This window comes from Oncorhynchus masou, chromosome 30 (genome assembly GCF_036934945.1).
Source record: "Oncorhynchus masou masou isolate Uvic2021 chromosome 30, UVic_Omas_1.1, whole genome shotgun sequence".
Taxonomy (NCBI): domain Eukaryota; kingdom Metazoa; phylum Chordata; class Actinopteri; order Salmoniformes; family Salmonidae; genus Oncorhynchus; species Oncorhynchus masou.
In genome coordinates, this window is record NC_088241.1 from 15,627,341 (window position 1) to 15,688,288 (window position 60,948).

The window sequence follows — 60,948 nt, forward strand, 5'->3', positions numbered from 1 at the left end:
AAGCAAGGGGCCGAAACAGCTACTCTGGAGAATTCCGGATTCTACCTGGATTATGTTTAAGAGGATTTCATTAAAAAACACCCTCTGTGTTCTGTTGAACAAGTAACTCTTTTTCCACATTATAGCAGGGGGTGTAAAGCCATAAGCTGCACTGTAGTCTAACAAGACAGCCCCCACAATAATTTTATCATCAATTTCTCTCAGCCAATCATCAGTAAGTTGTGTAAGTGCTGTGGTTGTTGAGTGTCCTTCCCTATAAGCGTGCTGCAAGTCTGTTGTCCATGTTAATCCACTTTGGCAAGCATTGTGGACCATTGCAGTGCTATATATACAGTGCATTCGGAAAGTATTCAGACCACTAGACTTTTTCCACATTTGTTACATTACAGCCTTATTCTAAAATGGATGAAATTGTTTTCCCCACTTATCAATCTACACACAATACCCCATAATGACAAAGCAAGAACAGGTATTTAGACATTTTTGCATATGTATTAAGAATTTTAAAAAAAATGAAATCACATTTACATAAGTATTCAGACCCTTTGCTCAGTACTTTGTTGAAGCACCTTTGGCAGTGATTACAGCCTCAAGGCTTCTTAGGTATGACGCTACAAGCTTGGCACACATCTATTTGGGGAGTTTTTCCCATTTTTCTCTGCAGATCCTCTTAAGCTCTGTCAGGTTGGATGGGGAGCATAGCTGCACAGCTATTTTCAGGTGTCTCCAGAGATGTTCGATCGGGTTCAAGACCGGGCTCTGGCTGGGCTGCTCAAGGACATTGAGACTTGTCCCGAAGCCATACCTGCGTTGTCTTGGCTGTGTGCTTAGGGTCGTTGTCCCGTTGAAAGGTAAATGTTTTGCCCTAGTCTAAGGTCCTGAGCGCTCTGGAGCAGGTTTTCATCAAGGATCTCTTTGGGCTTTTCTCCATTCACCTTTCCCTAATTTTTCCCACCGTAGGGATGGTGCCATGTGTCCCACAGACGTGACACTTGGCATTCAGGCCAAAGAGTTCGATCTTGGTTTCATTATACCAGCCGACAGTCATGTGCCATTCACTGAATTAATGGCTTGCGCCTGGCCACTCTCCCATAAAAGCCTGATTGGTGGAGTGCTGCAGAGATGATTGTCCTTCTGGAAGGTTCTCCCATCTCCACAGAGAAACTCTGGAGCTCTGTCAGAGTGATCATCGGGTTCTTGGTCACCTCCCTGACCAAGGCCATCTCCCCTGATTGCTCAGTTTGGCCAGGCGGCCAGCTTTAGGAAGAGACTTGGTGGTTCCAAACCTCTTTAATTTAAAAATGATGGAGGCCACTGTGTTCTTGGGCACCTTTAAAGCTGCAGACATTTTTGGTACCCTTCCCCAGTTCTGTGCCTCGACACAATCCTGTCTCGGAGCTCCATGGAAAATTTCTTCGAACTCATGGCTTGGTTTTTGCTCTGATATGCACTGTCAACTATGAGAACTTATACAGACAGGTGTGTGCCTGTTCAAATCATTTCCAATAAACTGAATTTACCACAAGTGGACTCCAAGTAGTAAAAACATCACAAGGATGATCAATGGGAACAGGATGCACCTGAGCTCAATTTCGAGTCTCATAGAAAAGTGTCTGAATACTTATGTGAATAAGGTTGTTTTGTTTGACACATTTGAAAACATTTCTAAAAACCTGTTTTCACTTTGTCTTTATGGGGTATTTTGTGTAGATTGATGAGTTTAAAAAAAAGAAGTACTTTAAAAAAAATAAGGCTGTAATGTAACAACATTTGGAAAAAGTCAAGGAGTCTGAATACTTTCCGAATGTAGTTTCTACCTGCCAACCACCGATAAACCCCCCTGAAGAAGAAGATTCCAAAGCATACGGAGGAGGGGCTCAGTGAATGTTTTGGAAAGTGGGTCAAGGTGTCAGAGGAGACGCTGTAGAAGGACAAAGTGCCGGCCAGTCCAGACACACTCCTTCTCTGTGGGAGCCGAAGGAGGAAGCAGAAAGGTCAGCTGGACCTACCTACCCGGCCAGACCTACCTACCAAATTAGGTAGGTAGGTCCGGCAGGCCAGGTAGGTTCAGCCGACTGGCCAGGTAGGTCCGGCCAGCTGGCTGAATCCTACCTGGCCGGCCGGCCCAACCTTCCTGGCCGGCCGGCCGGACCTAATGAAACAGGATTTTATTGAGCTGATCAACACTGTAAAGGCTCTGAAAAGCATCCAATGATCTCTGGTCCCGTGCCGTCACTGGGTCACGGCTACGAAAGTTTCAGCAGGCTCTTAGCACTTCATATCTGGCTTAAAGACCATTCTGTTGGCATAACTTATACTGACAATTTCAACACAAAGATGCTCTACAGGGACGATGGACTCAACTCAAAACCATCTGGGCGCCTGGGCCCTTTTCATATTTCAAGGCTGCGTTAAGATATTTACTCAGAGACAGACCAAGCCCTGCTCACCTCCCGTCCTCTCTAAGCGTTATGGTCGTACTGTTGTCTATACTGCCAGGTTGTGTTGTCAGTTGTAGTCTTGTACTCATTCACTCCACTCTTAGATCTGCTATTGTTAGCTCAAAAGAGGAACCCAGTGCTTTTAGTTCAAGTGTAAATTCCATAAACCTGAATACCCCTGGTTTTCAAATAATGTAGAGGGCTTGGGCTATGCACCATCATAGCCCTAGCCTTCTACTCTGAGAGTTCCTCACATTGACATTGGCTGCAGCCTCAGGCCCTATGGTGCTAACCTTGACAAAGTCATTCCAATTTCTTATTGTTCCTCTATTACTGATAGGGTGAGACCAAATGGTGCAGTTTTATGAAATCTTATAGCCATACCAACAATATCAACATCAACCATCAGATAGGCCCTGCAACCGCCTATTTACATTTACATTTAAGTCATTTGAACGCTCTTATAGCGCTTGTCCCTCCTCTCTCTCCTTTGAATTGGAGTTTCCATGTGACTTTAAACACCGTAAAGGACTTGGGTTGATGCATCTGAACATTAGGAGTTTACTTCCTAAACTGGATTAAGATCAAGATCTATGCAGATGAAGTTGGATATTCTGGTATGGACTGAATCTTGAGGACATTCTGGACTCTGATATTAAAGCCATAGGCCACAGCTACACTCATAGGCTGTATAAAAAATAACTGACATGGCTCATACTGCATTAACCAAAATGTTTTATAACAATAATATTGGTAGCTCAGTACTTAGTGTAAAATAAAGGTTGACACATGTTTTTTACGTCTTCCCCACTAGATGGCAGTGCTGGCACAGACATGAAGAGTGGAACATGGAACCTAAACTGAAGTTGGAGGTACATGGGGATTGTGGACTGATGCTGGGTTTCAATCAAAAGAGTTAGACCACATGTCAAAACAACACTTAGATGGGCTGCATCTCCTCTTCTCCAGCCTTCTTCTGCACTAATGTGAAACTGCACTGGTGACCTATTCTGTGTGTATTCATGAAGGAAATGAGTCGGGTTAAAACAATACATCAAAAAATCTTTCTTGTGCAATTTATATTATATAGGCTGCGTTAAGATTTGTCTTTCAATTTTTTTTAGGCTATCTGGCATTAGTGCACAAGCCTTAGCTTTAAGGCCTAACTTTACACGTGCCAAATAGCCTTCACGCCAAACGCTTTTGTGAACTGGCAGAACAATTCCACTGAGGCAAAAAAGAAAAATGTCTAAATTTAATTCAATAAGAGTAAATCTGCAAAATGGAGAGTTTAAAATAAAGAGAAGGGAGGACCAGAAAAGTTATGTATGGGAAAAATGTGGGTAGTTGGTAAAAGAGGATAATAGCAGTGCCTATGTGTGATGACGGGGCGGCAGGGTAGCCTAGTGGTAGCCTAATAACCGCAAGGTTGAAAGTTCAAAACCCTGAACTGACAAGGTACAAATCTGCCATTCTGCCCCTAAACAGGCAGTTAACCCACTGTTCCTAGGCTGTCATTGAAAATAAGAATTTGTTCTTAACAGACTTGCCTTGTTAAATAAAGGTAAAATAAATAAACAATGACTGTGAGGCGCTACACTAATTCAATGGCAACAAGATAGGCCTATGTCACACCAAGGAAACGGTAGCCTACTCTTCAGATGGCTTAGATGAAAAGTGAAATCTGGCACTGACTGTAGGTCTATAACTGTTCCTCTGTCCAGTGTCTGTGTTCTATTGCCCATGTTAATCTTTTCTTTTTATTGGCCAGTCTGAGATATGGCTTTTTCATTGCAACTCTGCCTAGAAGGCCAGCATCCCCGAGTCGCCCCTTCACTGTTGACATTGAGACTGGTGTTTTGTGGGTACTGTTTAGTGAAGCTGCCAGTTGAGGACTTGTGAGGTGTCTGCTTCTCAAACTAGACACTCTAATGTACTTGTCATCTTGCTCAGTTGTTCACCGGGGACTCCCACTCCTCTTTCTATTCTGGTTAGGGCCAGTTTGCGCTGTTACACAGCGTTGTACGAGATCTTTAGTTTCTTGGCAATTTCTCGCATGGAATACCCTTCATTTCTCAGATCAAGAATAAATTGACGAGTTTCAGAAGAAAGTGCTTTGTTTCTGGCCATTTTGAGCCAGTAATCGAACCCACAAATGCTTCTTTAATCAGAACAACAGTTTTCAGCTGTGCTAACGTAATTGCAAAAGGGTTTTCTAATGATCAATTAGCCTTTCAAAAATGATAAACTTGAATTAGCTAACACAACGTGCCATTGGAACATAGGAGTGATGATTGCTGATAATGGGCCTCTGTTCTCCTATGATCAATTTGATGTTATTTTAATGACAAAACATGTGCTTTTCTTTCAAAACAAGGACATTTCTAAGTGACCCCAAACTTTTCAACGGTAGTGTGTGTGTAATATATATATATATACTATATATATATATATATATACACACTGCTCAAAAAAATAAAGGGAACACTTAAACAACACAATGTAACTCCAAGTCAATCACACTTCTGTGAAATCAAACTGTCCACTTAGGAAGCAACACTGATTGACAATAAATTGCACATGCTGTTGTGCAAATGGAATAGACAACAGGTGGAAATTATAGGCAATTAGCAAGACACCCCCAATAAAGGAGCGGTTCTGCAGGTGGGGACCACAGACCACTTCTCAGTTCCTGTGCTTCCTGGCTGATGTTTTGGTCACTTTTGAATGCTGGCGGTGCTTTCACTCTAGTGTAGTGGTAGCATGAGATGGAGTCTACAACCCACACAAGTGGCTCAGGTAGTGCAGCTCATCCAGGATGGCACATCAATGCGAGCTGTGGCAAGAAGGTTTGCTGTGTCTGTCAGCGTAGTGTCCAGAGCATGGAGGCGCGACCAGGAGACAGGCCAGTACATCAGGAGACGTGGAGGAGGCCGTAGGAGGGCAACAACCCAGCAGCAGGACCGCTACCTCCACCTTTGTGCAAGGAGGAGCACTGCCAGAGCCCTGCAAAATGACCTCCAGCAGGCCACAAATGTGCATGTGTCTGCTCAAACGGTCAGAAACAGACTCCATGAGGGTGGTATGAGGGCCTGATGTCCACAGGTGGGGGTTGTGCTTACAGCCCAACACCGTGCAGGACGTTTGGCATTTGCCAAAGAACACCAAGATTGGCAAATTCACCACTGGCGCCCTGTACTCTTCACAGATGAAAGCAGGTTCACACTGAGCACATGTGACAGACGTGACAGTCTGGAGACGCCGTGGAGAACGTTCTGCTGCCTGCAACATCCTCCAGCATGACCGGTTTGGCGGTGGGTCAGTCATGGTGTGGGGTGGCATTTCTTTGGGGGGCCGCACAGCCCTCCATGTGCTCACCAGAGGTAGCCTGACTGCCATTAGGTACCGAGATGAGATCCCCAGACCCCTTGTGAGACCATATGCTAGTGCGGTTGGCCCTGGGTTCCTCCTAATGCAAGACAATGCTAGACCTCATGTGGCTGGAGTGTGTCAGCAGTTCCTGCAAGAGGAAGGCATTGATGCTATGGACTGGCCCGCCCGTTCCCCAGACCTGAATCCAATTGAGCACATCTGGGACATCATGTCTCGCTCCATCCACCAACGCCACGTTGCACCACAGGCTGTCCAGGATTTGGCGGATGTTTTAGTCCAGGTCTGGGAGGAGATCCCTCAGGAGACCATCCGCCACCTCATCAGGAGCATGCCCAGGCATTGTAGGGAGGTCATACAGGCATGTGGAGGCCACACACACTACTGAGCCTCATTTTGACTTGTTTTAAGGACATTACATTTTATTTTTATTTTAACTTTATTTTAACTTTATTTAACTAGGCAAGTCAGTTAAGAAAAATTCTTATTTTCAATGAAGGCCTAGGAACAGAAAAACATCAAAGTTGGATCAGCCTGTAGTGTGGTTTCCACTTTAATTTTGAGTGTGACTCCAAATCCAGACCTCCATGGGTTGATAAATTTGATTTCCATTGATCATTTTTGTGTGATTTTGTTGTCAGCACATTCAACTATGTAAAGAAAAAAGTATTTAATAAGAATATTTCATTCATTCAGATCTAGGATGTGTTATTTTAGTGTTCCCTTTATTTTTTTGAGCAGTTTATATATATACACAGTACATTACTATTCTACAATACTGCTAGACACTTAGCAATTTTATGAAGTTGGCTTTATAAAACCCTAACCCTAGCCCATTTCAGGCTATCAATCAAGTTAGAGTAGCTAGCATATTTAGTTTCTTTAAAATAATAACCACAAGTCAGGAGAATACAGACAGCTCAAAAGGTATGCTTAGATATGCAGAAAAATACATATAATTCGAATACTAATTATGGCTCAAGATTGCAGGGAAAAGCTGTTTCAGGTGTTTGAAGAATGAAAAACCATCCTCCAGACCCCCAGGACCATCCTCGCATACTTTGTGCTCCCTGCTGATTTTTGTGTCTGTGTGTGTTTGTGTGTGTGTCTGTGTGTGTGTGTGTGTGTCTGTCTGTGTGTGTGTGTGTGTGTTTGTGTGTGTGTCTGTGTGTGTGTGTGTGTGTCTGTGTGTGTGTGTGTGTGTGTGTGTGTGTGTGTGTGTGTGTGTTTGTGTCTGTATGTGTGTATGTGTGTATGTGTGTATGTGTGTGTGTGTGTGTGTGTGTGTGTGTGTGTGTGTGTGTGTGTGTGTGTGTGTGTGTGTGTGTGTGTGTGTGTGTGTGTGTGTGTGTGTGTGTGTGTGTGTGTGTGTGTGTGTGTGTGTGTGTGTGTGTAGGAGGAGGAGGAGAATGCGTGTGTAATAAGTGATCTGATTTATAGAGAGAATCTCTTTCGGAGGGCAGTGGAGACATTGATCCATGCAGATATAATATCTCTGCTGTCAAAAAGGTTGGCACTGCTACCTGTGAATTGCGGCAGTCTCTCTCTCTCTCGGTCTCTCTGTGTCTGTTCCAACCATTTATATCCTTCATCTCTATATATATCTTTCTCCCCCCTCTCTATCGATCTATCTTTCCTCTCTTTTCTCTCTCACAGTCTCTGTCTTCCCCTTCTCTATCGTTCACTCTCTAGCTCCCTCTATCATTCTCTCCCCACTCTATCTCTCAGCAGTTTCTCTCTATCTCTCCCTTAGGAGATAATTTGGTATCTGTGCGTTTCCTTGCTTTAACGATTCGATAACGACCCCCTCCCATCAATCCTTCACTATGTTGTCCTCTCCGCTCTGTTTTCCTGTGTTTTTCAGGCCGTTATCATTGATGGCACATTATGGAGTTAACTATGGAGATATCAAAAGTGTTCAAAATAGGAAATATCTTGGAAAGTGCCTGCAAGTGTGTTTAAGTGCATATAAGTACCTATAAGTTGCTAGAATTATTTTCCAGCAGTCGGAAGAGGAGGTTGAGGACTTTTTAATAACTGTTGCAGTTCAATCTCATCCTCATTTGAAAGTATTGTGTGTGTGGGGAGACTGAGACGGTATTAAAGGGACCTTATATTATCAGCAGGAGGAGGTGGAGGAGGAGGAGGAGGAGGGAGTTTATTTTCGGCCAATAAATTCCCAGTGTTCCGTATCAGAACTTTACTGCTCAGTATGAATTAGCTGGCCATTGTGATGTCATCAGATAGAATATAGAATATTCATAGTATATTCCACAGAGGATGGAAGTATTCAGTCAGTGCATATAGCATGTTTAATAGGGGTCTAGCACCTGTCAATCAAATTAAATAGAATTCTCATAATAAGAGACGTCGTTTTCCCAAAGGACATAAATCTGATCACCCTGTTGGAGGAGAACATTCATGCATTGCAGGAAATGTAAAACTTGGAGTGTATTTGAGGTTTGAAAGGCTTCTAAACTTTCCACTTAGACATTTCAGACCTGATTTCCCTCATGAAAAATGTATAAACCTCATACAATAATGTCAATGAATTATAATCCACATAACAATTCACATTTCCTGTTGCTGTAGGATTATTTTCCTGCTGTAGCAAACTGGCACAAATTAAGATCCTACATCTGTATCTAAAGATGTGATAGGGAGGGAGGGAAGTGAAAGCGAGAGTGAGATTGTGAGGCAGAGTGTGAGAGAGGAAGAAACAAGGAGAGGGAGAGAGCAAGACGATGATGATGGTTTGTCTGGTGGGAACTGGCTGACTCGAATCAGCAGAAATGTAATGTCTTAATAGGCCAGTGCAGTTACACACACACACACACACACACGCACACGCACACGCACACGCACACGCACACGCACACGCACACACACACACACACACACACACACACACACACACACACACACACACACACACACACACACACACACCCACCCACGCATAGTTTTAAAAGGCCGCAGCAGTCAATAAAGTTCCTAATGTGCTTTAAGAAATTAAGCCTTTGGAGAGGAGCAGAGTGCATGTAGGATATTAACCCCAGGCAGTAACCTGCTCTATCAACGCTCTAATTAAATTACCCTCACACACACATCTATAGCACACACACACATCTATAGGACACACACTAGGACATACACACAGACTGGGACAAACTCTTCAAAAGGAGGATGAAATTAGTAAGATAAGAGAGATAAGTCAGATGATGACAGTAGGCCCCTGTGCTAGTCGTTTATAGATTTCTATATTTATTGAACTTGACTGTTTCTTATGGATTTATGGATTATGTTTTGATAGCCTGTTTCAGAGCACAATCTCTCACTGGTCGCTGCACGCCTCAATATGAATCCGGAGTTTATATATTTTTTTAATGGAATATGTCACCCACCTGTGGGGCTTTCTTGCCTTCTTTGTTTCTTTCTTTTTAATCTCAATTCAATATTCAAAAGGCACTCACACATCTGAGCTATCTTTGTTGCTGGTGCATGGTAACAATTGAATAGGATGAATTCAATCAATTGCAGAAGAAGGAAACAGCTCAGAATGTTTACACTATATTTTATGGACAGGTGTTGTTTGTGTCCAACACTGTATCAGAGGTGTGAAGCTGTTCCTCTTGCAGACATTGTAATTGGATATTGACATGAAACCACTCCTGTCCCTAAAATATGGTGGACACATTTGAACCCACAGTGCAGTTTCCATTACATGATTAAATTGGGACATCTGTCTAGACTCTCTTTCTCTGAATCTCCCGAGGTCAATTCAGGCTACCGTATTCAACAGAGGGTGTGTGTGTGTTTGCCATGCTGAGGAGCACTCTTATGCCGAGACAAGTGACTGTCTGGGAGAATGCTGGACTGGGGAGAGAGGTTAGCAGCACATCAGCAGCTGTCACACACACATGCACACACACAAACACACAAACGCACAACCAAACACACAAACAAACACACAATGTTGCCGTCAAGCGCTGACAAATGGAGAGATAGGGCCAGATAACTCCCATTCAACACACACACACACACACACACACACACACACACACACACACACACACACACACACACACACACACACACACACACACACACACACACACACACACACACACACACACACACACACACACACACACACACACATATTACTTATGAGTCCAGCCCATATCCTATTCGAGCTAGCCCTCTTTCTTTGTCCTTCTGTATTAAGCTGTCAGTGTCCGTGTCAGATCCGCCTCACAGAGATAATGAGTTAATGTGTGGGTGGGTGCGTGCTTGTGTTTGTTTTGGTTCATACCACCCACTCCTCTGTGTAGGAAGCTCCACCACAGACAGACAGCTATACATCTTATTGTCTTTGTGAGAAACGTTGACTGATCTGTTTTATAAAAGTGAGAGTATGATAAGGCCATGGTGTATCATGAATGTAGTCACAACTAAAGGGTCAGCTCCTGCATAACACCTTGCCGAATAATCAGATGCGTCATGCCCTGCGCCCCCTCCGATTTTTCCTGTAAATCTTTTGTTGGGTTGATAAATTGTTGTTGTAAATATTGTTCCTCTGTAATACTACTAGCCACCTAACAATTTTATGAAGTTGGGTTTAGTTAGTCCAAATAGGTTCCCAACTTTGTATCTAGCTACCAAGAAGCCATTTCAGGCTTTCAATCAGGTTAGAGTAGCTAGCTTGTCTAACTATCTTAGCTGGCATGGCTGCTAGCTAGGTTGGTAGACTTTAGAAAAGCAAACAATTACTAAACATACTGCATAAGACTCACATTCCTTTCAATCTTTTACCCAGATTTTAGCAGAGATGCAAAGAAGCATATTATGTTTCTTAAAAACACCAGTCAGGAGGATACAGACAGCTCAAGAGGTTTGCTTTGATAAGCAGAAAAATATACTTTTTAAAATATTTATTTTACATGGATTGAAGCATAATGATTATGACTCTAGATGCAGGAAAAAGCTGTGTTAAGTGTTTGAAAAATACTAAATTCTCCAACTACCAGTCGGGGGATCATAGCACCCCTCCAGACCATCCTCCAGCCATCCTCACATACTTGTACCCCCTCAGATTTTGTGGGTGCATGACACCTCTGTTTATAATGATGTATTATCCATGATATACAGTGTTGTTATTTGCCCCCTTTCTAATTTTCTCTACTTTTGCATATTTTTTATACTGAATGTTATCAGATCTTCAACCAAAACCTAATATTTGATGAGATGGGTCCCATTATGTCTGGCGAAAACAAAACACTGCATTCCACAGTAAGAACCTCATACCAACGGTCAAGCGTGGTGGTGGTAGTGTTATGGTTTGAGGATGCTTTTCTGCCTCAGGACCTGGACAACTTGCCTTAATAGAAGGAACCATGAATTCTGCTCTGTATCAGAAAATTCTACAGGAGAATGTTAGGCCATCCATATCTGAGCTGAAACTGAAGCACAGCTGGGTAATGCAGCAAGACAATGATCCAAAATACACAATCAAGTCTCCATGAAAGTTGTTAAAAAGCAACAAATTTGAAGTTTTGGAAAGGCCTATTCAAAGTCCAGACCAAATTGAGATGTGGCAGGACTTGAAATGAGCAGTTCATGCTTGAAAACCCACTAATGTCGCTGAGCTAAAGTAGTTCTGCATGCAAGAGTAGGCCAGAATTCCTCCACACTGATGTGAGAGACTGATCATCAACTACAGGAAGCATTTGGTTGCAGTCATTGCAGCTAACGGTGGCACAAACCATTATTGAGTGTAAGGGGGCAATTACTTTTTCACACAGGGGAATTGGGTGTTGCATACATTTGTTAAATAAATAAAACAAGTATAATTTCTGTTGTTATTTGTAAACTCAGGTTCCCTTTATCTAATATTAGGTTTTGGTTGAAGATCTGATAACGTTCAGTATCAAAAATATGCAAAAATAGAGAAAATCAGAAAGGGGGCAGATACTTTTTCACTGCACTATACCACGGTCTCAAACACATTATGGCTTAAACTCAGAACAGAGACAACGTTTATAGTTTACAGTAATAATAAAAAGGTCTGGAGAGCAGATGGACAAAGAGGAGAAATGGGAGTCTGTGTTTTCTCCTTGAGAAAATGACACTCATTGTTTCCTAGAGTCCATTGGGCAGCTCAATGCTGAAACTTAATCATCACACACAAACAAACACACACACACACTTGCACATGCTCACAAGTGTGCATACTCACACACACGCAAATAGACACACACACAGAAAATGCACACATACACAGAATGACTTTTTTCTGTATTCTCCCTCTCTTCTCCTGCAGTCATGGATCATGGGAGACCAGGGAGACAAAACATAGTCTAATATAGAAGGAGAATGCAGGACCACAGCCTTTAGGGAGTGAGAAACAGCAGGTGTGTGTGTGTGTGTGTATGGGTGTGTGATGGGGAGAGAGGGACTGAGAGAAAATGAGATTGGTAAATTGGATAGTGCGCTTTCTTTCCCAAAATGAAAGTGGCTCTTATATTTGGGGGAAAAGTGATGGGGTGTGAAGAAAACCCATCTGAAGGAGGGAGGATGCCGGTAACCCTGAAGAAATGACAAGGGCCCACAAACAGAAAACGAATCAGGGAGAAAAGCAGACAAACAGATTGTATAGAAAGCCAAGGGCTCCCCATGAGACTGTTAGAAACTTCACTGAAACTTTACTTTACTCATTGTTACATGTAATGTACATAATTCAAGTGGAACGGACAGCGTCTTATTTTGCAGATATGAAACAATCATAACATCCGTCAAAAATAACAAACTCCCAGTTTATGTTTTAAAAATGTGTTCTATTTGACAAAACATTCCATGATGTACTGTATGGCAGGGTAACACCTTACTCGACACCCAGCGTCATCACACATTATGAAATGGTCATAACCATGCCATAATATGTCATAACAGCTGAAATAACTTGTCATAACCTGTCATAATATGGTCATAACACTGCCATGACACATATTTAGACCTGTTGTGACATATATTGCATTAATTTATGGCTGGTTATGACACCTACATAAGTGTCTAAACCCACAAAACATACCACACAAGGCAAAACATTCCATTACACCAGGTATTCCCAAACAGTGGTATTCCCAAACAGGGTTACGCCAAATAAAAACAGGATTCACATGTAAAAAAAACAACATTTTCAAACAGTCCATGTACACATTTTCAAACAGTCCATTTATATTTTCCAACTGGGCTATAAATTTGGGTGAGGTTTTATCTCGCCTAAGTAGCGTTGTTTCACTGCCAAAATTTCAATTAAACCAACTGAACAAAATACTGCTGAACAATTAATCAAATGGCCACTGGGCTATTACATTGACCCCCAATTTTTTTCATTTTTTAACTTTAGTATATTTGGTAAATATTTTCTTAACTCTTCTTGAACTGCACTGTTGGTTAAGCCTTGTAAGCAAGCATTTCACGGTAAGGTTTACACTTGTTGTATTACGCGCGTGTGACAAATAAAGTTTGATTTGATTTTAGTGTTCAGCGAAATAACAACACAATGTCAAATACAGGTAGCATAGTAAAATAATTAACATCCAATCACATAAACTGTTACTCTCTCGCGGGAATTCCACTAACAGTCTGTACGTAGCCAAACGTAGCTGCTGCTCATTCCTTTTGTTAGAAAATGGATAAATGGTTATAAAAAGTAAGACCTGCATCCCTAGAGACATATACCAGCTCTACTGTCAACGACACAAGTTGTTCTGCTTCCACGATCACATCCAATGCTAGCATCAGTAATTCTACATTCGTTGTTAGCCCAGCTAGCATGGACACTGACAGTTGTGAATCTGATGCAGCCTAAAAGCTACTGCCCACTTACCCAGAAAAGCACTGAACAACAAACAGGGACTTTGGACCATCGAAGAGGCGCAAATATTATGAGAAATACATTGATTTTGGGTTCACTTATATTGGGAATAGTGCCTTTCCTCATCCACAGTGTGTTATATGTGCAAAAGTACTATCTCACAACTCAATGAAACCTTCACTCTTGCGCAGACATTTAGAAACAAAACATGGCAATTTGAAAAATAAGCCAAGGGAGTTTTTGGAGCGAGAATTAAGATGACTTTAGAGTAGTAAGACATGTATAAAAGCAACAGATAACTTTAATAAGATGGGCTAGAATATACTGTATGGTGAACTACCGAGTGGCTAAGACAGGCAAGCCCCATACTATTGTGGAGGACTTAATTCTTCCTGCTTCCGCGGACATGACTGGGACAATGCTGGCGGAAAAGGCCAAAAAACTATACAGACAATGTCTTCATCAAACACTGGTTCACGACACATCAGTGACATGGCATGAGATGTTTTGAAACAATTACTGCTTCACATATATAGTGGGGCAAAAAAGTATTTAGTCAGCCACCAATTGTGCAAGTTCTCCCACTTAAAAAGATAAGAGAGGCCTGTAATTTTCATCATAGATACACTTCAACTATGACAGACAAAATGAGAAAAGAAAATCCAGAAAATCACATTGTAGGATTTTTTATGAATTTATTTGCAAATTATGGTGGAAAATAAGTATTTGGTCATCTACAAACAAGCAAGATTTCTGGCTCCCACAGACCTGACTGAATCTGCAATAGGTAAGCAGCTTGGTTTGAAGAAATCAACTGTGGGAGCAATTATTAGGAAATGGAAGACATATAAGACCACTGATAATCTCCCTCGATCTGGGGCTCCACGCAAGATCTCACTCCGTGGGGTCAAAATGATCACAAGAACGGTGAGAAGAAATCCCAGAACCACACGGGGAGACCTAGTGAATGACCTGCAGTGAGCTGGGACCAAAGTAACAAAGCCTAGCATCAGTAACACACTACGCCGCCAGGGAATCAAATCATGCAGTGCCAGACGTGTCCCCCTGCTTAAGCCAGTACATGTCCAGGCCCGTCTGAAGTTTGCTAGAGAACATTTGGATGATCCAGAAGAAGATTGGGAGAATGTCATATGGTCAGATGAAACCAAAATATAACTTTTTGGTGAAAACTCAACTCGTCGTGTTTGGAGGACAAAGATTGCTGAGTTGCATCCAAAGAACACCACACCTACTGTGAAGCATTGGAGTGGAAACATCATGCTTTGGGGCTGTTTTTCTGCAAAGGGACCAAGATGACTGATCCGTGTAAAGGAAAGAATGAATGGGGCCATGTATCGTGAGATTTTGAGTGAAAACCTCCTTCCATCAGCAAGGGCATTGAAGATGAAACATGGCTGGGTCTTTCAGCATGACAATGATCATTAAATAAATTAATTAAAAATCCTATGCCGGAGGAACCGGACCTTAGACCGTCACAGGAGGCTCTGGACTGAGAACCCCTGCTGAATGCTCTGGACCGCCGACCATCGCTGGAGGTTCTGGACCGACGACTGTCACTGGAGGCTCCGGAAAGCCGACCGTTGCTGGTGGTTCTGGACCGCAGACGTCTCAGAACTGGAGGCCTGATGCGTGGTGCCGGCACTGGTGGAACCAGGCTGATGACATGCACCTCAGGGCAAGTGCGGGGAGCAGGCACAGGACATACTGGACTGTGGAGGCGCACTGGAGGTCTGATGCGTGGTGCCGGCACTAGTGGTACCGGGCTGGTGACACGCACCTCAGGGCGTGTGTGAGGAGCAGGAACAGGACACACCTGACTGGGAAAGCGCACTTGAGAGAGAGTGCGAGGAGCAGGAAGAGGACCTACCGGACTGGGAAGGCGCACTTGAGGGAGAGTGTGAGGAGCAGGCACCGGACGTACCGGTCTGGGAAGGTGCACTGGAGACCTGGTGTGTATAGCCGGCATCAATTGTTCCTGAACTTTAACACACTTCTCAGGTCGACAACGGGGAACTGACTCAGGTGGCATCGGACGACTAACACGCTCCTCAGTGCGAAAGCCATGCATACTACGCCAAACCAATAGCTCTCTCTCTTCACTCTCCTCCAATTTGTCCAACAGCTCCTCGAAGGTTTCTAACTCTCCCCTCCGTTCACTCTCCTCCAATTTGTCCAATAACTCCTCGACAGTCTCACCCCTCAACTTCGCCGACCACTCCGTGTGCTGACCACTCCGTGTGCCCCACCCCCCAAAAAATTGGGGGCTGACTCTCGTGCTTGCTTCGATGAGCTATCTTCTCGTATCGTCACCGTTCTGCTTTCGCTGCCTCTCTTCCTTCGGACGGAGATACTCCCTGGCCTGCATCCAGGGTCCTTTACCATCCAGGTTCTCCTCTCAAATCCACTCCTCCTGTACACGCTGCTTGGTCCATTTTTTTGGTGGGATCTTCTGTCACGATAGTCGAGTGATTCTCGCGTAAAATACAGAGGTAGCCATTATTCCAATCGGTCCTACTGAAAAAGGAATTGTCCCGGTGGATATATTATCGAATAGATATTTGAAAAACACCTTGAGGATTGATTATAAACAACGTTTGCCATGTTTCTGTCGATATTATGGAGCTAATTTGGAATATTTTTCGGTGTTTTCGTGACTGCAATTTCTGGCCGATTTCTCAGCCAAACGTGAAGAACAAACGAAGCTATTTCGCCTACAAAACTAATATATTTGGAAAAAAGGAACATTGGCTATCTAACTGGGAGTCTCGTGAGTGAAAACATCCGAAGCTCATCAAAGGTAAGCGATTTAATTTGATTGCTTTTCTGATTTCTGTGACCAAGTTACCTGCTGCTAGCTGGACAAAATGCTATTCTAGGCTATCGATAAACTTACACAAATGCTTGTCTAGCTTCGGCTGTAAAGCATATTTTGAAAATCTGAGATGACAGGGTGATTAACAAAAGGCTAAGCTGTGTCTCAATATATTTCACTTGTGATTTTCATGAATAGGAATATTTTCTAGGAATATTTATGTCCGTTGCGTTATGCTAATTAGTGTCAGTCGATGATTACGCTCCCTCATGCGGGATGGGGAGTCACTAGAGGTTCATTAACAAAGACAACCCACAGGTATTTCCATCATTGTATGATTTTTTGTGTTTAAATGAACTCAAGCTTACGGACAATGTCAAATGTGATATAGCGAAGCACCTGAGTGAGTTGGGTGCACAATTACGCAGGTACTTTCCCAAAACGGATGACACAAACAACTGGATTAGTTATCCCTTACATGCCCTGCCTCCAGTCCACTTACCGATATCTGAACAAGAGAGCCTCAGCGAAATTGCAATAAGCGGTTCTGTGAAAATTGAATTTAATCAGAAGCCACTCAAAGATTTCTGGATTGGGCTGCTATCAGAGTATCCTGCCTTGGCAAATTGCGCTATTAAGACACTGATGCCCTTTGCAATCACATACCTATGTGAGATTCTCAGCCCTCACTAGCATGAAAACGAAATACAGGCACAGACGGTGTGTAGAAAAAGACTGAGACGCTCTCCAATACAACCCAACATTGCAGAGTTATGTCCTTTCAAGCACACCCTTCTCATTAACCTGTGGTGAGTTATTCACAGTTTTTGATGAACAAATAAGGTTTTATATGAAAGATGGCTATATAAAGAGCAAAATGATTGATTATTACTATATTATTATTTGTGCCCTGGTTCTATAAGAGCTCTTTGTAACTTCCCAAAAGCTGGGTTGTGACAAAACACTCATCTTACGTTTAATAAATGTATCCTAAAGTGTATGTGTGGCAGGCTGACAATAATGGCAAAAAAATAACATTTGAGAGTGCCCTGACCCTGGCACTAGAGGGTGTACGCAGCTAGAAGTTGAATGTTTGAAGCGGGTATGGGACTTTAAAAAGTTTGGGAACCACTGGATCACAGCATAGCCTACAATGTAATTGCGCACACATTGATGTCAGACATGCACCTACCCCCTACGCTCTGTTGCTGATGACTCATATGAATGTAGGAGCAGGACAAGACACACTCTTTATGACTGATGAAAATGATGAAAAACTCTGAAAATAAAGAAATGTCCTCTCACTGTCAACTGCGTTTATTTTCAGCAAACTTAACATGTGTAAATATTTGTATGAACATAACAAGATTCAACAGCTGAGACATAAACTGAGCAAGTTCCACAGACATGTGACTAACAGAAATGGAATAATGTGTCCCTGAACAAAGTGGGGGTCAAAATCAAAAGTATCAGTCACTAGCTGCTTTAAGTACTCCAGTGCATCTCCTCCTCATGGACTGCACCAGATTTGCCAGTTTGGGCTGTGAGATGTTACCCCACTCTTTCACCAAGGCACCTGCAAGTTCATGGACATTTCTGGGGGGAATAGCCCTAGCCCTCACCCTCCAATCCAACACTTCCCAGACGTGCTCAATTGGATTGAGATCCGGGCTCTTCACTGGCCATGGTAGAACACTGACACTCCTCACGCACAGAACGAGCAGTATGGCTGGTGGCATTGTCATGCTGGAGGGTCATGTCAGGATAAGTCTGCAGGAAGGGTACAACATGAGGGAGGATGATGTCTTCCCTGTAACGCACAGTGTTGAGATTGCCTGCAATGACAAGCTCAGTCCAATGCTGCTCTGACACGCCTCCAGACCATGACGGACCCTCCACCTCCAAATCGATCCCGCTCCAGAGTACAGGCCTCGGTGTAACGCTCATTCCTTCTACGATAAACGCAAATCAGACCATCACCCCTGGTGAGCCAAAACCGCAGCTCGTCATTGAAGAGCACTTTTTGCCAGTCCTGTCTGGTCCAGCGACAGTGGGTTTGTGTCCATAGGCGACGTTGTTGCCGGTGATGTCTGGTGAGGACCTGCCTTACAACAGGCCTACAAGCCCTCAGTCCAGCCTCTCTCAGCTTATTGCGGACAGTCTGAGCACTGATGGAGGGATTGTGCGTTCCTGGTGTAACTCGGGCAGTTGTTGTTGCCATCCTGTAACTGTCCCGCAGGTGTGATGTTTGGATGTACCGATCCTGTGCAGGTGTTGTTACACGTGGTCTGCCACTGAGAGGACGATCAGCTGTCTATCATCTCTCGCTGTAGCGTTGTCTTAGGCGTCACACAGTATGGACATTGCAATTTATTGCCCTGGCCACATCTGCAGTCCTCATGCCTCCTTGCAGCATGCCTAAGACACATTGACACAGATGTGCAGAGGCCCTGGGCATCTTTCTTTTTGTTTTTCAGAATCAGTAGAAAGGCTTCTTTAGTGTCCTAAGTTTTCATAACTGTGACCTTAATTGCCTACCATCTGTAAGCTGTTAGTGTCTTAACGACCATTCCACAGGTGCATGTTCATTAATTGTTTATGGTTCATGGGAAACAGTGTTCAAACCCTTCACCATGAAGATCTGTCAAGTTATTTGGATTTTTACAAATTTTCTTTGAAAGACAGGGTCCTGAAAAAGCCAAGTAAATTTTTTTGCTGAGTTTAGTTGACATATCTAGGAAGACCAAAGTTCCTAAGGCTTATATAATGTATAAGCGGTCATACAATTTATTTTTTTGTCATTCCTATGTTATTGATATAAATAATATTTGTTGGTCAGTGGTGTATAATGAGGAGCAACCAGCTACTAATAAGCATGCACCCATTAAGTGATCCTTGCAATGCAGGTGTGTATTTCTATCTGAGGAGTATTTTGATCTGTAATAAAGCCCTTGTCACGGCCATCGAAAGAACTAGACCAAAGTGCAGCGTACATTTTCCTTTTATTTAAAATGTCGCCAACAAAACAACAAACAAAGAAACAACCGTGAAGCTAACAGGGCTATAGGGCCACTAACAATAGTCAACTTCCCACAAATACAACAGGGAAAAAAGGCTGCCGAAGTATGATTCCCAAACAGAGACAACGATAGACAACTGTCCCTGATTGAGAACCATACGCGGCCAAACACAAAGAAATACAAAAACCTAGAAAACAAAACCTAGAATGCCCACCCAAATCACACCCTGACCAAACCAAAATAGAGACATGTAAAGGCTCTCTCAGGTCAGGGCGTGACAGCCCTTCTGTGGGGAAAACTCATTCTGATTGGCTGGGCTTGGCTCCCAGTGGGTGGGCCTCGCTCCAAAGTAGGTAGGCCTATGCCCTCCCGGGCCCACCCATGGCTACGCCTTTGCCCATGGGCCTAATGCATTTATTTCAATTGACTGATTTCCTTATATGAACTGTATCTCAGCAAAATCTTTGAAATTGTTGCATGTTTTGTTTATAATTTTGTTCAGTGTAATATGTTACAATGCTATATACAGCATCCTATGTACATAAGTGAACATTATAAAGGGCTATATAAAGACCACAAAAAAAGACAATGGTCAGTTTGGGTCACAGTTGCACTTTTTGTTTGTAAAAACAAATGTCTGCCTGCGAAATCGTAGTTTTTCAATATGGCCCGTGCACTGATTGAGTTTGACAGCCCTGGGCTACAGTATCTATTTATGTTGCTTTATATTTATTTAGCGAGCTAAAAACATGGAGCCTAACATTAACTAGATACAGCGTAGCTGCTGCGAGGATGTCATGTCATTGGAATAGTGGGTGAGTGTCTGGCTTTTTCCCCTCACATCGTCTTTTGGTGGCTCAAGCTGGAGCTGAAGGTATTATTTGGTTAGCTTGCAAGAAATGTGAATAGTTTTGCGAGTTAGATATGCTGAACTTGAACGACTGTTTTGTTATCCACAATTCGCCTATCTCTTAGTCGTCAATCAAATGTATTTGGCATCGATCATATGGGCGACAGTTGTCAAAACGTGGATTGGGACAAGCATGTATTGGCAGGCAAGCTGTAGAAGGACGTTGGTCAGTTTCATCGTTTTTCTCAGTGCAATTTTGACGGCCAACTTGCTGAGAGGGTTTATCTAATGTTCCCTCGTTGGATTTTAGCTCATCTCGTCTGGCTGTCATTAGTTGTTAATCTTGTTGTTGTTGATATGCAAAGGCAACTGAGGGAGAGAGAGACTACCTTTTCAAGGTTGTTTGATCAATAGGATTGTAAAGTTCCCAAATGTAAGACGACTCCTGTGGTATTCATGTATTTGCAGAAATCATTTCAGGTGTATTTTGAGGCTTTTGGCGGATGAGTTCTAATAATCTAACGTCGCTCGATTGTCACCCTTCCTGGGTGTGTACAGGAACAGATTTGAATAAGATTTCATGTTACTAAAACGCTGTCAGTTCCACTTTAAATGTTGAGCTTCAGTAGAGTGCTCCTTTGAAAAAGGAATTAAGCAGGGTTGTTGTGGTGACCATATTAGCGGAAGTCATGAGTCATGACCGCATTAAAATTCCACATGACAGGTGAGTCATGGAAATTCCCTTTCATGCGCTCTGGACATGCGTTGGTTCTACCCAACTCACTAACAACCATTAGGTAGCTAATGGCCTGGTACTCAGGGCTCTATTGTCCCTCTAACCACTTTGACATCAATGAAAATGCTATTTTAAAAATCACATCATAAAAACAGCATCATGCTTGTAAAACTCACCTCACTTTGAATGATCAAATTGAAGAAAGAAGTTCAACAAAAGGGTAAAACTATGGTTGTTGTGGATGTTGTTTCAAAGCCTAACAACGAAATGGACAGCTCTTTCAGAGGTGATGATAATTTCAAAACTCCCATACGCATCTAAGAGCTTACATATATGCGTAGGCCTATATACAGTGCATTCAAAAAGTATTCCGACCCCTTAAGTTTTTCCACATTTTGTTACGTTACAGCCTTATTCTAAAACTGATTAAATTGTATTTCTTCTTCTATTACATATAAAAAACAGAAATACCTAATTTACATAAGTATTCAGACCCTTTGCTTTGAGACTCGCAATTGAGTTCAGGTGCATCCTGTTTCCATTAATCATCCTTGAGATGTTTCTACAACTTGATTGGAGTCCACCTGTGGTACATTCAGTGGATTGGACATGATTTGGAAAGGCACATACCTGTCTATATACGGTCCCATAGTTTGCAGTGCATGTCAGAGCAAAAGCCAAGCCATGAGGTTGAAGGATTGTCCGTAGAGCTCCGAGACAGGATTGTGTCGATGCACAGATCTGGGGAAGGGTACCAAAAAAATGCCTGCAGCATTGAAGGTCCCCAAGAACAAAGTGGCCTCCATCATTCTTAAATGGAAGAAGTTTGGAAGCACCAAGACTCTTCCTAGAGCTGGCTGCCTAGCCAAACTGAGCAATTGGGGGAGAAGGGCCTTGATCAGGGAGGTGACAAAGAACCCGATGGTCACTCTGACAGAGCTCCAGAGTTCCTCTGTGGAAATGGGAGAACTTTCTAGATATCTAGAGCACTCCACCAATCAGGCCTTTATGGTAGAGTGGCCATATGGAAGCCACTCCTCAGTAAAAGGCACATGACAGCCCGCTTGGAGTTTACCAAAAGGCACCTAAAGGACTCTCAGACCATGAGAACAAGATTCTCTGGCCTGACAAAACCAAGATAGAACTCTTTGGCCTAAATTCCAAATGTCACATCTGGAGGAAACCAGGCACAATCCCTACGGTGAAGTATGGTGGTGACAGCATCATGCTGTGTGGAGGTGTTTTTCAGTGGCAGTGACTGGGAGATCAGTCAGGATTGAGGCAAAGATGAACGGAGTAAAGTACAAAGAGAATCTTGATTAAAACCTGTTCCAGAGCGCTCAGGACCTCAGACAGGGGCAAAGGTTCATCTTCTAACAGGACAACAACCCTAAGCACACAGCCAAGACAACGCAGGAGTGGCTTCGGGACAAGTCTCTGAATGTCCTTGAGGGGGCTAGCTAGAGCCCGGACATGAACCCGATCGAACATATCTGGAGTGATCTGAAAACAGCTGTGTAGTGATACTCCCCATCCAACCTGTCAGAGCTTGAGAGGATCAGCAGAGGAGAATGGTAGAAATTCCCCAAGTACAGGTGTACCAAGCTTGTAGCATCATACCCAAGAAGACTCGGCTGTAATCACTGCCAAAGGTGTTTCAACAAAGTACTGAGTAAACGATCTGAATACTTATGTAAATGTAATATTTCCTGTTTTTGCTTTGTCATTATCGGGTATTGTGTGTAGATTGATGAGGGGGAAAATGATGTAATCAATTTTATAATAAGGCTGTAACGTAACAAAATGTTTAATAATTCAACAGGTCTGAATACTTTCCAAATGCATTGTATGAGCCCCCCAAAAATCTAACTTGAATAAAAATAATGATTGTGCCTTCATACAATACATAGCCTATTGCATATTACACATGGCAGAATTGTGTTTTTCCTTTTTAAAGGATTAAGATGTCTCTGGTAAAGAATTGGTCTAGTCTATACTCTAAAATTAAAAGAATTCTAGTAATTGCCTTTGAGTGTTGACTTTATTATTATGCATACTGTGTGGACTGGTTACCTTATGTTATGCTCCAAACTTTCTATACATGATTCTTGGAGAGAACATATAGGCCTGGGCGACACTGTTTCATTGATTGTGAAGGGTGTCTTACAGTTAGCCCACAACAATGGTTGATGCATTAAGTAATGATGCATTGAGTAGCCTACTGTCATGACTGTCCATGAGAATCCAAATGGGTCAGATAAGGTTTGCAATAAATAACTTAAATCAGACCCTCTCTCAACTGTAGAGGGTGGAAGGAGGGAACTAGTGGGGATCAACAACTCACATCCTGTTGTAAATCAAGGGAGAAGATCTCCCTCTCCAAGATTCTCCAAATGAATGCTGTTTGTTTCAACATAATTTTTCCCACGGAAACTCTAACATGCTGACCAGACCGGACGTGCCCTATCTGCGAGTGTTGCAAAATACATTTACACGTACATGTTATTCAATCATTGCACCCACACTGCTCGCGCGCGTCAGCGATCATCTGAGTGGCCAGGTGCTAAAATAGAACTTAGTTCTATTTGTGATGTTCAACGTGCTTCAAGTCCTGCCTTTCCCATCTCCTCAATGGTTTTTAGGAGCATTTACTCACTTGGGTGATTGTAAGATGAAATAAGGTCCACACTCCGGTGGGTTGTGGCATTTAAGGTAAAATAACAACCCAATATTTATATCCTAGGACAAATTAGCTAGCAACAGCAAGCTAGCTAGCTAAATTGCCATAAATGTTGAATGCTTTTCAAACTGTCCCCAAATTAATATAATTGGTTCAGAGTTAGTTTTGATATTTCAACCTGCGTGTCCTGATCGCGTCTGGTGTGGGGGGACAAAATCAACATGCGCGCAATGGTGCACACAGAATCACGCGCGCGTGTGGTCAGGTCATCATGTAACGCGTTCAAAAGCTAATACTGGAACAATATTTCTAACATAGAACACAGTGAATGGTCAGAGGCGGTCTATAGAGCACTAATATCACTTGTTGGTTATTTTGTGATGTCATTAAACATGTTATAAAGGAAATACTGTAACTTGGAAAGTATACCCTCTACATGTATGACGTTTCAATACTATGTGTTATGCATGTAATATGAACAATGAGGAAAGTGTTTTTGTTAAGATAGGGATGTGTTTTGAGAAGCTATAAGAGAATTGTTTTTTATAACTTTGTACAGTGAGTAGAAACCACCCCTGAATGAGGTCAGAGAGCGTGTCAGCCTGCCAGAACCACCCTTTCCTGACAACTGTATAAATGATGGGTTAAGATAGTAACATATTAGACAAGAAAAATGTGAAGCTGCGGCTGTACATTTAAAGTGGTTTGAACTTTGAATCTCAACACGAGGTGTAGACAATAAACTCAACTCCCGGACAATCAATGGTACGGCTGATTAGCTGTCCTAAGTTAAGTATCTTCGAAAGTGAATTTAAGGAGGACCATCGGTTACTCTGCTCAAACCATCATATTATGCATCCCCCTCTGGGGAACCATCGATACGGCTGGCTAGCCTATCTTCAAAGAAGCCTCGTCAAGAGTGGATGGATGTAAAATGACTACAAAGAAGGACAACAGTAGAGGACTTGGTGGATTCATTTTGGACTACAGAGCCTTACAAGCGTGCCGCGAAAAGGCCCAACCCCCTTTCCTTGGCTGCCCTGTCCACTAAGAGATCCCTGGCGACCCAGGCATTTCATGTAAATACATTCATGATTTCTTACTCAAAGCGGGTGGCGGTTCGTGTGCAAAGTATATGGTTAATGCAAGTCAGAGTAGTTTCTGAATGTACCAATGTTAAGTGTCTCTGTCCCTCTCTGTCTCCCTCTCCATCTCTTCCTTAACAAGCAGCCATGTTGTTGTCATTCCGCTATGGACCTGTTTTCAGGGTATTAATTCTCCAGTCAGTAACCGGTGCAAAGTGTGTATGTTTATCCTGTGTTCCCATTTAATTAGCTAGTAAATAAATACATATCCAGTTTGTGTTGTACTGAATCATAAGTAAGGTTCAGGTTTTTGCAGATGCAAGGAAGTTACGACTGTTCAGAATGATGATATGATATGAGGTTATGATTAATATGTTGACTGTTCATAGACATGATAGGTAAAGACGGTTCGAGTTTAATGCGGGGAGATGGTAACTCTAAAGAACCGCTCTTGTGGTGACCCAGATCCTAATGAGTTTATTGTTACATGTTACAAATGAATCAGGTAACAGTTAAACATAGTTAATTAGATAAATAACAGTCTTCAGATTAATGTTAAAGTTAAGTAACGACACGACCCAGCATGATTTAAAAAGTAAGGCGGCCTCAATTCTCTATTCGATTACATACCGACGACATGTATTTTTTCCTCTGCACCTGCTCCTGCCCATTTGATAATGGGCCATTATAAATATAAACTAGTTTGACATGTAGGTTGAGACGAGATTAAATTGAGAATAGTCTGACGGTTAAAAATATGATAACTTGATGAGAGAACAGTGTGTGCAGCCTGAGGCAAGTTTCTTTTGCAATTTTCTTAAATCATCAATAACCTATAGTCACATTATGCGGACCATATATGTTTGATTTCTAAGACATTCTAAGGTTGGTATCATTCACAACTAAAGTTTCCAATTAACACCAAATCTAGTGTATAGGACCTGTTTCAAATGATCACTTTTCCACTTGACATTGGATAAATATAGTTTCTATTTTATTTAGCTAAGTTCAATTACATTATTCTTACTATAAAATCATATGATATAAAATAATGGCACAGGACTTATAAGTATATTTTGTCTGCTAAATAAACAAGAATACGGCTTGAGGAATGGTGCATAGCCAGATAGGATAACATACAGTAGGTCAACTCATACTCTGTTCTTTTGAAGTAAATTTTTTTAATATCATGTTTCTTTAGACCTGCTTAAAATAAATTATGGATTTATTCAGATGTTGTAAATTAAATTGATTTTTTAAATGTAGATGTTCCAAAAAGGCTCGCATCAGTGGCTTGTATGAGTGGAGGCGTGGAGATGCTAAACGGGTTTATGTTTATTAGCGGCCAATTACCATGAGGCTGGCAGTGTTTTGCATGACAATAACAGGCTGCCAACATTTAACGACCGCCTCAGCCCTATATACTGTAGGGTTTGGACAAGGCCTACACACACACAAACACACAAACACTCACAGGACAGCGAGATACACATATTGGGAGATGGATGGGAGAGGTAAATAGGGGTGTCGTGGCAGTATGATGAAATGAGAGAGAGGAGAATCCATCCTGTGTTCCCTCACACCGCAGTCTGACAGCAGTCTGAAATGTGACTGTGTTTGTGTGTGTGTGTGTGTGTATGTGTGTGTGTGTGTGTGTGTGTGTGTGTGTGTGTGTGTGTGTGTGTGTGTGTGTGTGTGTGTGTGTGTGTGTGTGTGTGTGTGTGTGTGTGTGTGTGTGTGTGTGTGTGTGTGTGTGTGTGTGTGTGTGTGTGTGTGTGTGTGTGTGTGTGTGTGTGTGTGTGTGTGTGTGTGTGTGTGTGTGTGTGTGTGTGTGATTCCTCTCGCTTCTGTCCATCTGCTGACAGCATCATGAAATAAGGCTGTGTGTGTGTTTGTTGCTCCCACTATGTGTGTAATAGACAGATGCCAGATGAGAGATAATGGTTGAGAATGCAACAGCGAGAGAGAGATGGAGAATAAGAGAGCATTTTGTATTTTTTCAGTTAGGTGTCTCCCTGGTCACCTGCTCATGATAGGTTGATTAGAGGTCACGTGTGTCATTCCTGTAACAGGGATGTCTTCGTGTCATACCGGTAATCTCAGTTTAAATCATTATTGGATAAACTCAGACATAAAACAAGCCTCCAAACATACATCTGTGAAATAGTTTAGGATTGCAAATGAGGTTACAAAACAAAATGCATAGCTCTCTCGCTCTAGTGGTCTTTCCCTCCTTTTTCCTCTCGTATCCCACTCTCTCTCTCTCTCTCTCTCTCTCTCTCTCTAGTGGTCTTTCCCTCCTTTTTCCTCTCGTATCTCTCTCTCTCTCTCTCTCTCTCTCTCTCTCTCTCTCTCTCTCTCGCTCTAGTGGTCTTTCCCTCCTTTTTCCTCTCGTATCCCCCCCCCCTCTCTCTCTCTCTCTCTCTCTCTCTCTCGCTCTAGTGGTCTTTCCCTCCTTTTTCCTCTCATATCCCCCCCTCTCTCTCTCTCTCTCTCTCTCGCTCTAGTGGTCTTTCCCTCCCTTTTCCTCTTTCCTCTCTCTCTCTTTCTCTCGCTCTAGTGGTCTTTCCCTCCTTTTTCCTCTCATATCTCTCTCTCTCTCTCTCTCTCTCTCTCTCTCTCTCGCTCTAGTGGTCTTTCCCTCCTTTTTCCTCTCATATCTCTCTCTCTCTCTCTCTCTCTCTCTCTCTCCCCTCTCTCTCTCTCTCTCTCGCTCTAGTGGGTCTTTCTCGCTCTAGTGGTCTTTCCCTCCTTTTTCCTCTCGTATCCCCCCCCCCTCTATCTCTCTCTCTCTCTCTCCTCACAGGCTTAATTAAACTCCCAGTCATTAGCTCAGTGAAGCCTATGTGCAGTAATTAGTATTAAAGTATTAGAGTTAAAGAGATGATGAAGATAAAACTATGATCCAACACTCCCTTGCTGGTTTATAAAACACACTACAATCCAATCATTCAACTACACATTATTAGAACAAACTACACTAGAAGCTGTGTTGGTGTGTGTGTGTGTGTGTGTGTGTGTGTGTGTGTGTGTGTGTGTGTGTGTGTGTGTGTGTGTGTGTGTGTGTGTGTGTGTGTTTACAACAGGATGTGAGTTGTTAATGAGAGTGGCGTGTGAGTCTGTATATCTGGCTGTGTGTGAAACAGCTTCATCTATCTGCCCTTCTCTTTTTTTAGTAAAGCTGACTTTTCCTTTCCTGTGTTTGAACATGAATGTCCTCACTACTGCTCCCGCCTGTCACTCTTTCACTCTCTCTTTCTTTTTTTCTCTGTATCTCCTCCACTTCCTCTCTCACGCTCTTCTGCCCTTTACTCTATCACTCTCTTTTCCTCTCTCTCCTCCATCACCCCTCCTCTCTATCTCTACTCTTCTAATCTCTCTCACTTCTCCCCAACCTCTCTCTCTTTCTCCCTAAGCCTTCTTTCTTTTCTTTCTTACACTTTCTCTCTTTCTCCTTCCCTTGTCTCGATCTTTCATTTTCCCATTGCTATCTATCATTCTATATCCCCTTCCCTTCCCTATCCTATTTCTCACCCACCCCCCCTGTCTCTCTCTGTCTCGCTCGGAACATATTTAATCAAAAGCCTCCTCCTTGGTAACACTTACCCTGATCTCATTTACTGCTGCTAAGCTCAGAGACCAACACACACGCACACACACAAACGCACGCACGTACACGCACGCACACACACACACACACACACACACACACACACACACACACACACACACACACACACACACACACACACACACACACACACACACACACACACACACACACACTTTTAACCCTGACACAGGACACTGGAATCAAAGGCAGTGTGTTTCCAGGCGTCTTATATTTAATGCTGAAACAGAGGAAGGTTCTGATGATTTTAATGATCCAGTGTTCTAACATTCTAGCAGAGGGAAAGGAGGGAGACAACTATATCTCCTTCTCACTCCATCACTGTACTGCTGTTTCAGTAGCTCCTGCATGCAACTGTATATCTGGCTCGTTTCAGTACTTTAGAGGACAGTATTCCCCAGGGGTGCATTTATTTGACTTAACATTTAGCATCAGTATATACAGAATGACGCGGCCATCAACTGGACATTCAAAACTTTAGTGTTTCCGTTGTAACAGTTTTTTATGTTTCCATCATTCTGAACACAGCTCAGATGACAGTTATAGCTCTGGTTTACAGCAATATCCCGCTCCACTCCTGGAAGGGGTGAATTTCTGATGTTTTTCACCCTTCCTCTGTAATCAATGACTGATTTAGTCAAGTGTAAAACCAGGTGTGTGAAACTCATGGGGTAAATCAGAAACATCACTGTTTTTGACTAAAACAACCAATATTTGTTAAATATTAATGCTGAACTTGTCTTTGCATGGATTCCGCACCACGGTTAGCTTTTAACAGCTAGGACTGCTATTTCTTGTCCCAGAATCCTGCTAAACATACAGGTTAAAGCATGCTTGACAGAGCTGCTAACCTTAGCTAGCTAGCTGAGCTGCTAGCCATCAAGCTAACAAAGTTAGTCCAAGATAAGTTTTGCAATGGAGCCCGATTTGTCTGGAGAAGTACAGTGCCTTGCGAAAGTATTCAGCCCCCTTGAACTTTGCAACAGTCTCTCGATGTGCAAAACTGATATAGACATACCCGAAGCGACTTACAGCTGTAATCGCAGCAAAAGGTGGCACTACAAAGTATTGACTTAAGGGGGCTGAATAATTCTGCACCCCCAATTTTTCCGTTTTTGATTTGTTAAAAAAGTTTGAAACCCAATAAATGTCGTTCCACTTCATGATTGTGTCCCACTTGTTGTTGATTCTTCACAAACAAATACAGTTTTATATCTTTATGTTTGAAGCCTGAAATGTGGCAAAAGGTCGCAAAGTTCAAGGGGGCCGAATACTTTCGCAAGGCACTGTACATGAACAGTTCCAGCTCTGTAGGAGCTGTATCTACTATGCTTTGTTTCTGGACAAACTGGGTCACACAGAGTTCCAATGTGGCAATTGTTTGCTTGCCAGGGATTATAGGATTGAAGTGGCTTCCTTGATCAAGCAGGTCGCCAGCCTACGGAAGAAACTGGGGGGAAAACGTTGAGTGGAATGTTGACTTTTTCTATGCTGGTGGCTGGACGGCGTTTGCGCTTGTTGGATGAATCTCTGTTTTGTCATTTGTCGTTGTCTGACTGGCCGGTGTTGCCTGAAGTTCGCCAGGGCATTTCCTCATCCTTCTCACCAGCCTTGATTTTGGGCAGCTCCATGGTAAGAAATGTGAAATTGATGCTATTTTAGTCCATATGGGTTTTAATGACATTATGAAGGGCAGCTCTGAACAGTTGAAACTGGATTTTAAAGAGTTGAGTGATTCCCTGCTAATAAAATATCCATTAAATCTGTCCCTGTGCCCTCTCTGAATCATGGCATTGAAAGCTTTAGCAGGATTCTTTCTCTCCACAACTGGCTACGTGATTTTTGCAGCTCAATGGGTGTAACATTTGTTGACAATTTTGATACCTTTTGGAAGCAAGACAGGTTTTATAAGGAGGATGGGATCCACCTGACTAATTTGGGTTCATGGGCCTTTTCACAGCATTATAAGGCTGCGATGACACAATGACTTATCAATGACCCAAGCCCAGCTCAGTTAATTCCTACCATTGTGTTGCTGAGTTGTCATAATGCTTCAGCAAATGTACAGTGGTAGCAATACATGGTTATAATATCTACAGAAAAGACAGAAATGCCAATGGTGGAGGTGTTGCTATTTATTTTCAGAACCACATCCATGTACATCTTAGAGAGGATCTCATGTTAAAAACTGTTGAAGCAATATGGCTACAGGTTCATCTGCCTAACCTAAAGCCCATTCTTGTGGGAAGCTGCTATAGACCACCAATTGCGAACTGTGAGTATCTGGATAACTTGTGTGAAAGGCTTGATAATGTATGTGATATCAACAGAGAGGTATATTTTCTGGGTGATGTATATACTGGCTGGTTTCCATTAAGCTTCCCACTAAAGAGAAACCTTCAAACTCTAACCAGTGCCTGCAACCTGGTTCAAGTTATCAGTCAACCTACCAGGGTAGTCACAGGAATGAAATCATCAACATGTATTGATCACATCTGTACTAATGCTGCAGAAATAAGCTTGAACGCAGTATCCATATCCATCAGATGTAGTGATCACACTATAAACTCTGCAAAAAAAGAAAATGTCCTCTCACTGTCAACTGCATTTATTTTCAGCAAACTTAACATGTGTAAATATTTGTGTGACCATAACAAGATTCAACATGTCACGCCTTGGTCTTAGTATTTTATGTTTTAGTTTATTAGTTGGTCAGGCCAGGGTGTGACATGGGTTTATTGTTTGTTGTATTTAGTGGGGTTTTTTAGTTATTGGGATTGTAGCTGATTAGGGGTGTGTGTTTCATAGGTTTGGCTGCCTGAGGCGGTTCTCAATCAGAGTCAGGTGATTCTCGTTGTCTCTGATTGGGAACCGTATTTAGGTAGCCTGGGTTTCGCTTTGTATTTCGTGGGTGATTGTTCCTGTCTCTGTGTTAGTTTCACCAGTCAGGCTGTAATAGGTTTCACGTTCCGTTTTGTTGTTTTGTATTTATTCTTATTTCATGTATAGTTTCGTTATTTGTTTTCACTAATAAACATGAGTAACAAACACGCTGCATTTCGGTCCGACTCTCTTTCGACAAACGAAGAACGTCGTTACACAACAACTGAGACATAAACTGAATAAGTTCCACCAACATGTGACTAACAGAAATGGAATAATGTGTCCCTGACCAAAGGGGGAGTCAAAAGTAACAGTCAGTATCTGGTGTGGGTTTGTGCCCATAGGCGACGTTGTTGCCGGTGATGTCTGGTGAGGACCTGCCTTACAACAGCCTCTCTCAGCCTATTGCGGACAGTCTGAGCACTGATGGAGGGATTGTGCATTCCTGGTGTAACTCGGGCAGTTGTTGTTGCCGTCCTGTACCTGTCCCACAGGTGTGATGTTTGGATGTAGCGATCCTGTGCAGGTGTTGTTACACGTGGTCTGCCACTGCGAGGATGATCAGCTGTCCGTCCCATCTCGCTGTAGTGCTGTCTTAGGCGTCTCACAGTACAGACAGCTACGGATTGCAATTTATTGCCCTGGCCACATCTGCAGTCCTCATGCCTCCTTGCAGCATGCCTAAGGCACGTTGACGCAGATTAGCAGAGACCCTGGGCATCTTTCAGAGTTTAGTTTTAGTTTCAGTAGAAAGGCCTCTTTAGTGTCCTAAGTTTTCATAACTGTGACCTTAATTGCCTACCATCTATAAGCTGTTAGTGTCTTAACGGCCGATCCACAGGTTCACGTTCATTAAATGTTTATGGTTCATTGAACAAGCATGGGAAACAGTGTTTAATAAACCCTTTACAATGAAGATCTGTGAAGTTATTTGGATTTTTATGAATTTTTATGAATTCTTTGAAAGACAGGGTCCTGAAAAAGATATGTTTCTTTTTTTGCTGAGTTTAGTTGACATATCTAGGGAAACCAAAGTTCCTAAGGCTGAGCATAATATAATGTATAAGCGGTCATACAATATGTTTTTTTGTCATTTCTATGTTATTGATATAAATAATATTTGTTGGTCAGTGGTGTATAATGAGGAGCAACCAGAAAATGACTGTAAAAACTGTTAAATCCCCATGGATTGATGAGGAATTTAAAAATTGTGTGGTTGAGAGGGAATAGGCATAAGGAATGGCAAATAAGTTTGGCTGCACAACCGATTGGCAAACATACAGCAAATTGAGAAATTATGTGACTAAACTGAATAAAATGAAGAAGAAACTATACTATGAAAAAAATATAAATGATATAAAGAATGATAGTAAAATGCTCTGGAGCACTTTAAGTAAAAATTTGCCCAAAAGTGCAAACTTACCTCCATCATTCATTGAATCAGATGGCTCATTCATCACAAAACCCACTGATATTGCCAATTATTTTAAGAATGTTTTTGTTGGCAAGATTAGCAAACTTAGGCATGCCATGCCAGCACGAAACGCTGACACTACACATCCATGTATAACTAATTGTCACGCCCTGGCCTTAGTATTCTGTGTTTTCTTTATTATGTTGCCAGGGTGTGACATGGGTGATTTATGTGTCTTGTTTTGTCTAGGGGTTTTGTTCTAGGGGTTTTGTAGTCTATGGGGTTGTGTTCAGTTGAGTGTTCTAGGTAAGTCTATGGTTGCCTGGAGTGGTTCTCAATCAGAGGCAGGTGTTTATCGTTGTCTCTGATTGGGAACCATATTTAGGCAGCCATATTCTTTAGCTATCTTGTGGGTGATTGTTCCTGTCTCTGTGTTTTGCACCAGTTAGGACTGTTTCATTTTTTCCCACGTTTTCTTATTTTGTATAGTGTTCACGTTTTCATCTTTCATTAACGATGTTTATAAATATCCACACTGCATTTTGGTCCTCATCTCCTTCCCAGGAAGAAAACCGTTACACCAATCAAATTATGAAGGCCAAGCATTGCCATTTTGAATTCTATCAACAATGACAAGACACCGGGGTCTGACAAATTGGATGTAAAATTACTGAGGATAATAGCGGACGATATTGCCTATTTGTATTTGGTTCAACACAGTCCCACAACTTCTAGGCCCATGGGTCGCCTTGTAGGATTCAAATTTTGCAAGGGCACTAGCATGTAATTTGCTATTCTCGTGTTTGCAGCAGGCATTTCTTTTTAGTTTCCAGTTTTTAAATCCATCTCGTACAAATCTGAATTCGACATTTGCCCCAGGAAAGTACCTACAAAATGAACAATAAATTAGATCTTTTGCTTTACTATATTCAATCCACACGAATGGGTCATGCCACCAGGAAGAAAAGCAGCGTAAGATGCAATTTATCATACTTGAAGGGAACTTTGCTAGCTTTGGTTGACAGGCTGGTTCATCAACGGCAGACAAATCTGTCGGTGGACCTACTGCAGGTTCATCCCTGCCCGCAGCATCAAGAACGAGGGGAGACGGTGGGGTTGGCAAGCATGCCTGGCTCAACGTGGCATTAGCGGTTGTTTCTATCCTGGCACCACCTGTTAATGTCTCATTCTGGAAGCTATCGGTAGATTGATCCAAATTATTTCCTGGCGCACAGCCTTTTTCCTCCAGATGTCTTTTTTTGAAAAACCTAGCCATCAACATTTGTTTTTCCATTGCTAGAACTACTAAATTACCTTAGCTGGTGAGTCAATTCGAGTAAGCTAACAAATACAAATACAAATTACAGGAAAAATCCATGTGTTCAAGATATAGGACTTTCAAGACGGTAAGTGTCACTTGCCACATAATCACAATGATGCAAAATGCATTGCATTATCATAATGATGTGGCAAGTGAAACTTTGCTTCTTGAAAGTCCAATATCTTCTGACATGCAAAACATTTTGGGACTGTTTTAACAGTGGACTAATGAAAAAATACCAAAACATTGTTTTTAAGTGGATTTTTCCTTTAAGTGCCAGGGAGAGAAGAAATGAAGCAGAGCGTGTAGGCCTGCAGGCCTGGAGCTTACAACGGTTTGAGAGGCAGCCTGACACACAGTTAACTGTTATTATACATGACTGTCAGAGTTAAATATTCAACAGAGTGTGGTCAGAGGGATAAATTATAGATGGACTACAGTAAGGAATTTGATCAAGAGTGGGATTTGATGTCAAAGGGAATGATAGTAACGAAGAAAATGTGTAGAAAGGAGGGATGGTGAGGAGGGAGTGGAGTTGAATGGAGAGATGGGAATGAAGATAAGTGTATTGTCAGTTTCCAGGCAGATGAGCTACTGGGAGACAAGCTGGTGGTCACTCTCTCTCTCTCTCTCTCTCTCTCTCTACACTTACACTCACTCTCTCTCTCTCACACACACACACACACACACACACACACACACACACACACACACACACACACACACACACACACACACACACACACACACACACACACACACACACACACACACACACACACACAGGTCATCCAGGGTGCTGAAAGCTCATCTCTCATTGGTGAATCACTCATTGACGTTTTACGACTGCCGTGATTGAAATGCTATAAAGCTTCTGGGATCATGTGAGTGCGTGTTAGATCACCACTGGAGCAGGGGTCAAGAGCGATATTCCACCATACAGTATGTCACCCAAACACTCACACATACACCATTTCTTTCACCAGCCTGTCCATATCACAGGGAAAAGCTCAGCTTGCAACATCTCCCTGTCTCTTTCCAAAGTTTAGATGTTGCAATACGGGCAACTTTACTACCCATCTGTTGCGAGGGAGGAGGAAAGGAGGAGGAAAGGAGAAGTAGAGGAGGAGGACCATTTCGTCACCATCTCTCCATTCGACTCACTTTCTTCGTTACCATCCGCCCCTCTTGACATCAAATCCTACTCTGGAACAAAACCCTGACTGTAGTCCATCTATAATTCATTCATATGACCATGCACTCTGTTGAATAATGTCCACTCATATTTATGTATCTGATAGTTCTCTCCCTGCCAAGCACCTACTCTAATAACCCCAGTACTTATATGAAAGGTTCAGCCCATTTCCCCCATCCTCCTGCCCTCTAGTCTCACTCTGACTCAGGTCCCAACTAAAGTAGTTGCAGATAAAGGAAAACTGCACTGTGGGTTCCCCTCAGAATACTTCATCTGTATTGGAAAGATGTCATTTTGTCTGAGCCAGAACGGCCCATAGGGCAGGAGCCTATCTCCTGTTTCTGTAGTGTAAGGTAGCTTGAGGTACAATTACAAACCCTGGACAGGATGTTAGTTTATCTCAGGGCTTTACCCCCAATTCATTTGAGTGCAGAGTACGAAACAGAGAGGCATGGGCACTGTTTTCAGTCATAAGATGACTCGACCAGGGAATGGAAACCACAACCCTCCAATCTCAGGGTGAACACTGTAACCTCAAGGACACAGGCCTACAGTGCGCTTTCCCTTAATCTGTGAATTTCCTGTTTTGGGACTTCAGTCAGTGGTCTCCCATGCTGGTCCTGGGAACTCAGGGTGTGTTGACTCCTGTTTGGGCTTTTTATGGTTATGGACCCTCTGAGACCGGAGGGTCATTGAACTGGTGGTTAGTAATAAGGGACTGTGTGGGTTAAAGAGCAGTTCAGGTCACACGCACTGCTGACAGGCCATCTGTAAACAACGAGATAAAACTGTTTTCTGTTGTTTTTTCTTATCTTGTCTTGTGACCCACCCAGCAACATCAACACAGTCTCTGTCTGGTCCTTAGCTAATACCAAACAATAATAAGCCTGATCAACCTAAATCTGATTCACTACATTAATCCCAGTCTTTAGTTTAGACCTTGATTAGGTGTTTTAGTGCTGGGTAAGAACAAAAACCTGCAAATTCCAATAGCCAAAATTGAAGAACCTTGTTATTATGGGAGAAAGTGAATACATATTGTTAGTTACCAGGTAACAGAAACTTAAGGGGACAGACCAATCAGAAGGCCAGTAACTAGGCTGACGCTGTACCCCATTATCTGTGTGTGTGTGTGTGTGTGTGTGTGTGTGTGTGTGTGTGTGTGTGTGTGTGTGTGTGTGTGTGTGTGTGTGTGTGTGTGTGTGTGTGTGTGTGTGTGTGTGTGTGTGTGCGTGCGTGCGCCTGTATCTTCCCCTCCCGTCTTATGAGATAATGACTGCTTGTGAGTGGGTGTGATATGGGTTCCAGAAGCAAACCCACAAATTACAGGCGAATGTAAGACCTAGTTTCTCTCTCTCTCTCTCTCTCTCTCTCTCTCTCTCTCTCTCTCTCTCTCTCTCTCTCTCTCTCTCTCTCTCTCTCTCTCTCTCTCTCTCTCTCTCTCTCTCTCTCTCTCTCTCTCTCTCTCTCTCTCTCTCTCTCTAGCTATTTCTCTCTCTCTATTTCTCCAAATACACACACACAGACTATTATTATATATGACTTATATATGACAAGGTTTAATATCATTACTCAATTCCACCTCTGAAAGCTCCAAAATTGCTGTGTTTGGGTTAGGTGAACCACAGTACTGCTGACCTGTGATTGCTCTCTGTGGTTTACTGTGGGTGGGTGGGTAGCAGTGTGTCTATGTGTGTCTGGCTTTGTGTGCTTCATGCAGTGTATGTGAGGGTCGTTAATGTTGTTCCCACACACAGAGACTGATCAACCAACACACACGCACACGCACACGCACTCAAATCAAATTTTCTTGGTTGCGTACACATATTTTGCAGAGGTTATCGCAGGTGCGTTGAAATGCTTGTTTCTAGCTTCAACAGTACAGTATACCATACCTAGTAATACAAACCAATACACACAAATCCCCAAAATTTACAGAAAGAAATTAAGAAATATCAGAACGAATGTTGTAGTCTGGAATATAAATTAACATACTATGCAACAAGCAACAATTTCAATGATTTTTATTAAGTTACAGCTCATATAAGGATATCAGTCAATTGAAATAAATAAATTAGGCCCTAATCTATGGATTTCATGACTAGGATAGGGGAGCAGGCCCACCCACTGGGGAGCCAGGCCCAGCCAATCAGCATTAGTTTTTCCACACAAAAGAGCTTTATTACAGACAGAAATGCTCCTCAGTTTCATCAGCTGCGATCTTTTATTTCACCACTTGAAACGTGGGACCAACACTTTACATGTTGCGTTAATACTTTTGATCAGTGTGTGCGTGTGTGTGTGTGTGTCACGACTTCTACCAAAGTCGTTGCCTCCTTGTTCGGGCGGTGCTCGGCGTTCGACGTCACCGGTCTTCTAGCCAACATTGATCCATTTTTTCATTTTCCATTGGTTTTGTCTTGTCTTCCCACACACACCTGTTTTCAATCCCATTCATTACCTGTTGTGTATTTAACCCCTGTTTCCCCTCATGTCTTTGTCAGAGATTGTTTATCGTCAGTGTAGTGTTTTTGTATAGGTGCGCGACGGGTCTTCGTACCCATATTTATTTTATTATTCATTTGTCTATTTAGTGTTATGGAGCATGTTACTTGGACTTCCCTGCCACCTATACACATATGCCTGACAGAGTGTGTGTGTATATATATATATGTATGTATGTATGTATGTATGTATGTATGTATGTATGTATGTATGTATGTATGTATGTATGTATGTATGTATGTATGTATGTATGTATGTATGTATGTATGTATGTATGTATGTATGTATGTATGTATGTATGTATGTACATATATGTGTGTGTACCAGTCAATGTTGGACACCCACTCATTCAAGGGGTTTTCTATATTTTTATATAAAAATATCACATTTACATAAGTATTCAGACCTTTACTCAGTACTTTGTTGAAGCACTTTAGCAGCGATTACAGCCTCATGTCTTCTTCTGTATGACGCTACAAACTTGGCACACCTGTATTTGGGGAGTTTCTCCCATTCTTCTCTGCAGATCCTCTCAAGCCCTGTCAGGTTGGATGGGGAGCGTAGCTGCACAGCTATTTTCAGGTCTCTCCAGAGATATTCGATCAGGTTCAAGTCCGGGTTCTGGCTGTGCGACTCAATGACATTCAGAGACTTGTCCCGAAGCCACTTCTGCATTGTCTTGACTGTGGGCTTAAGGTTGTTTTCCTGTTGGAAGGTCCTGAGCTCTCTGGCGCAGGTTTTCATCAAGAATCTCTCTGTACTTTGCTCCATTCATCTTTCCTTCAATCCTGATTAGTCTCCCAGTCTCTGGCACTGAAGAACATCCCCACAGCATGATGCCGTCACCACCAGGCTTCACCGTAGGGATCGTGCTAGATTTACTCCAGACGTGACGCTTGGCATTCAAGCCAAAGAGTTTAATCTTGGTTTCGTCAGACCAGAAAATCTTGATTATCTTGGTCTAAGAGTGTTTAGGTGTTTTTTGACACACTCCAAGTGGGCTGTCATGTTCCTTTTGCTGAAGAGTGGCTTCCATCTGGCCAATCCAAATCATCATCAATCAATTGAGTTTACCGCCGGTGGACTCCAAGTTGTAGAAACATCTCAAGGATGATCAATGGAAACAGGAGCTCAAATTAGATTTTCATAGCAAAGGGTCTGAATACCTAAGTAAATAAGTTGTCTGTGTTTTTATTTTGAAAACATTTCACTTTGTCATTATGTGATATCGTGTGAAGATTGATGAGGAATACATCAAATCAAATGTATTTATATAGCCCTTCTTAAATCAGCTGATATCTGATGTACAAAGTGCTGTACAGAAACCCAGCCTAAAACCCCAAACAGCAAGCAATGCAGGTGTAGAAGCACTAGAGAGGAACCAGGCTATGAGGGGTGGCCAGTCCTCTTCTGGCTGTGCCGGGTGGAGATTATAACAGAACATGGCCAAGATGTTAAAATGTTCATAAATGACCAGCATGGTCAAATAATAATAATCACAGTAGTTGTCGAGGGTGCAACAGGTCAGCACCTCAGGAGTAAATGTCAGTTGGCTTTTCATAGCTGATCACTGAGAGTATCTCTACCGCTCCTGCTGTCTCTAGAGAGTTGAAAACAGCAGGTCTGGGACAGGTTGCACGTCCGGTGAACAGGTCAGGGTTCCAAAGCCGCAGGCAGAACAGTTGAAACTGGAGCAGCAGCACGGCCAGGTGGACTGGGGACAACAAGGTGTCATCATGCCAGGTAGTCCTGAGGCATGGTCCTAGGGCTCAGGTCCTCTGAGAGAGAGAGGGAGAAAGAAAAGAAGAAAGAAAGAATTAGAGAGAACATACTTAAATTCACACAGGACACCGGATAAGACAGGAGAAATACTCCAGATATAACATACTGACCCTAGCCCACCGACACATTTACATTTACATTTACATTTAAGTCATTTGGCAGACGCTCTTATCCAGAGCGACTTACAAATTGGTGAATTCACCTTATGACATCCAGTGGAACAGCCACTTTACAATAGTGCATCTAAATCATTTAAGGGGGGGGGTGAGAAGGATTACTTTATCCTATCCTAGGTATTCCTTAAAGAGGTGGGGTTTCAGGTGTCTCCGGAAGGTGGTGATTGACTCCGCTGTCCTGGCGTCGTGAGGGAGTTTGTTCCACCATTGGGGGGCCAGAGCAGCGAACAGTTTTGACTGGGCTGAGCGGGAACTGTACTTCCTCAGTGGTAGGGAGGCGAGCAAGCCAGAGGTGGATGAACGCATAAACTACTGCAGCATAAATACTGGAGGCTGAGACAGGAGTGGTCAGGAGACACTGTGGGCCCCATCCGATGATACCCCTGGACAGGGCCAAACAGGCAGGATATAACCCCACCCACTTTGTCAAAGCACAGACCCCACACCACTAGAGGGATATCTTCAACCACCAACTTACCATCCTGAGACAAGGCCGAGTATAGCCCACAAAGATCTCTGCCACGGCACAACCCAAGGGGGGCGCCAACCCAGACAGGAAGACCACGTCAGTGACTCAACCCACTCAAGTGGCGCATCCCTCGTAGGTACGGCATGGAAGAGCACCAGTAAGCCAGTGACTCAGCCCCTGTAATAGGGTTGCCAATCACATCAATATTATGATCAGTGATTAGTTCATTGACTATAACTGCCTTGGAAGTGATAGATCTAACATTAAGTAGCCCAATTTTGAGATGTGAGGTATCACAATCTCTTTCAATAATGGCAGGAATGTAGGTCTTAATTCCAGTGAGATTGCTAAGGCAAACACCGCCATGCTTAGTTTTGCCCAACCTCGGTCGAGGCACAGACATGCTCTCAATGGGGATAGCTGAGCTGACTACACTGACTAACAGCCTGCTGCCTGGCCTGCACCCTATTGTGGAGCTAGGGGAGTTAGAGGTCTGTCTATGTTCGTAGATAAGATGAGAGCACCCCTCCAGCTAGAATGGAGTCCGTCACTCCTCAACAGGCCAGGCTTGGTCATGTTTGTGGGTGCTCCCAGACAATTATCTACAAATTCTATCTTTTGAATTTAATCTATTTTAGAATAAGACTGTAACGTAACAAAATGTGCAAAAGGTCAAGGGGTCTGAATACTTTCCGAATGCTCTCTCTCTCTCTCTCTCTCTCTCTCTCTCTCTCTCTCTCTCTCTCTCTCTCTCTCTCTCTCTCTCTCTCTCTCTCTCTCTCTCTCTCTCTCTCTCTCTCTCTCTCTCTCTATATATATATATATATATATATATATATATACAGACAAAATACATCCACTGAGTTTACAAACAGAAAGACAAAGCCTGATCAGGTGAAAGCTATGATCACTTATTGATGTCGCCTGTTAAATCCACTTTAATCAGTGTAGAGACAAAATACATCCACTGAGTTTACAAACAGAAAGACAAAGCCTGATCAGGTGAAAGCTATGATCACTTATTGATGTCGCCTGTTAAATCCACTTTAATCAGTGTAGATGATTCAAGAAGCATTTTTAAGCCTTGAGACAATTGAGACATGAATTGTGTGTGTGTGCTATTTAGAGTGTGACTGGGCAAGATTAAAGATTTAAGCAAACTTGAAACAACTATGGGAAGCATTGGAGTTAAAATGAGCCAGCATCACAATGGATTTCTTTCAACACCTTGTCGAGTCCATGCCCTGACGAATTGAGGCTGTTCGGTGAGCAAAAGGTGTCCCTAATGTTTTGTACACTCAGTGTATATGTATATATAATGGTGTGCATAGACATTATGTGAATAGGAAAGGTGTGTAAAGCAGTAGTTGTATAAGATGAGCGGGGGGGTGGGGTGACTGTAAACTAGGCCCAGTCTAAAGCTTGGGTTAACTAATTATTCTCTGCTCTGATCCACCTCAAGCATTTAGATTGCTCTTGCTGTGATGAAACCAGTGTTTAAAGAAACATTGGAACTCAAGGTCACCAACTGCTGTATTTGGGAAACACTGTTCATGACACAGTTCTTCTGGTATTTCACATTCTGTGATTTTTGGAGTTACAAGCTTATTGTTGCACACAATGGAATGTTGTCACATCTTTGAACAAAAGCCATCTGAGGTAAGGTAGTATTACAACAAACCAAAGTGCATCAGCTGTTGTGTTATTGTCCTGAACTGTGAAAGGACCTGTGCTCGTATGCCATTTAGGAAACTCTTGTTGCAAAGTACATACTGTTTTGAATATGTATTTAATGTTAATATTTCTGCATGATAGAGCACATACATGATAGAGCACAGACTATTCCACTATTATGTAAACTTCCCAGAAACCACTGGCCTCTCCTCAGAGACACTACAGAGTGAGTGCCATGGGCTGTCATGCACACACACACACACACACACACACACACACACACACACAAGCAAAAACACACCGCTCCTCTTCCAACAAAGTTTCCAGCTTGGCAGAGAGACTAATCCCTTCCCTCCTCAGACCAGGAGAGCAGACACAAATAGAGACTCAGTCTGTAGTATCTCAGTCAGTCAGTCAGGACTTTAATCTGGATAACTCAGAGGATCTGCTCCAACTCTGAAGACTATTGTTTTGGGACATGTAATGCAGAAAACATTTCATTGCAGGATTTCAACTACAGTAAGCTGTCCTAGCATTGATTGACAGTGCTCTGTCTGGACAGTACTGTAACTCCATCTAGAGTTTGTCTGCTGAAGAACTTAGCGAAGTGAAAGTGACGTTCATCCTGCAAGCTCCATTTATGTGAATGTACTTTTTCTGTGATTGAAACTTCAGGAAGGTATTTTAAACTCTTTGGTCTTTTTGACACTTTCTGTTGATTCTATCTACGACTCAAGGAGGTCTTTGCCTGTCTCTGTTCAGGCATGACGGGTCAGGAGAGGAGTGAGGAGAAGAGTGAGTGTGTGTCCCTGTCTCCGATGATGGAGGCTGTCCCTGCCCCACCTGAGAGTGAGAGGGTGTGTGTGTTTGGGACGGGGGACCTGGGGCGCTCTCTGGGCCTGCGTCTGCTGCAGGCGGGGTACGGTGTGGTGTTCGGCAGCCGACGGCCCCACAGCAACAGCAGCCTCATACCACACGGAGCACAGGTACAAAATAAAGTAGATCTGGTTTTATGTGGTGATATGTTAAATGTGGATATGTGTTTTTACTTTGTTGAAAATGTATTTCAATATATACTTTTTTATGTTTGAGGGAGTATATGTTAATATACTGTATTTGTGTTTAAGTGTGTATCAATATGTTGATTATGTATATGCAGGTCCTGGGTCATGCTGCAGCTGCTCAGTCAGCCCATCTGATCTTCATCGCTGTCCAGAGAGAACACTACGACTTCCTGGTACCACTGGCCAATCAGCTGAAGGGAAAGGTAGCATATATGTTTTATTACTTCTGCTATATGTATGAATATCTGTTTTGTCAGTATGTAACTGTATATTTGGCTAACATAATGTATGTCCCAGCGTATTTAGCCAATATATTCTATGTCCCAGTGTATTTAGCCAATAGAATGTATATTCCAGTGTATTTAGCAAATATATTGTATGAATCAGTGCCATGTTAAATTGCAGGTGTTGGTGGACCTCAGTAACAACCTGAGGAAGAATCAGTACCCAGAGGCCAATGCAGAGTACCTGCAAAGGTGAGAGCTATACAGTATAGGTTGATGTGTTATTATGTGTATGTTTTTTTCTTAATTAGGGATGTTTTTATATGTTGATGTAATGTAAATGTGGTTATATGTACCTGAACAGTCTGGTTCCTGGAGCTGAGGTGGTTAAAGGCTTCAACACCCTGTCTGCCTGGAGTCTGCAGAATGGACCTTCAGATGCCAACAGACAGGTACACACCGAGGTTTAAGCCATGCCCATGAAACCAATTGGCTACTCGTTTCAAGTCTATATATGTACACTACATGACCAAAAGTATGTGGACACCTGCTCATCAAATCAAATCAAATCAAATGTATTTATATAGCCCTTCGTACATCAGCTGATATCTCAAAGTGCTGTACAGAAACCCAGCCTAAAACCCCAAACAGCAAGCAATGCAGGTGTAGAAGCACAGTGGTTAGGAAAAACTCCCTAGAAAGGCCAAAACCTAGGAAGAAACCTAGAGAGGAACCAGGCTATGTGGGGTGGCCAGTCCTCTTCTGGCTGTGCCGGGTGGAGATTATAACAGAACATGGCCAAGATGTTCAAATGTTCATAAATGACCAGCATGGTCGAATAATAATAAGGCAGAACAGTTGAAACTGGAACAGCAGCACGGCCAGGTGGACTGGGGACAGCAAGGAGTCATCATGTCAGGTAATCCTGGGGCATGGTCCTAGGGCTCAGGTCCTCCGAGAGAGAGAAAGAAAGAGAATTAGAGAGAGCATATGTGGGGTGGCCAGTCCTCTTCTGGCTGTGCCGGATGGAGATTATAACAACAGAACATGGCCAAGATGTTCAAATGTTCATAAATGACCAGCATGGTCGAATAATAATAAGGCAGAACAGTTGAAACTGGAACAGCAGCACGGCCAGGTAGACTGGAGACAGCAAGGAGTCATCATGTCAGGTAGGCCTGGGGCATGGTCCTAGGGCTCAGGTCCTCTGAGAGAGAGAAAGAGAGAGAGAAGGAGAGAATTAGAGAACGTACACTTAGATTCACACAGGACACCGAATTGGACAGGAGAAGTACTCCAGATATAACAAACTGACCCAGCCCCCCGACACATAAACTACTGCAGCCTAAATACTGGAGGCTGAGACAGGAGGGGTCAGGAGACACTGTGGCCCCATCCGAGGACACCCCCGGACAGGGCCAAACAGGAAGGATATAACCCCACCCACTTTGCCAAAGCACAGCCCCCACACCACTAGAGGGATATCATCAACCACCAACTTACCATCCTGAGACAAGGCTGAGTATAGCCCACAAAGATCTCCGCCATGGCACAACCCAAGGGGTGGCGCCAACCCAGACAGGATGACCACATCAGTGAATCAACCCACTCAGGTGACGCACCCCTTCCAGGGACGGCATGAGAGAGCCCCAGCAAGCCAGTGACTCAGCTCCTGTAATGGGGTTAGAGGCAGAGAATCCCAGTGGAAAGAGGGGAACCGGCCAGGCAGAGACAGCAAGGGCGGTTCGTTGCTCCAGAGCCTTTCCGTTCACCTTCCCACTCCTGGGCCAGACTACACTCAATCATATGACCCACTGAAGAGATGAGTCTTCAGTAAAGACTTAAAGGTTGAGACCGAGTTTGCGTCTCTGACATGGGTAGGCAGACCGTTCCATAAAAATGGAGCTCTATAGGAGAAAGCCCTGCCTCCAGCTGTTTGCTTAGAAGTTCTAGGGAAAATTAGGAGGCCTGCGTCTTGTGACCGTAGCGTACGTGTAGGTATGTACGGCAGGACCAAATCTTAGAGATAGGTAGGAGCAAGCCCATGTAATGCTTTGTAGGTTAGCAGTAAAACCTTGAAATCAGCCCTTGCTTTGACAGGAAGCCAGTGTAGGGAGGCTATCACTGGAGTAATATGATCAAATTTCTGGGTTCTAGTCAGGATTCTAGCAGCCGTATTTAGCACTAACTGAAGTTTATTTAGTGCTTTATCCGGGTAGCCGGAAAGTAGAGCATTGCAGTAGTCTAACCTAGAAGTGACAAAAGCATGGATTAATTTTTCTGCATCATTTTTGGACAGAAAGTTTCTGATTCTTGCAATGTTACGTAGATGGAAAAAAGCTGTCCTTGAAATGGTCTTGATATGTTCTTCAAAAGAGAGATCAGGGTCCAGATTAACGCCGAGGTCCTTCACAGTTTTGTTTGAGACGACTGTACAACCATTAAGATTAATTGTCAGATTCAACAGAAGATCTCTTTGTTTCTTGGGACCTAGAACAAGCATCTCTGTTTTGTCCGAGTTTAAAAGTAGAAAGTTTGCAGCCATCCACTTCCTTATGTCTGAAACACATGCTTCTAGCAAGGGCAATTTTGGGGCTTCACCATGTTTCATTGAAATGTACATCTGTGTGTCATCCGCATAGCAGTGAAAGTTAACATTATGTTTTCGAATAACATCCCCAAGAGGTAAAATATATAGTGAAAACAATAGTGGTCCTAAAACGGAACCTTGAGGAACACCGAAATTTACAGTTGATTTGTTAGAGGACAAACCATTCACAGAGACAAACTGATATCTTTCCGACAGATAAGATCTAAACCAGGCCAGAACTTGTCAGTGTAGACCAATTTGCTATGATGGGGTCTAAAACCAGACTGAAGCATTTCCTCTATATTGTTTGTCTTCAGGAAGGCAGTGAGTTGCTGCGCAACAGCCTTTTCTTAAATCATTCCAAAATTATGGGCATTAATATGGAGTTGGTCTATCCTTTGCTAATTCAATTACCGAGCTATAGTCAATGCAAATTTTCTTGTGAAATTATATTATTTTATACCAACACAATTGCTCAGAGAAAGTAATAATAAAACAATTTTATTGGCACCTCTGTTTTTAATACTCTAGCACCTTCCCCTTGTGAGGATAAAGACACTGAGCCTTTTTGTAACGTGTTTAATGAGTTGGAGAACACATTCAGAGCAATTCTTTTGGGCCAATTAACAATTTCTTTGTGGATTTTTATTAGTGTTTGGGGTCATTGTCTCATTGGAAGATCCACTTGATGACATCCTGGCAGAGGCAACCAGGTATTTCGCTAAGGGTTTTCCTCCTCCTTCTGACGAAGAGGAGTAGTATGAAGGATCGGAGGACCAATGCGCAGCGTGGCAGGTGTTCATAGTTTTTTAATGAATAACGAACACTGAACAAAACAATAAACGTGAAGTAATCAAAACCGAAACAGTCCCGTGTGGCACAAACACTAACACAGAAAAATAAACACCCACGAAACACAGGTTGAAAAAGGCTACCTAAGTATGATTCTCAATCAGAGACAACTAACGACACCTGCCTCTGATTGAGAACCATACTTGGCCGAACACAGAAACCAACATACAAAAACCAACATAGACTGCCCACCCCAACGCCCTGACCATACTAAAATAAAGACAAAACAAAGGAACTAAGGTCAGAATGTGACAGTACCCCCCCCCAAAAAAGGTGCAGACTCCAGCCGCAAAACCTGAACCTATAGGGGAGGGTCTGGGTAGGCGTCTGTCTGTGGTGGCGGCTCTGGCGCGAGACGTGGACCCCACTTCACCATAGTTTTTCTCCGCCTCTTTCTCCGCCTCCGTGGCCTCTTAAAAACGGCGACCCTCGCCGCCGACCTCGGACTGGGGACCCAAGCCACGGGTCCCGAATGGACGGGACATTCCGGCAGCGCCGGACAGGCGGGAGCACCTGCAGGGAGGAGACAGAGACAGCCTGGTGCGTGGGGCTGCCACAGGGCCCACCAGGCTGGGGAGACCTACAGGAGGCCTGGTGCATGGAGGAGGCACCGGATGGAGCTCTGGTGCGCAGCCTTGGCACCTCTCCTCCAGGCTGGATGCCCCTTCTGTTTTTCAACACCAAATCCACAACTGTCATGCTCGGTCAAGGAGCTCTGTCATGTCATCTGACAAAAGCACCTGTCCCAATCCAAGTACCAATGCCGTTAAGCAAACTCCAATCATTTGCATTTTTATATCATTTTAGAAAAAGACTCAGTGTTGTTATCCTCGCAATGTGAGCTATTGAAAAGTATTGATAACAGGGGTGTCAATAATTTTGACCCATACCTTTTGAGATGTTTTTATTACTTGTTAAACAAAATATATTTCTCTCAGGAATTGTATTAGTACAAAATATTATAATTTCCCCTTTTTTTGGAGCATACAATGTAGCTCAATGTTTGAATGATTTATTTTGTACAGGCATTTTTGTTAAACTTTATCAAGGGTGCCAATGATTTCGGACCCCACTGTATGTGCATAAATATATGTCAGGTGTATATCTGCGGGGAAAGTGTGGAGGCCAAGCAGGCGGTGATAGCGGTAGCCACCAAGCTGGGTTTCAGTGCCCTGGACCAGGGATTTCTCTCAGTGGCCCGGGAGCTGGAGGACTTCCCCCTACAGCTGTTCCCCCAGTGGAGGCTCCCCCTGCGCATCTCCATTGGCCTCAGTGCTGCCTTCTTCTTCTACCTACTGATCAGATACGTCATCTATGCATATGTCACCCATGGCGAAGACATCTCCTTCAGAATCATGGTCTCACTGGCCAACCAGGTACTGGCCCACAGGACCTCTGAGTGTTTGTGTTCTGTTTGTTTCTGTGTGTGTTACCAGCTGTTCAAGATGTGTGTGTGTTCTCTCCAGGTGTGTCCCATCGTGTCTCTGATCATGCTGTCTCTCTGTTACCTGCCTGGTGTCCTGGCTTCCTTCCTGCAGCTCTACAGAGGCACCAAGTACAGGTCAGACCTCTGTGTGTATGTGTGTGTTTGCATGCATGTATGTTCACACGAGGTTGCATATGTATTTATGTTGATTATAAGTGTTTATGTATGTTTAACATCAGGCGCTTCCCTAATTGGTTGGATCGCTGGATGCTGTGCAGGAAACAGCTGGGTCTACTGTCGTTGGGGTTCGCCTTTCTGCACGTGCTCTATACACTGATCATACCCATACGGTCAGTGGAGCAAACACTCAAATACACACACAGTGGCATGTATCTTCCTTTAGTTTTTAGTAAAGAAAGTATTGATTTTGTTCTCAGGTACTCTGTGATGTTTTGGGTCACTGAACACACTGTCTCTCTGGTAAGAACACCTACCTAGCTGTAACGCCAAATTAAACACCTTCAAAACAGTGAACATTGAATAGACAAAATGTACAGATGTAGGATCTTAATTTGACCACTGTTGTCGCTGAGAATTATCATGCGCCGCAGGATTTACATAAATTCACACTAATACATGGTTACATTAAAGAGATTCTCCTGAACCTTTGTATACTTTTTAGCTAGTAGTCCTGAAAGTAGCACTCACGAGCCAAAAGTGGTACCCAAAAACGTGTCACATTTGTGCAGATATGTGCACCACGTCATTGGTTTCTCTCTCTCTCTACTGTGGGCACTGAGCCGTTAGGTTGCAGGGTGGGCCCAATTGGATGATGCTGGGCAAGCCTCTTGCTAGCTGTCACTCAAATGTGAGGGGCTGAAGCTCTTTGGCTAAAATTTGAATTGCTAAGGGACTGGCCCATATGGGGGAAATGTAGGGAAAATGGCGTTGTACAGCTTCAAGATAACAGTCGCTTTCAAACTAAGTATTTTGTGGCTAATTGTGATAAGAAAGTAATTTTGCTCATTGATTATGAATGTATGAACTACACATTGAGACATCCAGCCCAAAGCAGGAGGTTTCAAGAACATCTAAGTTCCGGAGCATGTCTTAACAGTGTTGCACTTTTCAGGTAGCCTAATTTTGGCCAGTTAATAGCCACCAATCAAGTAACATTACATTGGTGGAAAAGTGTAAATGGACAAAACATTAAAATCCTGTTGCTGCAGGATTATTTTGCTGTGACACAATACTGGTTATATTAAGATCATACATCTGTACATTGAACACACACCTACAGTATATAGCAGGATTCAGGCACTGGTTTTGATTATACTGGATTTACGCCTCTCCCTTGCTCTCACGCTTCCTCTTTCTCACATTCTTTCTCTTCTATCTATTGCTCTCTCTCGCTCTCTCTCCCCCAGATCAGAGAGAACAGGACCACAATGTTTGATACTACAACGGCCTGGCATGACGACTCCTACTTGTCCCTGGGAATTCTGGGATTTGGCCTGTACGTCCTGTTGGGAATCACATCTCTTCCCTCCGTCATTAACGCTCTCAGCTGGAGGGAGTTCAGCTTCGTACAGGTGAGATCACCAGGACCAGTCACACTGAATGTTTAGGCCAGACACACTTGTGAAGCACTCATTTTCTGCCCATTGTTACTAGCGGTGGAGTTATCATTACAGTTAAATATCGCAATATTATTTTGGACTATAGTTTATTGATACTTTGACTCCAAGTATTGATTTGTAACCACCCCCCCCCCCCTTTTTCTTGTTGCTAGGTAGCGTTAGCTAGCGCTAGTCGGCTGTACCGCTAGTATTTGTAATCCTATAGATTGTTCTCATCTTCTTTTGAAATAGTGAGACAATGTTTTCAGCCCTTTTTTTCCATGACTGCTAAAAAACAGAGCCAACATCCAGGCCAGAATGCAATAAAACTCCAGGAAAGTAATCTAATTTTCAGAAGACAAGCCAGAGGTTATGTGCTGGGGATAATAAGGAGAAACTCCGGATCATTCTCTAATTCATTAATTCCCCTCAAATTGGTGCAGTGATTTAAATGTTAAGTTATTCATCAGATATAATTTAGGAGGAATATATTAGAACAGGCCAGGATAACTCACCTAGAGATGTATGTGCAGGGGCATCATCTGCCCCTAAAATTTGAGGGGGCACAAATTACAGTGTCTGAGGATGGCTTGGTGATGGTCCGGACTGGGGGTCTGAAGTTGGAGATTTTTGCATTTTTCAAACATCTGAAACAGATGTTTCCTGTAATCTGGAACCATAATCATTATACTTAATTATATGTAAAAGATATCTAACCATACCTTTTGAGCTGTCTGACTGGTGAGTCTTTTTTTTAAGAAACAAAATGTTTCTCTGCATCTCTGCTCAAATCCAGGTGAAACCTTGCCAGCAGGTGTGCCAGCTAAGATAGTTAGACAAGCTAGCTACACTAACATGATTGATAGCTTGAAATAACTTATTGGTGGCTAGAAATGAGGTTGTGAGATAGGGAACCTAAAATTGCTAGGAGGCTAGTAGTATTACAGAGAACCTATATTATATATATATATTTAAACAGGACAAATCTGTGGTGCGCATATTGGCCCGACGCCTCTGTCTGTGTGTATGTGTGTGCACGTGTGTGTATGTGTGTGTCTGTTAAGGTAGGCCAGAGGTCTGCAGAGGTCTGGACTCGAGTCACATGACTTGGACTCGAGTCAGACTCGAGTCACAAATATGATGACTTGCAACTCGACTTTGACTTTAACACCAATGACTCATGACTTGACTTGGACTTGAGCCTTTTGACTCAAACTGACTTGATACCCTCCCCAAGCCCAAATATTAAACATTATGCTATTAGAAAAAGTGTGCAGTGGATCAACTCTTCACTTAACAGATTAAAGTTTGTATCGGACAGCAGCCAATCAAATTGTGCCAGTTGATAAAAAGTTGCGCGTGGCAGTGCAGAGGAACGTCGGCGGGTGAATTCAGATGGAGCCCTTGGAAAGATGATACCCCAAATTATTATTTTTTGAGTATAAAGACTTCGCTGTATCAACAAAAAACAGATTGCAACTTGCAAAACATGCGGGAAGAAAATCACAGACAGAGGCGCAACAACTTTGTTCAACATTTGAAGTTACACAAAGAACGGTAAGTCGTGGCTAATATAGCCGACAGTTATATAATTTATAACTTTGCTAGTGTAGCATGTAGGCTAACGTAACGTTAAATCAATGAGCCTCCACACAGTCAGTCAGTGTGGGAACGTGTTCATTGCACCCAAGATTGAGCACCAACTGGCTTGGCAGTTGGTAGCCTAAATCCTGCCTGATGTTACTGCTGTTCCTAAAACCATTGACATATGTTAGCCTACTGTAACCACACACAGAGAGTGTGTGTGTGTGTGTGTGTTGTGTGTTGTGACTTGGTCCCACCTCTGGAGGTCTGTCTCTGTGAAGGTCAGTTCCATATTTGATCATAGTTAAATTATACAACGATTGCCCCTTCGCTAAGCCACGCCCCCTTCATTACTTAGCAAACTTGGGCAGCAATTTTCCAGGAAGTCCAACTCCCTGTTCATACCACCACTGGAGAAAACCACTTAGGATGATCTTAAATTGTGTTTTAAAGTAACTGTCCAGTGAAAATCTCACTTTTAAAAGTTTATGTTCTGTTAACTGTTGTTGACTCATCCTATACCAGTATTTGTGGCCAATGCATAAATTGGAGAAAAAACACTATCCAACGGAGCACTGCGATTGGTTGCCTAATATTCTGGGGTGAAGCTTAGCTAAGGGTCAATTAAGGTAGATTTACCTGGCCAGCCTGCTTCCGAGGTTTCTCCAGGCTTCTCCTTGCACAGCTCCAATACCCAGAGTGTTATTAGCCCTATCTGGGATAAACGTGTGCATGTCCAATAGGCTATCCTAAAGCTAAACTATATATCTAAGATAATTGCCAAAAGGGTGTGAGTTTGGGTGTGCTTGTGCGTGTGTCAGGGCCATGCACAGACCTTTGGATGGGACGTGCTCAAAGTGAATAAAGTCCCCCATAGAAAAGCATAGAGTAGACCTTTATTTTATGCAAATCCCACTAACGCCACTGTAAGCAAGCTTATAGCCTACTGCTTAGAGAGAGGGCAATGAGGGGTGGGCTATCAGCTGATCATAGTGAATGTAGAAGGAGATAGTTAGCTAGCTAGTTAGTTAGTTATTCTGTTGAAACAATCTAACTAGACTTTACCTGTGATTGGAGTATGTTCTGCTGCTAACATCAGCCTCAGGCCTACTGGGGGCAGAATGGTAGAGAGGGGACATTTTCCAAAATAAAAAAAGCAGAAATTAGCTAGTTTGATGGGCAATTAATTTAAATAGCAACAGAGAAAATAGACATATTCTTTCCTAAATAGACATTTGCTTTCCTATTTTCTCATAGGAAAGCAAAAAGGCAGGTGCTCAAGCTCCCTCAGACCTCTCTGTGCACGTACCTGGCGCGTGTGTGTGTGTGTGGTTCACGTGTTTATGTGTTCTTTTCTCCCCCACCAGTCCAAGCTGGGTCACCTGACTCTGCTGTTGTGTACGGCGCACACCTACCTGTACGGCTGGAACAGATTCCTGAGTCCCTCCACCTACAAGTGGTACACCCCACCGGGCTACATGCTGTGTCTGGTGCTTCCCTCTGTGGTGCTGCTACTCAAGCTGCTGCTCATAACCCCCTGTGTGGACCGAACCATCACACGCATACGACAGGGCTGGGAGAGGGGGGCAGATCAGAGGAACCCTAAAGACAGCCAACCACTGATACTTTAAAGGATACACACAGACACACACAAAATAACACCCTCAGTGTGATGAAAGTTTTGTCTTTGAGGCATGAACTCTTGTTTCTTTGCTATTGTACCCTCAGAGGTTGGCTAACATTCAAACATTGTTTACAATGTTTCTGGGATCAAAAACCAACAATAACATTTAATTGATATGCAGTCATATTTCTTTTTATATTACACTGTAAACATTGTAGCATTTAATGCATATATTTTCAACCGTATGTTAAACAGACATGAGTTTTCTCTCTTACGTAAAGAGAATGGTGAAAGCTCTTTCTCTCTTATATCCTCTCTCTTACTGTACATCTTCTCTCTTCTTTGACTGACTGTACAGTTATCCCCAGATGAAACACAGGTTTCCGAGACATATAAACATTTTTAAATGTATATTTTGTGTCTGTCTCATACATCTCCAGGGGAAGGTCAGACACATAAAAACACATCTATCAGTGTGATTCTCTCTGGGGCAGAGTGTTATTATTTCCTCCAGAAAACAGACTCTCTGAAACCCAGCAACAGACTTCCCTTTCATCACTAGATAGACAGAGTGGCCCACAGTGTCTTCTGTTATGGGGAGCACTTCCATTTGTGGTGGATATAGCTGGCTGTTTGTGTAGATGCTAAATACCTAAATACATAGATTAACTTTTAGGTGCATGCAGAAAGACATATTCCCAGAAACAGCTTGTACCAATATTAAAAACACAGGAAACAATGTTAATTCAACCAGTGTCTGACAAGTGGGATCTTTTGGAATAATTATTTTTATTTCATCAATAAAATAAATGGGTATATATTTTCCTTCACTCACTTACTTCATAAAATACTACACAAACAAAACATTGTATGAAATTCCATTAGCCTGTGTGCCTTCCTGGAAGAACAGTTTGTGAGGCAAAAGTGACACACCATGACTGGTGACAGAGTAATTGTCTTCTTTCCTGTAGTTTTTGCCAGTGGAATTTCACCAAACCAGAGCAGTAGCTAGGTTTACATCCAATTGGTGACAGGTTTTCATGCAAATATTCCAAAATGCACATAAAAACAAAATGTGCATTTTCCCACCAGAGATGTTTCCATCAAATTGACTTGTGGGTAAAATGTTGTGCATGATGATCTAGTCCACATAAAACAACTTCTGTGGTTAAATTCCTATGCACCAAATAAAAAGTCATTTAAATGTGTTTCCATTCCATTTCAAACTCCGATTTAACAGCTCACAGGTACAGCTAGGGTATAGCCTACATGATGAGATTATTATGGACAGAAGAGTATTTGTATTTGTCAAATGGCAGCCAAGCGCATCAATCATCATATTACCAGAATAAGACCATTAATATTTCTTGGAAATGAGCACCGAGCTCATCACAATGCACTTTCACCGCCCTGTGAAATTTGTCATAATTTATTTCATCTGTAGACGAATAAACTGCATGCTTTCCCTTAGTCGTAATGGGAGGACCACACACTATATCATTGTGTGACTGTAACGGCTGTCTTGTGAAGAAAGTGATGAACAATGCGCAGTGTGGTACGTGTTCATCTATTTAATGTAAACTGAACACTGAATGACAAAACAACAAGGAAACAACCGAAACAGTTCTGTCTGGTGCAGACATGCAAAGACAGAAAACAACCACCCACAAAACGCAAAGGAAAACAGGCTACCTAAATATGGTTCTCAATCAGGGACAACGAAAGACAGCTGCCTCTGATTGAGAACCATATCAGGGCAAACACAAAAATAGAAAATATAGAAAAACTAACATAGACGGCCCACACCAACTCACGCCCTGAGCATACTAAATAAAGACAAAACAAAGGAATAAAGCTCAGAACGTGGCAGTACCCCTCCCCCCAAATGGTGCGGACTCCGGCCCTTGCCTCCAACCTTGGACTGGGGAACCTCGCCACGGGTCCTGAATGGACGGGACTCCGGCAGCTACGGAGTGATGGATGGCTCTGGCAGCTCCTGGCTGATTGACGGCTCTGGCGGCTCCTGGCTGGCTGGCTGACGGCTCTGGTGGCTCCTGGCTGGCTGACGGCTCTGGCAGCTCCTGGCTGGCTGGCGGCTCTGGAGGCTCCTGGCTGACTGGCGGCTCAAACCAAGCTGCTTACCTATTGCAGATTCAGTCTTCCCAGCCTGGTGCAGGTCTACAATTTTGTTTCTGGTGTCCTTTGACAGCTCTTTGGTCTTGGCCATAGTGGAGTTTAGAGTGTGACTGTTTGAGGTTGTGGACAGGTGTCTTTTATACTGATAACAAGTTCAAACAGGTGCCATTAGTACAGGTAACGAGTGGAGGACAGAGGAGCCTCTTAAAGAAGAAGTTACAGGTCTGTGAGAGCCAGAAATCTTGCTTGTTTGTAGGTGACCAAATACAAATTTTCCACCATAATTTGCAAATATATTCATTAAAAATCCTACAATGTGATTTTCTGGATCTGTTTTCCTCATTTTGTCTGTAATAGTTGAAGTGTACCTATGATGAAAATTACAGGCCTCTCTCATCTTTTTAAGTGGGAGAACTTGCACAATTGGTGGCTGAATAAATATTTTTTTGCCCCACTGTTTAAACAGTATTAATGAAAACCCTGATGTGAAATTCCCAGTTTAGGAATCATTTCTTGATGAAATCATTAAAAAAAGGAAAATATATTCAAGTTCTAGTTGTTTATTATGCTGATGTTTCCTCTTGTGTGACTGAGTCAATTTTTCTATGAGTAAGGAAACTGGTGAATAATAATACCTGTTTAGGTCAATAATGCCTGTCGTGTTTGCATAATAAACCTGTTTCCTTTTTCTTTTGTGTCATACAGTGGCTTGCGAAAGTATTCACCCCCTGGATATTTTTCCTATTTTGTTGCCTTACAACCTGAAAATGAAATAGCTTTTCTTTTTTTGGGGGGGGGGGGTTGTATCATTTTATTTACACAACATGCCTACCACTTTGAAGGTGCAAAATAATTTTTTTTGTGATACAAACAAGAAATGAGACAAATAAACTGAAAACTTGAGTGTGCATAACTATTCACCCCCCCAATGTCAATACTTTGTAGCCACCTTTTGCAGCAATTATAGCTGCAAGTCTCTTGGGGTATGTCTCCATAAGCTTGACACATCTAGCCACTGGGATTGTTTCCCATTCTTCAAGACAAAACTGCTCCAGCTCCTTCAAGTTGGATGGATTCCGCTGGTGTACCGCAATCTTTAAGTCATACCACAGATTCTCAATTGGATTGAGGTCTGGGTGTTGGCCTTTCCAAGACAGTTAAATGTTTCCCCTTAAACCACTCAAGTGTTGCTTTAGCAGTATGCTTAGGGTCATTGGAAGGTGAACCTCCGTTCCAGTCTCAAATCTCTGGAAGACTGAAACAGGTTTCCCTCAACAATTTCCCTGTATTTAGCTCCATCCATCATTCCTTCAATTCCGATCAGTTTCCCAGACGTTAGAGCACCTTCCTGTTTTCCCCTTCCTGTTCTTTGTCAGAAAAACATCCTTACAGCATGATGCTGCCACCACCATGCTTCACTGTGGGGATGTTGTTCTCGGGGTGATGAGAGATGTTGGGTTTGTGCCAGACATAGCATTTTCCTAAATTTTAGTCTCATCTGACCAGAGTACCTTCTTCCATATGTTTGGGGAGTCTCCCACATGCCTTTTGGCGAACACCAAACGTGTTTGCTTATTTGTTTTTTTTCTTTTACGACTAGGGGGCGATATTTTAATTTTTGGATGAAAAACGTTCCCGTTTTAAACAAGATATTTTGTCACGAAAAGATGCATATAATCGATTATGCATATAATTGACAGCTTTGGATAGAAAACACTGACGTTTTAAAAACTGCAAAGATATTGTCTGTGAGTGCATCAGAACTGATGTTACAGGCAAAACCCAGATAAGAATCCAATCAGGAAGTGCCGCATTTTTTGAAACCGCCTCATGCCAATGACTCCTTATATGGCTGTGAATGAGCTACGGATGAGCTTACATTTCTACGTATTCCCCAAGGTGTCTACAGCATTGTGACGTCTGGTTACGCATTTCTGTTGAAGAATAGCCGTAAGGGACCACATTTAGCAAGTGGTCACCTGATGTCTCCCGCAGACAATCTTGCGTAAAATACTGAGGTAGCCATTTTTCCAATCGCTTCTTATGAGAAACCAATTGCTTCAACGGATATATTATCGAATATATATGTTAGAAACACATTGAGGATTGATTCTAAACAACGTTTGCCATGTTTCTGTCGATATTATGGAGCTAATTTGGAAAAAGGTTCGGTGTTGTAGTGATAGCATTTTCCGGTCGATTTATCAGCTAAGCATGATGAACAAACGGGAGCTATTTCATCTATCTAACTGGTAGTCTCTTGAGTGAAAACATCCGAAGTTCTTCAAAGGTAAATGATTTAATTTGATTGCTTTTCTTATTTTTGTGAAAATGTTGCCTGCTGCCAGCAGAGCCTAGCATATCATTATGCCATGATAAACTTACACAAATGCTTGTCTAGCGTTGGCTGTAACGCATATTTTGAAAATCTGAGATGACAGTGTGATTAACAAAAGGCTAAGCTGTGTCTCAATATATTTAATTTGTGATTTTCATAAATAGGAAAATGCTCTAGGGTTATTTACGTCAGCTGCGTTATGCTAATTTGTTTGAGGCTATGATTACACTCCCGGATCCGGGATTGCTAGTCACAAGAAACAATGGCTTTTTTTCCGACCACTCTTTCATAAAGCCCAGCTCTGTGGAGTGTACGGCTTAAAGTGGTCTTATGGACAGATAGTCCAATCTCCACTGTGGAGCTTTGCAGCTCCTTTAGGGTTATCTTTGGTCTCTTTGTTGCTTCTCTGATTAATGCCCTCCTTGTCTGGTCCATGAGTTTTGGTGAACGGCCCTCTCTTGGCAGGTATGCTCTGTGGGATGTTCAAAGTTTCGGATATTCTTTTTATAACCCAACCCTGATCTGTACTTCTCCACAACTTTGTCCCTGGCCTGTTTGGAGAGCTCACTGGTCTTCATGGTGCTGCTTGCTTGGTGGTGCCCCTTGCTTAGTGATGTTGCAGACTCTGGGGCTTTTCAGAACAGGTGTATATATACTCAGGTCATGTGACACTTAGATTAACTAATTATGTGACTTCTGGAGGTAATTGGTTGCACCATATCTTATTTAGGGGCTTCATAGCAAAGGGGGTGAATACATATTGTAACGACGTTCTTCGTTTGTCGAAAGAGAGTCGGACCGAAATGCAGCGTGTTGGTTACTCATGCTTATTAGTGAAACAAATAACGAAACTATACATGAAATAACTAATAAATACAAAACAACAAAACGGAATGTGAAACCTATTACAGCCTGACTGGTGAACACTAACACAGAGACAGGAACAATCACCCACGAAATACAAAGCGAAACCCAGGCTACCTAAATACGGTTCCCAATCAGAGACAAAGAGAATCACCTGACTCTGATTGAGAACCGCCTCAGGCAGCCAAACCTATTTAACACACACCCCTAATCAGCTACAATCCCAAATACTACAAACCCCAATACGAAAATACAATACATAAACCCATGTCACACCCTGGCCTAACCAAATATATAACGAAAACACAAAATACAATGACCAAGGCGTGACAGAACCCCCCCCCCCCCTAAGGTGCGGACTCCCGAACGCACCTCAAAACCATAGGGAGGGTCCGGGTGGGCGTCTGTCCATGGTGGCGGTTCCGGCTCGGGACGTGGACCCCACTTCATAAATGTCATTGTTCCTCCCCTTCGCGTCCTGGGATGATTCACCCTCGCCGCCGACCATGGCCGAATAGTCCTCACCCAGAACCCCACTAAACTGAGGAGCAGCTCGTGACTGAGGGGCAGCTCGGGACTGAGGGGCAGCTCGGGACTGAGGGGCAGCTCGGGACTGAGGGGCAGCTCGGGACTGAGAGGCAGCCCAGTACTGAGAAGAAGCCCAGTACTGAGAAGAAGCCCAGTACCGAGAAGAAGCCCAGCCAGGCAGTTGAATACGGCAGATCCTGGTTGACTGGCGGATCCTGGCTGACTATCAGATCTGGCAGATCCTGGCTGACTGGCTGATCCTGGCTGACTGGCGGATCCTGGCTGACTGGCGGATCCTGGCCGACTGGCAGATCCTGGCTGACTAGCAGATCTGGCAGATCCTGGCTGACTGGCGGATCCTGGCTGACTGGCAGATCCTGGCCGACTGGAGGATCCTGGCCGACTAGCAGATCTGGCAGATCCTGGCTGACTGGCGGATCCTGGCTGACTGGCGGATCCTGGCCGACTGGCGGATCCTGGCTGACTAGCAGATCCTGGCTGACTAGCGGATCCTGGCTGACTGGCGGATCTGGAAGAGTCTGGTTGACTGGCAGATCTGGAAGAGTCTGGCTGACTGGCAGATCTGGAAGAGTCTGGCTGACTGGCAGATCTGGAAGAGTCTGGCAGATCTGGAAGAGTCTGGCAGATCTGGAAGAGTCTGGCTGTCTGGCAGATCTGGAAGAGTCTGGCTGACTGGCAGATCTGGAAGAGTCTGGCTGACTGGCAGATCTGGAAGAGTCTGGCTGACTGGCAGATCTGGAAGAGTCTGGCTGACTGGCAGATCCTGGCAGACTGACGGCTCTGGCTGCTTCATGCTGACTGACGGCTCTGGCTGCTCCATGCTGACTGGCGGCTCTGGCTGCTCCATGCAGACTGGCAGCTCTGGCTGCTCCATGCAGACTGGCAGCTCTTTGCAGACTGGCAGCTCTAGCTGCTCCATGCAGACTGGCAGCTCCTTGCAGACTGACAGCTCTAGCTGCTCCATGCAGACTGGCAGCTCTGGCTGCTCCATGCAGACTGGCAGCTCCTTGCAGACTGGCAGCTCTAGCTGCTCCATGCAGACTGGCAGCTCTGGCTGCTCCATGCAGACTGATAGCTCCTTACAGACTGGCATCTCTAGCTGCTCCATGCAGACTGACAGCTCTGGCTGCTCCATGCAGACTAGCAGCTCAGGCTGCTCCGAACAGGCAGGAGGCTCCGGCAGCGCTGGAGAGGAGAAAGGCTCCGACAGGACAGGAGAGGCGAGGCGCACTGTAGGCCTGATGCGTGGTGCTGGCACTGATGGTATTGGGCCGAGGACACGCACAGGAAGCCTAGTGCGGGGAGCTGCTACCGGAGGGCTGGGGTGTGGAGGTGGTACTGGATAGACCGGACCGTGCAGGCGCACTGGAGCTCTTGAGCCTGCCCAACCTTACCTGGTTGAATACTCTCGGTTGCCCTGCCAGTGCTGCGAGGAGAAATAGCCCGCACTGGGCTATGTAGGCGAACCGGAGACACCGAGCGCAAGGCTGGTGCCATGTAAGCCGGCCCAAGGAGACGCACTGGGGACCAGATGCGTAGAGCCGGCTTCATGGCATTTGGCTCGACGCTCAATCTAGCCCGGCCGATACGCGGGGCTGAAATATCCCGCACCGGGCTATGCACCCGCACTGGGGACACCGTGCGCACCACTGCATAACACGGTGCCTGCCCGGTCTCTCTAGCCCCCGATAAGCAGAGGGAGTTTGCGCAGGTCTCCTACCTGACGCAGCCATACTCCCTGATAGCCCCCCCCCAATAATTTTTTGGGGCTGATTCCCGGGTTTCCATCCACGTCGCCGTGCTGCCTCCTCATACCAGCGCCTCTCCACTTTAGCCGATTCTAATTCCTCCTTGGGGCGGCGATATTCACCAGGCTGAGCCCAGGGTCCTTTTCCGTCCAGTTCCTCATCCCATGTCCAATTCTCCAAATGGTGTAGCCTCTGAAGCTGCTTCTGTTGCCTCTCGTGTAGCTCCTGCCTGTTAACACGCTGCTCGGTCCGAGTGTGGTGGGTGATTCTGTAACTATGTTCTTCGTTTGTCGAAAGAGAGTCGGACCGAAATGCAGCGTGTTGGTTACTCATGTTTATTAGTGAAACAAATAACGAAACTATACA

General features: G+C 43.4%; 1 protein-coding gene across 2 annotated transcripts; it reads left to right on the forward strand.

Annotated features, from left to right (window-relative positions):
* Positions 1-42,295: 42,295 nt before the first annotated feature.
* LOC135522144 (metalloreductase STEAP4-like) lies at positions 42,296-53,124 on the forward strand. Of its 2 annotated transcripts, XM_064948145.1 has the most exons (11): positions 42,296-42,643; positions 42,727-42,950; positions 43,124-43,231; positions 43,434-43,504; positions 43,617-43,704; positions 47,792-48,070; positions 48,161-48,255; positions 48,360-48,470; positions 48,558-48,600; positions 49,548-49,712; positions 52,691-53,124. In XM_064948145.1, exons 2-11 carry the CDS (start codon positions 42,729-42,731, stop codon positions 52,952-52,954), a joined length of 1,446 nt encoding a protein of 481 aa, XP_064804217.1. In that variant the 5' UTR covers positions 42,296-42,643; positions 42,727-42,728; the 3' UTR covers positions 52,955-53,124. The 2 variants fall into 2 exon arrangements, with proteins under 2 accessions (XP_064804217.1, XP_064804218.1); XM_064948146.1 differs by lacking the exon at positions 47,792-48,070 and having other exon boundaries at positions 42,297-42,643.
* The last annotated feature ends 7,824 nt before the right edge of the window (positions 53,125-60,948 follow it).

Bases quoted from the DNA above. Each gene is read 5' to 3' on its own strand.
- LOC135522144 (XM_064948145.1), top strand. From the start codon at position 42,729: ATGACGGGTCAGGAGAGGAGTGAGGAGAAGAGTGAGTGTGTGTCCCTG. The intron at 43,232-43,433 runs GTAGCATATATG...GTTAAATTGCAG, and splicing joins CCAATCAGCTGAAGGGAAAG to GTGTTGGTGGACCTCAGTAA. The intron at 48,601-49,547 runs GTAAGAACACCT...TCTCTCCCCCAG, and splicing joins CTGAACACACTGTCTCTCTG to ATCAGAGAGAACAGGACCAC.